The 72,089-nt window shown below is 42.6% G+C and overlaps 1 protein-coding gene across 2 annotated transcripts; it reads left to right on the forward strand.

Annotated features, from left to right (window-relative positions):
- Positions 1–521: 521 nt before the first annotated feature.
- On the forward strand, positions 522–30,235 carry LOC123732676 (cell adhesion molecule CEACAM6-like). Of its 2 annotated transcripts, XM_082971786.1 has the most exons (9): positions 10,044–12,723; positions 20,513–20,590; positions 25,068–25,412; positions 25,811–26,065; positions 26,328–26,591; positions 26,804–26,900; positions 26,989–27,043; positions 27,158–27,261; positions 29,598–30,235. In XM_082971786.1, the coding sequence occupies exons 2-9, from the start codon at positions 20,536–20,538 to the stop codon at positions 29,677–29,679; spliced, it is 1,257 nt and encodes a 418-aa protein (XP_082827912.1). In that variant the 5' UTR covers positions 10,044–12,723; positions 20,513–20,535; the 3' UTR covers positions 29,680–30,235. The 2 variants fall into 2 exon arrangements, with proteins under 2 accessions (XP_082827914.1, XP_082827912.1); XM_082971788.1 differs by lacking the exons at positions 10,044–12,723; positions 20,513–20,590 and adding an exon at positions 522–691.
- The last annotated feature ends 41,854 nt before the right edge of the window (positions 30,236–72,089 follow it).

Raw genomic sequence — 72,089 nt, forward strand, 5'->3', positions numbered from 1 at the left:
GTAGCCTCTGTTATTGGTAATGGTGAGAGGTTAGCATGTTTTGTTGTAGCCTCTGTAACTTTCTCACTCATTATCATTCATGATCTTTCTCAATCATGGCAGTCACAGGCTTGATGTAGTCATTGCAGTCAAAGAATATGGGACCAAATACTAATCTTTTGACTATTTTAATACTCATAGTGTATTACAAGATACATAAAGTGCTTTTATTTCTAAATGGTGAAACAGAAATGAATGAAAATATCCTCATATAAAAGGTGACATTATATACTCTCACCTCATATGAAACTGCTTTTAAACTGGTCTGGTCAGTCTTCTCAAATATTTGTATTATTCATGTTTCTATCTGCAGGCAATACTTTGATAATTTGTAATTTATAATATGATACATTAATTTCTGAATAGATATGGCAGGTTTCATGACTGATATATCTGAATATGTTGAAGAAATATACTGCCACTATTTTCACCACCAAAGAATAGCAGTGTGGTTTTAATTTGATTTGACTCTTTGCAGGCTGTCAGGCTGTCTAGTCACAGAGGAAGGCTGTGCTTCTCTGGTCTCAGCTCTGAGGTCAAACCCCTCACACCTGAGAGAGCTGGACCTGAGCTACAATCACCCAGGAGACTCAGGAGTCAGACTGCTCTCTGCTGGACTGGAGGATCCACACTGCAGACTGGAGAAACTCAAGTATGTAGAGGGTTTATGTCAATGTTCATATCAGACATGTTGGACTTTTCAGGCTAGTTAAGACAAACATTCTGAACTCCACTTGGACAAAGTTATATGCTAACTGTGTGTGTGTGTGTGTGTGTGTGTGTGTGTGTGTGTGTGTGTGTGTGTGTGTGTGTGTGTGTGTGTGTGTGTGTGTGTGTGTGTGTGTGTGTGTGTGTGTGTGTGTGTGTGTGTGTGTGTGTGTGTGTGTGTGAGAGAGTTCAGGTGTATCCCTCAATGACTGTCTGTTTTTCTGCTTACTGCTACAGTGTGGAACATGGTGGAGAGAACAGAATGAAACCTGGGCCTAGAAAATGTGAGTGTTGACTGCTGTGAAGAATATGACTAAGAATAAGTCTTAATTCAAGTTAAGTCAAAGTCCACCATCATTACTGACTTGGTCATATTAAATATCATCTGTAGTTCTACAGAAGCAGAAATCAGGGACACCAGCGTTTACAAAGAGTTGCTTTGACTGTGTGTGTGTGTGTGTGTGTGTGTGTGTGTAATTAATGTGAATAAGTGTGTTTTTATATTACCATACAGTATAACATGTGATCATTCAACAAGTCTCAAGTTACCTTAACTTCTCCTTTTGATACCTAGAAACATCTACATTAAATGAATTAGTGAAAAGTGAGTTAACATTCTAATGTGAATGATGATGATTTCTAATATTGTGTCTGGTTTCATCCATCAGATGTCTGTGATCTCACACTGGACCCAAACACAGTAAACAGACTCCTCTCTCTGTCTGAGGAGAACAGAAAGGTGACATGTAGGACAGAGGAGCAGCCGTATCCTGATCACCCAGAGAGATTTGAGGACTGGAGACAGGTGCTGTGTAGAGAGGGTCTGACTGGGCGCTGTTACTGGGAGGTAGAGTGGAGTGGGAGAGGGGCTTATATAGGAGTGACATATAAAGGAATCAACAGGAGAGGATGGGGTGATGACTGTTGTCTTGGACACAATGACAAGTCCTGGAGTCTGTTCTGCTCTGAAAACAGATACTCTGCCTGGCATAATAATCATCCCACTACCATAGACGTCCCCTCCACCAGCCCCCACAGAGTAGGAGTGTATCTGGACTGGTCAGCCGGCACTCTGTCCTTCTATAGAGCCTCCTCTGACACACTGACCCACCTGATCACATTCACCTCCACATTCACTGAGCCCCTCTATCCAGTGTTTAGAGTTCATTATGTTGACTCCTCAGTGTCCCTGTAAATAATAATAACCATGGTAACTCTCCCTCGGCCTGGGGCTCCATGCAAGATCTCACCTCGTGGAGTTGCAATGATCATGAGAACGGTGAGGAATCAGCCCAGAACTACACGGGAGGATCTTGTCAATGATCTCAAGGCAGCTGGGACCATAGTCACCAAGAAAACAAATGGTAACACTCTACGCCGTGAAGGACTGAAATCCTGCAGCGACTGCAAGGTCCCCCTGCTCAAGAAAGCACATATACATGCTCGTCTGAAGTTTGCCAATGAACATCTGAATGACTCAGAGGACAACTGGTGAAAGTGTTGTGGTCAGATGAGACCAAAATGGAGCTCTTTGGCATCAACTCAACTCGCCGTGTTTGGAGGAGGAGGAATGATGCCTATGACCCCAAGAACACCATCCCACCGTCAAACATGGAGGTGGAAACATTATGCTTTGGGGGTGTTTTTCTGCTAAGGGGACAGGACAACTTTACCGCATCAAAGGGACGTTGGACGGGGCCATGTACCGTCAAATCTTGGGTGAGAACCTCCTTCCCTCAGCCAGGGCATTGAAAATGGGTCATGGATGGGTATTCCAGCATGACAATGACCCAAAACACACGGCCAAGGCAACAAAGGAGTGGCTCAAGAAGAAGCACATTAAGGTCCTGGAGTGACCTCCATAGAAAATCTGTGGAGGGAGCTGAAGGTTCGAGTTGCCAAACGTCAGCCTCGAAACCTTAATGACTTGGAGAAGATCTGCTAAGAGGAGTGGGACAAAATCCCTCCTGAGATGTGTGCAAACCTGGTGGCCAACTACAAGAAACATCTGACCTCTGTGATTGCCAACAAGGGTTTTGCCACCAAGTACTAAGTCATGTTTTGCAGAGGGGTCAAATACTTATTTCCCTCATTTAAATGCAAACCATTTTATAACATTTTTGACGTGCATTTTTCTGGATTTTTGTTGTTGTTATTCTGTCTCTCACTGTTCAAATAAACCTACCATTAAAATTATAGACTGATCATTTCTTTGTCAGTGGGCAAACGTACAAAATCAGCAGGGGATGAAATACTTTCCCCCCCACTGTGTTAAGGATCATTGATCAAAACATGAATACCCAAGAGCTAGAAGGTCTCATGAACCCCTTGACCGGAAAACTGTTTTGTGGAGTTTGGGCTTGTGATGAACTACCTATTGAGAAATGGCAGGAGCAACCGGCCATGTTCATTGTCAATACCCATGCTGAACACCTGCCTGGTGAACATTGGTTAGCTGTCACATTAGAAGATGACGAAGGAGGTAGAAAAATCTCATCATTTTCCCCCCCCGGATTTTCTCATTTCACTTTTTTGGATTCCTACGGCTTTCCCCCCACATTTTCTAATTTCCCCCCATTTAGTAAACAGTTTTTAAACAAAAATGGATCAAAGATCTACTACAGCTTCAAAGAAGTACAATATAACCTTTCAACAACCTGTGGTTACCACTGTGTTTTCTACCTGTGGTCAACACTGTGTATTCTACCTGTGGTCAACACTGTGTATTCTACCTGTGGTCAACACTCTGTATTCTACCTGTGGTCAACACTGTGTATTCTACCTGTGGTCAACACTGTTTTCTACCTGTGGTCACCACTGTGTATTCTACCTGTGGTCACCACTGTGTTTTCTACCTGTGGTCACCACTGTGTATTCTACCTGTGGTCAACACTGTGTATTCTACCTGTGGTCAACACTGTGTATTCTACCTGTGGTCAACACTGTGTATTCTACCTGTGGTCAACACTGTGTATTCTACCTGTGGTCACCACTGTGTATTCTACCTGTGGTCAACACTGTGTATTCTACCTGTGGTCAACACTGTGTATTCTACCTGTGGTCAACACTGTGTATTCTACCTGTGGTCAACACTGTGTATTCTACCTGTGGTCACCACTGTGTATTCTACCTGTGGTCAACACTGTGTATTCTACCTGTGGTCAACACTGTGTATTCTACCTGTGGTCAACACTGTGTATTCTACCTGTGGTCAACACTGTGTTTTCTACCTGTGGCCAAAGAGCCCGTGGAGTTTCTTTTGAAGATGTTGTATCTCTTTATAATGATGATTTAAGAAGTAATGATAGGACAGTAGATCGTTTTGTTAGAAAAGTGTTTAAGTATATATCCTTTAAGACTCTATAATCAATGTGTATGCTCACATCAAATGTTTAAAGAATGTCACAAATGTTAAATTGTATCATGTTATTGAAATAATATGGTCACCATCTTCGAGTTCACTCATTAAACCACCCAAATAGTTGCTGAGAGAGGGGTTCCAATCACCAGGTTTGCTTACATCTACCACAGAGTCTGTGTCATGGTAAAGAACCCTCCTCTGCAGCTGCTCCATGAGGGAATATAGTCCATAGGCCGTGGTAGAAGCTGGTAGAACCCTCCTCTGCAGCTGCTCCATGAGGGAATATAGTCCATAGGCCGTGGTAGAAGCTGGTAGACCCCTCCTCTGCAGCTGCTCCATGAGGGTATATAGTCCATAGGCCGTGGTAGAAGCTGGTAGAACCCTCCTCTGCAGCTGCTCCATGAGGGTATATAGTCCATAGGCCGTGGTAGAAGCTGGTAGACCCCTCCTCTGCAGCTGCTCTATGAGGGTATATAGTCCATAGGCCGTGGTAGAAGCTGGTAGACCCCTCCTCTGCAGCTGCTCCATGAGGGTATATAGGCCGTGGTAGAAGCTGGTAGACCCCTCCTCTGCAGCTGCTCCATGAGGGAATATAGTCCATAGGCCGTGGTAGAAGCTGGTAGAACCCTCCTCTGCAGCTGCTCCATGAGGGTATATAGGCCGTGGTAGAAGCTGGTAGACCCCTCCTCTGCAGCTGCTCCATGAGGGTATATAGTCCATAGGCCATGGTAGAAGCCTGTAGACCCCTCCTCTGCAGCTGCTCCATGAGGGTATATAGTCCATAGGCCGTGGTAGAAGCTGGTAGACCCCTCCTCTGCAGCTGCTCCATGAGGGTATATAGTCCATAGGCCGTGGTAGGAGCTGGTAGACCCTCCTCTGCAGCTGCTCCATGAGGGTATATAGTCCATAGGCCGTGGTAGAAGCTGGTAGACCCCTCCTCTGCAGCTGCTCCATGAGGGTATATAGGCCGTGGTAGAAGCTGGTAGACCCCTCCTCTGCAGCTGCTCCATGAGAGAATATAGTCCATAGGCCGTGGTAGAAGCTGGTAGAACCCTCCTCTGCAGCTGCTCCATGAGGGTATATAGTCCATAGGCCGTGGGAGAAGCTGGTAGAACCCTCCTCTGCAGCTGCTCCATGAGGGTATATAGGCCGTGGTAGAAGCTGGTAGACCCCTCCTCTGCAGCTGCTCCATGAGGGAATATAGTCCATAGGCCGTGGTAGAAGCTGGTAGAACCCTCCTCTGCAGCTGCTCCATGAGGGTATATAGTCCATAGGCCGTGGTAGAAGCTGGTAGACCCCTCCTCTGCAGCTGCTCCATGAGGGTATATAGTCCATAGGCCATGGTAGAAGCTGGTAGACCCCTCCTCTGCAGCTGCTCCATGAGGGTATATAGTCCATAGGCCGTGGTAGAAGCTGGTAGAACCCTCCTCTGCAGCTGCTCCATGAGGGTATATAGGCCGTGGTAGAAGCTGGTAGACCCCTCCTCTGCAGCTGCTCCATGAGGGTATATAGTCCATAGGCCGTGGTAGAAGCTGGTAGACCCCTCCTCTGCAGCTGCTCCATGAGGGTATATAGTCCATAGGCCGTGGTAGAAGCTGGTAGAACCCTCCTCTGCAGCTGCTCCATGAGGGTATATAGTCCATAGGCCGTGGTAGAAGCTGGTAGACCCCTCCTCTGCAGCTGCTCCATGAGGGAATATAGTCCATAGGCCGTGGTAGAAGCTGGTAGAACCCTCCTCTGCAGCTGCTCCATGAGGGTATATAGTCCATAGGCCGTGGTAGAAGCTGGTAGAACCCTCCTCTGCAGCTGCTCCATGAGGGTATATAGTCCATAGGCCGTGGTAGAAGCTGGTAGACCCCTCCTCTGCAGCTGCTCCATGAGGGTATATAGTCCATAGGCCGTGGTAGAAGCTGGTAGACCCCTCCTCTGCAGCTGCTCCATGAGGGTATATAGTCCATAGGCCGTGGTAGAAGCTGTTAGACCCCTCCTCTGCAGCTGCTCCATGAGGGTATATAGTCCATAGGCCGTGGTAGAAGCTGGTAGAACCCTCCTCTGCAGCTGCTCCATGAGGGTATATAGTCCATAGGCCGTGGTAGAAGCTGGTAGACCCCTCCTCTGCAGCTGCTCCATGAGGGTATATAGTCCATAGGCCGTGGTAGAAGCTGGTAGACCCCTCCTCTGCAGCTGCTCCATGAGGGTATATAGTCCATAGGCCGTGGTAGAAGCTGGTAGAACCCTCCTCTGCAGCTGCTCCATGAGGGTGTATAGTCCATAGGCCGTGGTAGAAGCTGGTAGAACCCTCCTCTGCAGCTGCTCCATGAGGGTGTATAGTCCATAGGCCGTGGTAGGAGCTGGTAGAACCCTCTTCTTGTTACGTCTCCATTACACCAGAGCTATGTCTTGATTCAAGAACTAAAAATTAGTAATTACATATTGGTCTGAAAAAAATGTATTACAATAATTATTCGGGATCTTTAATGATTGATGTTAATATATTACTTCTCTGAGCAAATTTGCCCCAGAAACTGTTCAAGAGAAGTTTACACACATTTCTTTTGGCTTTGATGACCTCTATTCTGTCAGGGTCAAGACGTATGCTCCCTTTTCATGATAGTCCTGAATGTATCTGTCTTTGCTCTCTTGATCTGTGGCTGATGCAGGATATCCTGAAGCCATTTGCTCGCCTCTCAAGGAGGTATTGATGTACTCTTTAAAAAGAGTGTCTGATTTCCTGGGAAAGTTCCACATACAAAGCTGTGGCCACACGATACCTCTTCTCTAAGCCTAATCTCGTGGGAAAGAAACTTAAACAATGTAATTATTTTTATTTCACCTTTATTTAACCAGGTAGGCAAGTTGAGAACAAGTTCTCATTTACAATTGCGACCTGGCCAAGATAAAGCAAAGCAGCAACACAGAGTTACACATGGAGTAAAACAAACATACAGTGAATAATACAGTAGAAAAATAAGTCTATATACAATGTGAGCAAATGAAGTGAAATAAGGGAGGTAAAGGCAAAAAAGGCCATGGTGGCAAAGTAAGTACAATATAGCAAGTAAAACACTGGAATGGTAGATTTGTAGTGGAAGAAAGTGCAAAGTAGAAATAGAAATAATGGGGTGCAAAGGAGATAAATAAATAAATAAATATGGTAGGGGAAGAGGTAGTTGTTTGGGCTAAATTATAGATGGGCTATGTACAGGTGCAGTGATCTGTGAGCTGCTCTGACAGCTGGTGCTTAAAGCTAGTGAGGGAGAGAAGTATTTCCAGTTTCAGAGATTTTTGTAGTTCGTTCCAGTCATTGGCAGCAGAGAACTGGAAGGAGAGACAGCCAAAGGAGGAATTGGCTTTGGGGGTGACCAGAGAGATATACCTGCTGGAGCGCGTGCTACAGGTGGGTGCTGCTATGGTGACCAGTGCGCTGAATTAAGGGGGGACTTTACCTAGCAGGGTCTTGTAGATGACCTGGAGCCAGTGGGTTTGGCGACGAGTATGAAGCGAGGGCCAGCCAACGAGAGCGTACACGTCGCAGTGGTGGGTAGTATATGGCGCTTTGGTGACAAAACGGATGGCACTGTGATAGACTGCATCCAGTTTATTGAGTGGGGTATTGGAGGCTATTTTGTAAATGACATCGCCGAAGTCGAGGATCGGTAGGATGGTCAGTTTTACAAGGGTATGTTTGGCGGTATGAGTGAAGGATGCTTTGTTGTGAAATAGGAAGCCAATTCTAGATTTAACTTTGGATTGGAGATGTTTGATGTGAGTCTGGGAGGAGAGCTTACAGTGTAACCAGACACCTAGGTATTTGTAGTTGTCCACATATTCTAAGTAAGGACGGGCGGGTTAGGTGCAGGCAGCGATCGGTTGAAGAGCATGCATTAGTTTTACTTGTATTTACGAGCAGTTGGAGGCCAAGGAAGGAGAGTTGTATGGCATTGAAGCTCGTCTGGAGGGTTGTTAACACAGTGTTAACACAGTGTCCAAAGAAGGGCCAGAAGTATACAGAATGGTGTCGTCTGCGTAGAGGTGGATCAGAGACTCACCAGCAGAAAGAGAGACATCATTGATGTACACAGAGAAAAGAGTTGGCCCAATAACTGAACCCTGTGGCACCCCCATAGAACTACCAGAGGCCATCCGATTTGACAGATTGAACTCTTTCAGAGAAGTAGCTGGTGAACCAGGCGAGGCAATCATTTGAGAAACCAAGGCTATTGAGTCTGCCGATGAGGATGTGGTGATTGACAGAGTCGAAAGCCTCGGTACCCCCTGTGTCACTTGTTGAAGGCTGGGTCTACAAAAAAAACAAGACTTGACTACCTTGGGCTTTGACACTGGCTGCAACACCTTCTTCTACCCAGTTATCCACAGTCACTTTACCTCTACCTACATGTACATATTACCTCAATTACCTTGACAAACCAGTGCCCCCGCACATTGAGTCTATACCGGTACCCCCTGTATATAGCCTCCACATTGACTCTGTACCAGTACCCCCTGTATATAGCCTCCAAATTGACTCGGTACCGGTACCCCCTGTATATAGCCTCCTCAAATTGACTCTGTACCAGTACCCCCTGTATATAGCCTCCACATTGACTCTGTACCGGTACCCCCTGTATATAGCCTCCACATTGACTCTGTACCGGTACCCCCTGTACATAGCCTCCACATTGACTCTGTACCGGTACCCCCTGTATATAGCCTCCACATTGACTCTGTACCGGTACCCCCTGTATATAGCCTCGCGACTGTTATTTTTTTGTTGCTCCTTAATTATTTTTATTTTAACATTTGTCCTATTTTCTATAATTGTTTTATTTTGTTACTTTCTTAACCTTGTTTTCTTAAATGCATTGTTGGTTAAGGGCTTGTAAGTCAGAATTTCAATGTAATTTCTACACCTGTTGTATTCGGTGCATGTGACAAATATAATTTGATATGATTTGATCAAGGGATTCAAAAGAAGATAGGAATCATAGGATCTAGAATTGGGATAAAAATAAAAGTTTTAGTACTGGGGTTATATAAATGTTTTAGACAGAGTAGAGCACAGTGTTTTAGTACCGGGGGTTTATAAATGTTTTAGACAGAGTAGAGCACAGTGTTTTAGTACTGGGGGATTATAAATGTTTTAGACAGAGTAGAGCACAGTGTTTTAGTACTGGGGTTAATAAATGTTTTAGACAGAGTAGAGCACAGTGTTTTAGTACTGGGGTTTATACATGTTTTAGACAGAGTTGAGCAGTGTTTTAGTAGCAGGGGTTTATAAATGTTTTAGACAGAGTAGAGCACAGTGTTTTAGTACTGGGGTTTATAAATGTTTTAGACAGAGTAGAGCACAGTGTTTTAGTACTGGGGTTTTATAAATGTTTTAGACAGAGTAGAGCACAGTGTTTTAGTACTGGGGTTTATAAATGTTTTAGACAGAGTAGAGCACAGTGTTTTAGTACTGGGGTTTTATAAATGTTTTAGACAGAGTAGAGCACAGTGTTTTAGTACTGGGGGTTTATAAATGTTTTAGACAGAGTAGAGCACAGTGTTTTAGTACTGGGGTTTATAAATGTTTTAGACAGAGTTGAGCAGTGTTTTAGTACTGGGGTTTATACATGTTTTAGACAGAGTAGTGCACAGTGTTTTAGTACTGGGGTTTATAAATGTTTTAGACAGAGTAGTGCACAGTGTTTTAGTACTGGGGTTTATAAATGTTTTAGACAGAGTAGAGCACAGTGTTTTAGTACTGGGGTTTATAAATGTTTTAGACAGAGTAGAGCACAGTGTTTTAGTAGCAGGGGTTTATAAATGTTTTAGACAGAGTAGAGCACAGTGTTTTAGTACTGGGGTTTTATAAATGTTTTAGACAGAGTAGAGCACAGTGTTTTAGTAGCAGGGTTTTATAAATGTTTTAGACAGAGTAGAGCACAGTGTTTTAGTACTGGGGGTTTATAAATGTTTTAGACAGAGTAGAGCACAGTGTTTTAGTACTGGGGGTTTATAAATGTTAGCACAGTTGAGTCTGTCTGCTGACCACTTTTCACCCTTGAAAGTCATGGTGGAAACAACAATTGGTAGATAAACCCCTGGTTGCTGATTACTCTCAAAGTCATAAAACACAAATGTCTCTGAATGTTCATCTTCATCCAATGGTTGAAGGTAGCACTCATGTTCCACTTCTTGAACCACTTCAGTGTCTCTGCTTTTCAAAGCCCCTTTACAGACAGGGCAGTGTAGGATACCACATACCTTTACAGACAGGGCAGTGTAGGATACCACATACCTTTACAGACAGGGCAGTGTAGGATACCACATACCTTTACAGACAGGGCAGTGTAGGATACCACATACCTTTACAGACAGGGCAGTGTAGGATACCACATACCTTTACAGACAGGGCAGTGTAGGATACCACATACCTTTACAGACAGGGCAGTGTCCACATACGTGAGGTTGGGGGTTGTCTGTTTTAACGTTGTAATTGCGTTGGAATTTTGGACATTTCTTGTTGAGGTCACACCAGCTGACAGATGTATATGCCTTTGGATGCTATGGACTCTAAAACACAGAGGTCCAGTTACTAGATAGGTTTCTCACAGCCTTTTACAGGACTCTAAAAGGCAGAGGTCCAGTTACTAGATAGGTTTCTCACAACCTTTTACAGGGCTCTAAAAGACAGAGAGGTTCAGTTACTAGATAGGTTTCTCACAGCCTTTTACAGAGCTCTAAAAGACAGAGAGGTCCAGTTACTAGATAGGTTTCTCACAACCTTTTACAGGACTCTAAAAGACAGAGAGGTCCAGTTACTAGATAGGTTTCTCACAACCTTTTACAGGACTCTAAAAGACAGAGAGGTCCAGTTACTAGATAGGTTTCTCACAGCCTTTTACAGAGCTCTAAAAGACAGAGAGGTCCAGTTACTAGATAGGTTTCTCACAGCCTTTTACAGGGCTCTAAAAGACAGAGAGGTCCAGTTATTAGATAGGTTTCTCACAGCCTTTTACAGGACTCTAAAAGACAGAGAGGTCCAGTTACTAGATAGGTTTCTCACAGCCATTTACATGCTATCTTCAATCAGTAGAGGCTCTACCTCAGAAATTATTGTGTCAAGCTGTTTAGCTGCATCCTACATCAACACATCGTCCTCATCAACACGTCATCCTCATCAACACATCATCCTCATCAACACATCATCCACATCATCCTCATTATCCTCATCAACACATCATCCTCATCAACACATCATCCTCATCAACACATCATCCTCATCAACACATCATCATCCTCATCAACACATCATCACATCATCATCATCAACACATCATCATCATCAACACATCATCCTCATCAACACATCATCCTCATCAACACATCATCATCCTCATCAACACATCATCACATCATCATCATCAACACATCATCATCATCAACACATCATCCTCATCAACACATCATCCTCATCAACACATCATCATCCTCATCAACACATCATCACATCATCATCATCAACACATCATCATCATCAACACATCATCCTCATCAACACATCATCATCCTCATCAACACATCATCACATCATCATCATCAACACATCATCATCATCAACACATCATCCTCATCAACACATCATCCTCATCAACACATCATCATCCTCATCAACACATCATCACATCATCATCATCAACACATCATCATCATCAACACATCATCCTCATCAACACATCATCCTCATCAACACATCATCCTCATCAACACATCACCCTCATCATCCTCATGTCCTCCTATGTCAGCAATCCATGCTTTGGTTTAGTTTCCCCTGGTACTGTTTCCACTTGCTAATGTTTTAGCATTTGTGGCACAAATCCCATTCAAGTCATCCGACCAATATTAGCATTTTTTGCACATTTCTTTTAGTCATTTTATCATGTCCAAATCATGTCCAAATCATCCAAATGTATAAAATTCAATGTGAAGCTCAACAAAGTCACTTATAGATGATTTGAACATGATGTGCTAATGTTAATCTGACAAATCATATTATCGGTCCCATGATTTGAATTAGATTTTTGCTACAAATGCTATAATGTTATGTAAATGTAGGAGTGTTTGACATTGCAGCCGACTTTATAGACGAGTCGAGATCTACAAATGACCTTGCATGATAAATAACTACTCACTCACTCAGTCAGTCAGTCAGTCACAATTTACCCACGATGCATCACAGTTTTGATGCTCTCGAACACTGTATGTGTGACTGAGGAAGGAAGCCCTCTCTGCATCAGCTTCTTAGTTCCTGACATAGATTTGTCTAGAGGGTCCATCTATGCATATTTGTCATTATGTCGTCTGCAACAGAATTAGAAGAGCAATTGAGGACTATCTCCATTTTAAAGTAGTTAATGTCTTCTTCTTCAACTTCCATAACTTTAATGACAGTCGGTAAACCAACTGAAAGTTTGTATTCAATGGCTTTAGTTTTGAAGCAAGTGCGCCCTCTATTAAACTCTATGGACACAGACTACTTCAATGTTGGGTTAACCACAGATCTCAAACTTCACACTCAGTGTCTGTTTACTGACAGTAAGTTAACTTACAACACGTCTACCCTTCACTCTGTAAGTATGCTTGACGATATCTTAAAATATGTATATTTTATAATTTGTTTGTAACCATGAACTTCTGTATCCTGTTATGTGCATGGCGATGCTATTGGAATGTATGTTGTTTTGTTTTTCTGTTATGTACTCTGTAGATGTATTTCTGCATATTAATCTGATACAGTATTGTACATGTGGTTTCATATATAATACTTTTTCCTGCTATTTTAAGGACTCTGACAGTAATAGATTTTTGTGGAGACGTGTTTGAAAATGGGCTAAAGTAAGAGGGGATTGGGTGTTTAGCTTTTAGGAGTAATACAGTATTAATATGAAACACAGTGATGGAGGGTTGTGTTTAGGAGTATTATTTACGTGAGACACAGTGACGGTGGATTGAAATGCTTACTAACGGGTCCATTTCCAACAATGCAGAGTAAAAACATTTTAAATAGTGACACAAGGAACTGAATAACAAATAACAATAATGAGTAAAAAATAACATGTCTATTTACCAGTACCTAGTTGATGTGCAGGGGTATGAAATAATTGAGGTGGTTATGGGGCGGCAGGTAGCCTAGTGGTTAGAGTGTTGGACTCGTAACTGAAAGGTTGCAGATTGAATCCCTGGGCTGACATGGTACAAATCTGTCGTTCTGCCCCTGAACAAGGCAGTTAACCCACTGTTCCTAGGCCATCATTGAAAATAAGAATTTGCTCTTAACTGACTTTCCTAGTTAAATAAAGGTAAAATAAAAATGTACACACATGTAAGGGAAAGGGGGATACCCAGTCAGTTGCACAACTAAATCCATTCAACTAAAATGTGTCTTCTTTATTTTATTTATCCGTTATTTTACCAGGTAAGTTGACTGAGAACACGTTCTCATTTACAGTAACGACCTGGGGAATAGTTACAGGGGAGAGGAAGGGGATGAATGAACCAATTGTAAACTTCTTCTACAGTTAACCTAACCCCTCTGAAACAGAGCAACACTGCGGGATCTGCCTTAATCGACATCATCGGCACCAGGGATCAGTTGTTGTTGGGTGTTAACTGCCTTGCTCAAGGACAGAACTGCATATTTTGACCTGATTGCTGTTTGGCATCGTAATCGACTTCAGTGGGCAAATACTCACCTTCGATGGCCACTGGCACGCTGGAGAAGTGTGCTCTTCACGGATGAATCCCGTTTTCAACTGTACCGGGCAGATAGCAGACAGCGTGTATGGCGTAGTCTGGGCAAGCGTTTTGCTGATGCCAACGTTGTGAACAGTATACCCCATGGTGGCAGTGGGGTTATGGTATGGTTAGGCATAAGCTATGGACAACGAACACAATTGCATTTTATCGATGTCAATTTGAATACAGAGAGATACTGTGACGAGATCCTGAGGCCCATTTTTGTGCTATTCATCCACCGCCATCACCTCATGTTTCAGCATCAAAATGCATGGCCCCATGTCGCAAGAATCATACACAATTTCTGGAAGCTGAAAATGTCCCAGTTCTTCTATGGCCTGCATACTCACCACTGTCCTATTGAGAATGCTTTTGGATGCTCTGGATCGACGTGTACGACAGCATGTTCCAGTTCTTGCCAATATTCAGCAACTTCTCACAGCCATTAAAGATTAGTTGGACAACATTCGACAGGCCTCTATGGAAAGGAGATGTCGCGCTGCATGAGACAAAAAGTGGTCACACCAGATACTGACTAGTTTTCTGTCCATGCCCCTCCTTTTTTTTAAGGTATCTGTGACCAACAGATGCATATGTGTATTCCCAGTCATATGAAATCTATTAGGTCCTAATACATTTATTTAAATTAACGGATTTCCTTATATGAACTGTAAGTCAGTAAAATCTTAAAATATTTTGCATGTTGCGTTTATATTTTTGTTCAGTGTAGATGAAAACTCTCTTGGTAAACAGTATTGTTTACTGCTTATCACAAGGTATTCTAACTCAGGCAAGCAAAAACTTGAGACTTCCTTAACAAAGAGACACACCCCTCCTCCCTTCGACTTACCAGAGTCTGCCATCCATTCTTGAAGATGCTCTTAGAGAAAAGGGTTCCAAAAGGGTTCCTCGGCTGTCCCAATAGGAGCACCCTTTTTGGTTCTAGGTAGAACCCCTTTCGTTTACATGTAGAACACTCTGTGGAAAGGGTTCTACATGGAACCCAAAAAGGTTCTACCTGTAATTCAAAAAGGTTCTTCCTGGAACCTAAAAGGATTCTTCAAAGGGTTCTCCTATGGCATCAGCCAAATAACCCTTTAAGGTTCTAGAAAGCAAAACATTTTTGTGTAGAAAAACCAGCAAGATGTATATCCAGGTCCTCATTCAGCCACAACTCAAGAAAAACGTATTACAGTTTTCCAGTGATAGGATAGAACATAGCTCATCCAGTTTGTTCTCCAGTGACTGCACGTTCGCCAATATTAATTTATTAAATACATTTTGTATTTAACCTTTATTTAACTAGGAAAGTCAGTTAAGAACACAATCTTATTTACAATAGAACAGAGGGCAATGGTGGTCTATTTGATCGCCAACGTAATCTCGTCAGGATGCCTGCTCACTTGCCTCTCTATTGCCGCCACTTCCTCTTTCGAGTCCCGGGGGATTAGGGCCTGGTCCGGAGTAAGCAGAACGTCCATAATTTGCCATCTCGTTGAGGTAGAAATGTTTGTCCATATCAAGTTAAATGATCACTGTTCTGATGTCCGGAAGCTGTTTTCGGTCAGAGTAAAGTTAAAATCAGCACAAAAAAGACACAAAATAGCGGAGTAGGTCAGGAGCCCGTAAATCGGCTGCTATCCACTGCTTGCCATCTGCTGTTCACAAGGGCCAACAGTGGAACAGAATATGATAGCGGCATGTTCTATAGAACAGACATCAATTTTTGTGTGCTTAAATTTTACTTTTTAACACCAGTGTTGCGTTTCATTAGTTTGTTATGTTGTTATTAGCCCAACATTATTGAGGACATTATTATTAGGTACCAGTACTATACACGATGGCCAACAGTGGTTCTCTCCCAAATGGCACCCTGTTCCCTTAATAGTGTACTACTTTTGACATAGGGTGCCATTTGGGAAGAAGCCAGTGTAACTGAATATGATCAAGGCATTATATTACTGCCCATCGTACGAAGAGACACTACAGTAATGCTGAGATGCCAGTAGGGAGAGCTCTAGTCTAGAACACTGAAACCTTCAGTATCACTTTGATGCAGCTGATGAGGAGTGTAAATTGAATGTGTTTATAGAATAGAATGAATGACTTCATGGAACTGACCAAATGTAAATGGAACTTTGACCTGTTCCATGTAGAACTCAGAGGGACAAGGCAACACATTCTAAGATATTATAAACATTCCATAAAGAATAGTCAACATATTGTTAACATGATTCTGTATTTAAATAAAAGTGGAAATGGGGGACATTTTGTCCATTTTAGAAATGTAGGGCCCATTCTAATACAGTAACCTCCCTTCTCTGACATGTTGTTCTCGTCGTCATGCATGTTAATGACTTAAAGAGGAAAGGACAGTTCTGCATCAGCTACTTGTGCCCTGACTACTTTAAATATGTATCAACTGGTTGACTCTCTGTACAGGACCTCTCTCCTTCACTTCACTCTATAAGTACGCGTGACAATATCTTGAAAAATAGTTTTGGGTTATTTGATTTTAGTCATTAGTCATATTCTTGAGGGGAATGTATAATTTTACTTCTTGTTATGTTTTGAGCTGTGTTTTGGATCAGAACTGTGTCAGATAAGACCCAGATGCAGACAGTTTGAATAACAGATGTTTATTAACAAAACAGGGGGCAGGCAGACGACAGGTCAAGGGCAGGCAGAGGTCAGTAATCCAGGGTAGAGTCAGGAAGGTACAGAACGGCAGGCAGGCTCAGGGTCAGGACAGGCAGAGTGGTCAAAACCGGAAAAACTAGAAAAACAGGGGCTAGAGAGAACCAGGGGCTAGGGAGAACCAGGGGCTAGGGAGAACCAGGGGCTAGGGAGAACCAGGGGCTAGGGAGAAGCAGGGGCTAGAGAGAACCAGGGGCTAGGGAGAACCAGGGGCTAGGGAGAACCAGGGGCTAGAGAGAACCAGGGGCTAGAGAGAACCAGGGGCTAGGGAGAACCAGGGGCTAGGGAGAACCAGGGGCTAGGGAGAACCAGGGGCTAGGGAGAAACAGGGGCTAGGGAGAACCAGGGGCTAGAGAGAACCAGGGGCTAGGGAGAACCAGGGGCTAGGGAGAAACAGGGGCTAGGGAGAACCAGGGGCTAGGGAGAACCAGGGGCTAGGGAGAACCAGGGGCTAGAGAGAACCAGGGGCTAGGGAGAAACAGGGGCTAGGGAGAACCAGGGGCTAGAGAGAACCAGGGGCTAGGGAGAAACAGGGGCTAGGGAGAAACAGGGGCTAGAGAGAACCAGGGGCTAGGGAGAACCAGGGGCTAGGGAGAACCAGGGGCTAGGGGGAACCAGGGGCTAGGGGGAACCAGGGGCTAGAGAGAAACAGGGGCTAGAGAGAACCAGGGGCTAGGGAGAAACAGGGGCTAGGGAGAAACAGGGGCTAGGGAGAACCAGGGGCTAGAGAGAACCAGGGGCTAGGGAGAACCAGGGGCTAGGGAGAAACAGGGGCTAGGGAGAAACAGGGGCTAGGGGGAACCAGGGGCTAGGGAGAACCAGGGGCTAGGGAGAACCAGGGGCTAGGGAGAACCAGGGGCTAGGGAGAACCAGGGGCTAGGGGGAACCAGGGGCTAGAGAGAAACAGGGGCTAGGGAGAACCAGGCTGGTAGGCTTGGCGAGACGAACTGGCAACAGACAAACAGAAAATACAGGTATAAAGGCAGTGGTGTAAAGTACTTGAGTAAAAATACTTTCAAGTACTCCTGAAGTAGTTGTTTTGGGGTATCTGTACTTTATTTTACTATTTTTATTTTTGACAACTTTCACTTTTACTTCACTACATTCCTAAAAGAAAATAATGTACTTATTACTCAATACATTTCCCCTGACACCCAAAAGTCCTCGTTAAATTTTGAATGCTTAGCAGGACAGAAAAGGTCCAATTCACGCACTTATCAAGAGAACATCCCTGGTCATCCCTACTGATTCTGATGTGAAAACTCACTAAACACAAACGCTTTGTTTCTGAATGATTTCTGAGTGTTGGAGTGTGCCCCTGGCTATCTGCACATACAAACAAAACACAAACAGTTGTGCCATCTGGTTTGCTTAACAAGGAATTTGAAATGATTCATACTTTTACTTTTGATACTTAAGTACATTTTTGCAATTACATTTATTTTTGATACTTTATATCATATTATTTAAAACCAAATACTTTTAGACTTTTACTCAAGTCGTATTTTACTGGGTGACTCACTTTTACTCAAGTATGACAATTGGGTACTTTTCCACCACTGTATAAATACACAGGGGATAAGGGGGGAAACTGGCGACACCTGGAGGGCGGGTGGAGACAAGCACAAGACAGGTGAAACAGATCAGGGTGAGACAGTGTTGGTTGTTACATCAGGGCCTGTATTCATAAAGTGTCTCAGTGGAGGAGTGTTGGAATGTGTGTGAATGACACAGTGGATTTATCTGAGGGTCCTTTAGGACCAGACTGAGTAGGGTTGACATCTATACTGGGACTGATAGGGAGTAGGGTTGACATCTATACTGGGACTGATAGGGAGTAGGGTTGACATCTATACTGGGACTGATAGGGAGTAGGGTTGACATCTATACTGGGACTGATAGGGAGTAGGGTTGACATCTATACTGGGACTGATAGGGAGTAGGGTTGACATCTATACTGGGACTGATAGGGAGTAGGGTTGACATCTATACTGGGACTGATAGGGAGTAGGGTTGACATCTATACTGGGACTGATAGGGAGTAGGGTTGACATCTATACTGGGACTGATAGGGAGTAGGGTTGACATCTATACTGGGACTGATAGGGAGTAGGGTTGACATCTATACTGGGACTGATAGGGAGTAGGGTTGACATCTATACTGGGACTGATAGGGAGTAGGGTTGACATCTATACTGGGACTGATAGGGAGTAGGGTTGACATCTATACTGGGACTGATAGGGAGTAGGGTTGACATCTATACTGGGACTGATAGGGAGTAGGGTTGACATCTATACTGGGACTGATAGGGAGTAGGGTTGACATCTATACTGGGACTGATAGGGAGTAGGGTTGACATCTATACTGGGACTGATAGGGAGTAGGGTTGACATCTATACTGGGACTGATAGGGAGTAGGGTTGACATCTATACTGGGACTGATAGGGAGTAGGGTTGACATCTATACTGGGACTGATAGGGAGTAGGGTTGACATCTATACTGGGACTGATAGGGAGTAGGGTTGACATCTATACTGGGACTGATAGGGAGTAGGGTTGACATCTATACTGGGACTGATAGGGAGTAGGGTTGACATCTATACTGGGACTGATAGGGAGTAGGGTTGACATCTATACTGGGACTGATAGGGAGTAGGGTTGACATCTATACTGGGACTGATAGGGAGTAGGGTTGACATCTATACTGGGACTGATAGGGAGTAGGGTTGACATCTATACTGGGACTGATAGGGAGTAGGGTTGACATCTATACTGGGACTGATAGGGAGTAGGGTTGACATCTATACTGGGACTGATAGGGAGTAGGGTTGACATCTATACTGGGACTGATAGGGAGTAGGGTTGACATCTATACTGGGACTGATAGGGAGTAGGGTTGACATCTATACTGGGACTGATAGGGAGTAGGGTTGACATCTATACTGGGACTGATAGGGAGTAGGGTTGACATCTATACTGGGACTGATAGGGAGTAGGGTTGACATCTATACTGGGACTGATAGGGAGTAGGGTTGACATCTATACTGGGACTGATAGGGAGTAGGGTTGACATCTATACTGGGACTGATAGGGAGTAGGGTTGACATCTATACTGTGTAGGATGTGTGTTTGAACTTTTCTACATCCATAACAACCAGCTCTCTAGACTGATACAGACTCTATGGGCCTTATGGGCCTTCACTACAGATGGTGTGTGTGTGTGTGTGTCTGTGTGTCTGTGTGTCTGTGTGTGTCTGTGTGTGTGTGTGTGTGTGTGTGTGTGTGTGTGTGTGTGTGTGTGTGTGTGTGTGTGTGTGTCTGTGTGTGTGTGTGTGTGTGTGTGTGTGTGTGTGTGTGTGTGTGTGTGTGTGTGTGTGTGTGTGTGTGTGTGTGTGAGAGAGAGAGTCAATTGTTGTTTAGCCTCACAGCTTGGGGATAGGAGTTATCATTGAACCTGGTGGTCAGTCTTTAGGCTGCTGTACAGCTTGACGGACCATAGAGAATTGAACATTTATCCTCCTGTATCTGGGGATCTGAGAATAAACAGCTTCACAACAATCAATGTTGAAATATGTGTTTACAGTTCTACACATCTGTTCAATAAGTGATTGTTTTTGTTGTTTGTGATGTTGATGACTTTATTGTATCCATTAGGAAATAGTTTTTGCATCAGACAGCATGTCATCTTAAATAGACAGACGAAGACAGACATGCAACACGTCACACACATTACATACATAGTGCAATAGACTTACAGACAGACAGTATTCACATAGACAACCATATAGCACAATACAACACAGCACAATATGAGCCTGGTTCATTTTCAGTAATGAGGCCCTGTACCCCATTTACAGTTTCTACTTCAATGTATCAGGTGGAGTTATTCACCTGCTATAGAGTGAGTTGTTGTTTATGTTTCTAAGACTGCAGGGTGGGAGATGCAACAATGGCCTTGAGAACAGCAGGAAGTGTGTTGCTGGTATTTCTCTGGTCTGTGACAGGTATGGTCTCATTCTTATCTTTTAGTTGTTCTGTTTCTCTACAGACATTTCTAAAGGATATGAATCATAATGTTATTCTGGTGTTAGGCGTCTCCACTTCCCTTTAAATAGGTATCTTTCACACCTCACTGAGTGATTCTTGTCTGTGGTTTCACACTCAACTCACCAACTATGGCAACATGGTGTGGACAAACCCTACTCATTTTGAAATTGATGCATCTTTAAGGTGAAAAAAAAGCACAAGCATCCACAACGTTCAAACATCTTTCCCATAATTACAGGTATTTTATCAACCATTTGAGTTCAGCCATAATATTTGTTGTAATATTTGTTCTCCCTTTTCAGGGGGATGAAATTGTAACCAGCTCTGTAATGCTTGTTTGAAAAAGACAGATACTTTTGAAAAAAGTATAATTCTCAATGAATCTAAAATGAGACATGGCAATCTGCACAAAGGCAAAAAGGCCATTTTTAAACAATGGATGAGCTTTTCTTATTAATCTACTGGAGAACCATTTAGGGTTCAAGTAAAACGTTTGTATAAGTGAAGCTTTTAGAGAGAGGTTTAGTGCTTTTATATGTAATAATCTCAACCCACCCAGTTAGTAATCATTACATAGCGACTGTGTGTTTATTCATGTGAAAATTGACTTTGCCGCTTCAGCATGCTTTTGTGGCACAGTCAATGGCACACAGGGGATATTGGCCAGAAGGTTCAGGGTTCGCCGACCACCACGGATGAGCTCACTCTCCCTGCCTATTTCATTATTACGATCAGAGCCGGCTGCAGACAGTGATCAGCCAGGGGGAAATCAGATTTTCAAAATTTTGATGCCATATTTATAATTATATAAAATATATTCACATTTTCTACCAACAGGTTTCTGTGCCAATGCACCACACAACCAATAAACAAAAGCATAACGACTTGGAGCACTTCTATAGCATGGTTTACGTTTTTAAAACCACAATCAATCTGAACAAATAGGAATACATCCCACCTTACCTTGTAGGCTTACCCAGTATCGAAGGCTTGACAATCTCTGAATGTCATTCAGCTTTCTGGTGTTTTGTAACAAATGTCTCTTTCCATTCATCAAATGGCTGCTGCACAGTTTGGATTGATTGATTTTATTGGTCAGTTAAAAAAAATACATACACACATGTACACACAGTTTATTTACAGTGACCAGGATTGTTGATTTAAAGGACAATAAAGTCTGGGACTTATTTACATTGTGGTGCCTATGTTTTACATAAACACATTTACATTGCATAGATACAGACACATTGCATAGATACAGACACATTGCATAGATACAGACACATTGCATAGATACAGACACATTGCAGATATAAACACATTACAGAGATACATTACAGAGATACATTACAGAGATACAGACACATTACAGAGATACAGACACATTACAGAGATACATTACAGAGATACAGACACATTACAGAGATACACACACATTGTTACAGTTATCGATGGTGAAGGAGGACCAAAATCCAGCAGGACTGCGTTTGTTCATCTTGAACATTTATTAAACTCAAAATGAACACCAAAACAACAAAACAAACTCACGATCCCCGAACAGTCTTCTCAGGCTCACACACGCTAGACAAGAAACAATCTCCCACAAAAACCTACACCAAACAATTACCCATATATAGGACTCTCAATCAGAGGCAACGAGGAAGCACCTGCCTCCAATTGAGAGTCCCAAACCCCAATCAACCTAACATAGAAATACATTAACCAGACTACACATAGAAATACATAGACCATAAACCAAAAACCCGGAAATAATAAATCAAACGCCCTTCTACCAAAACACCACCCCGAACCACATAAAACAAATACCCTCTGCCACGTCCTGACCAAACTACAATAACAATTAACCCTTATATTGGCCAGGACGTGACAGTACCCCCCCCCCCCCCCCTAAAGGTGCTAACCCCGGAAGCACCTCAAGAATAACAAAAACCCCAAACAACAAAAAATCCCCCTAAACTAAAGGGAGGGTGGCTGCCGTCACCGACGGCACTTGTGCTACACCCCCCCTCCCCAACCCACTTATACAGGTGGTGGTTCAGGCTCCGGCCTATTGTCCTCCAGAGTGCCGACCGACCCGATCTGCCTCGGACCGTAGGCAGACTCCCCCTGCTCTGGATCATGGGCAGACCTCCTCCTCTCCACCCTGTATGCAGACTCATCAATTAAACCGTTAATTACTTTAAGTTCTGAAATGTCAGGCTTACTCAGTTTAGGGTTGCTGCTAGACTCCCTTGATTTTTGGTCATCAGCAGACTCTGGGCAGATGGGCCACTCTGGCTGATCCTGGCTGACGGGCCGCTCTGGCTGATCCTGGCCGACGGGCCGCTCTGGCTGATCCTGACCGACGGGCCGATCTGGCTGATCCTGGCCGACGGGCCGCTCTGGCTGATCCGGGCAGTCGGGCCGCTCTGGCATCTCCGGGCAGTCGGGCCACTCTGGCATCTCCGGGCAGTCGGGCCGTTCTGGCATCTCCGGGCAGTCGGGCCGCTCTGGCATCTCCGGGCAGTCGGGCCGCTCTGGCGGCTCCTGACTGACGGGCGGCTCTGGCGGCTCCTGACTGACGGGCGGCTCTGGCGACTCCTGACTGACGGGCAGCTCTGGCGACTCCTGACTGACGGGCGGCTCTGGCGACTCCTGACTGACGGGCGGCTCTGGCGACTCCTGACTGACGGGCGGCTCTGGCGACTCCTGACTGACGGGCGGCTCTGGCGACTCCTGACTGACGGGCGGCTCTGGCGACTCCTGACTGACGGGCAGCTCTGGCGACTTCTGACTGAGCCGACGCACTGGAAGCCTGGTGCGTGGTGCTGGTACTGGGGTTATCAGCCTGGGAACACGCACTTCCAGGCTAATGCGGGGAGCGGGAACAGGACGAGTCGGACTGGGCTGATGCACTTGAAACCTGGTGCGTGGTGCTGGTACTGGACGTGCCAGACTGGGAACACGCACCTCTAGGCTAGTGCGTGGAGCGGGAACAGGATATATAGGACCGTGGAGGCTTACTGGCGGTCTCGAGCTTAAACCTGGCATCGCCCTTTCTGGCTGAATGCCTACTACCCCCTGGTAAATGCGGGGTGCTGGTATAGCGTGTACTGGCCTAAAAACACTTGGCCTCGCCATAATACTCATTACCCCGAAGCACGAGACATGTCCATTAACTGGCTTCTGTGACACAGTCCGGGGATTTGGCCTGGGGCTCCAAACTTGCCCCGCCAAACTACCCATATGCCCCCCCCAAAAAAATTATTGGGGCTGCCTCTCGGGTTTAATCGGCAGTCGTGTTCCTCGGTAGCATTCCCGGTCTTTGCTCCATTTCTTCCATGGGCCCTCTCCGGCCATAACTTGCTCCCATGTCCATTTCTCCCGTTTGTCCAATTCAAATTCCCTCTGCTCCTTCCAGTCCACCTGTTGCTCCTTCCTCTGCTGCTTGGTCCTTTTGTGGTGGGAGATTCTGTCACAGTTATCGATGGTGAAGGAGGACCAAAATCCAGCAGGACTGTGTTTGTTCATCTTGAACATTTATTAAACTCAAAATGAACACCAAAACAACAAAACAAACTCACGATCCCCGAACAGTCTTCTCAGGCTCACACACGCTAGACAAGAAACAATCTCCCACAAAAACCTACACCAAACAATTACCCATATATAGGACTCTCAATCAGAGGCAACGAGGAAGCACCTGCCTCCAATTGAGAGTCCCAAACCCCAATCAACCTAACATAGAAATACATTAACCATAGAAATACATAAACATAGACCATAAACCAAAAACCCGGAAATAATAAATCAAACGCCCTTCTACCAAAACACCACCCCGAACCACATAAAACAAATACCCTCTGCCACGTCCTGACCAAACTACAATAACAATTAACCCTTATATTGGCCAGGACGTGACACACATTACAGAGATACAGACACATTACAGAGATATAGAAACATTACAGAGACACAGACACACTACATAGATACAGACACATTACAGAGACACAGACACATTACAGAGATACAGACACATTACATAGATACAGACACATTACAGAGATACAGACACATTACAGAGATACAGACACATTACAGATACAGACACATTACAGATACAGACACATTACAGAGATACAGACACATTACAGAGATACAGACACATTACAGAGATACAGACACATTACAGAGATACAGACACATTACAGAGATACAGACACATTACAGAGATACAGACACATTACATAGATACAGACACATTACATAGATACAGACACATTACAGAGATACAGACACATTACAGATATAGAAACATTACAGAGACACAGACACATTACAGAGATACAGACACATTACATAGATACAGACACATTACAGAGATACATTGGCTTAATTCTGATAGCATTGTGTTGTGTGACCTTGTTTCAGTGGTACTGGGTCAGAATGTCTGGAGTGTGACTTACACCAAGAAAAGTATCTGTGCCTTGAAGGGGTCAACAGTGGAGCTGCACTGCTCTTATACATATCCCAGTGGTACAGTCACAACAACCCTCTGGTTCACTGAATCTGGGACTGGTAAAGAACCTAAAGATCTAGGTCAGGACCCAGAGTATGCAGGTCGTCTGGAGTGTCATGGAGATCAGAAGAATTGTCACACACTGAGGATCACAGACCTGAGAGAGAGTGACTCTGCTGAGTACAAGTTCAGATTATTAACAGATCAGACCGGAGGGAAATATATTGGCAGTCCTGGAGTCACTCTGTCTGTCACAGGTACAGTTACGTACATTCAATATAGTTCAACTGTTGAATTCCATTTAGTTCAAGAAAATTGTCTTGGTTTGTATTTACAGTATCTGTCACTCATCTCACATCTATCTAGATAGTTGTAATGTGAGTGTGGTTCTGTATGTATGCTAAAGCATATGATGTGTGTGCTTCAGTGTATGCTGTGATTTTAGCATGTATGCTAATGAGAATGTTGTGTTAAAATCTGTTTAAATTGACTCTATTGAACCCAATACTTCCTGGAAAACAGTGGAAAGTATTACAGAGTTGACTATCCTGGCTAAATAAATCAAATTCATTAATGAATGACTATAATTACCTTATAAAGGGCAGCTATACAGACACAAAGGAGGAGAATAATGATTTGTTTCCTCATACTCTAGATGTTGTGTTGGAGATGGATCCTACATCTGTGTCAGAGAGGGAGAATGTCACACTGATATGTAGAACCAAATGTACACTGGACCCCATCACAGCCTACAGTTGGTATAAGAATGGACAGCCTATACCAAACAGCAACACCTCCTCTCCTGTCTATAGCCTATTCTCAGTCAGCAGTGAGGATACAGGCCGATACTCCTGTGCTGTAGAAGGCCATGAGGATCTCCCCTCTGCTGAAGAGACTCTCACTGTCACATGTCAGTACATTGTGGGTTTCATTTGATATACTGATTATGTTGATTCTTGAATTGGGAATAGATTGTTTTCCATATGAATAAATATGAATAAATATTTTTGTGTGTAACATCCATTTCCTTGAATTTGTATTACCACCATATCATCATTCTTTTTAATTATTATTTTTCTGATTGTCTTTTACTCTGAATTAAATGATTTCAAACTCACCTGTAAAATGTAAACACAAATGTTGCTATAAATGAATCTGGTCTTCAACACCAGATGGTCCAAGGAACACCTCAGTGTCAGTCAGTCCCTCTGGTGAAATAATGGAGGGCAGTTCAGTGACTCTGACCTGCAGCAGTGAATCCAACCCACCTGTGGACAAATACACCTGGTACAAGAAGAATGTTACCTCACCAAAAGCATCAGGACAGAGTTACAGCATCACTAACATCATCTCTGAGGACAGAGGAGAATACTACTGTGAGGCTGAGAATACAATAGCATCTAATAACTCTACAGCTCTGATGATCATTATAGCAGGTGAAGTTACATCTTCAATACTTCAATACAAAATAATGTTCAATAAGAAATGATGTTTCAAGGTAATCTTCTTCTAGTTTGCATCATTACACTTTGGTTTAAAACTATACATAGTCTTATACATACAAGTATTGCATTAATGTCCTGTATTGCAGTATATTAATTTTCAGTTCATAATAACATGTACTCATATCATCTATATTATCTTTTAGAGAAACAAACCTCAGTTCTAACTGCTGCTGTAGGAATCATAGTGGTTGTTCTGGGTGTCATACTGGCTTCATGTCTCTCTGGCTTCATGTGGTTCAGGTGAGTGAAAATGCATATTTTAAAGATTATTTCACTTTATTATCTTCATTAATTTGTTCATTCATTCATTCGTTCATTTATAAAACAGGAAGAAGGCCTCCAAATCCACCTTTGACACAAGACACACAGCAGACGACGGACAGGTGAGTCTGTTCAGACAGATGGAAGATCATTTTCGTTGCTTTGTGGGAAATGTCCACTCTTCATGCTGTCTGTCCCCAGGTCTATTTATATTGTCTGTTCTCTCTCTCCGTCAGGGAGACTCTAGTGCAGTGTATGTCAACATCTCAGGCATGGCCATGACCCCTGCTGCAGCACAGACAGTGGCCACCTTCGACCAGGAACAGGACGAGGATGTCCAGTAAGCTGCTGTGAAATTCAACCTCTCCAGTGCTGCCACCCTCTGAGCATATTCTACCATTACAACAACATAGAGTCAATACTGTATACAACATTGTGAACACACAGACAGCATCAAGGTCATTCATATGTTGCTGCTTATTGGAGGAGTAGACAAAGTCATTCAAATAAGCAAAACAGTTGACCATTAGTGACCCCTCATTGTTCTCTGAGAACTCCCTCCATCACTATCTGATGACATTTCATTGTTCTCTGAGAACTCCCTCCATCACTATCTGATGACATTTCATTGTTTTCTGAGAACTCCCTCCATCACTATCTGATGACATTTCATTGTTCTCTGAGAACTCCCTCCATCACTCTCTGATGACATTTCATTGTTCTCTGAGAACTCCCTCCATCACTATCTGATGACATTTCATTGTTCTCTGAGAACTCCCTCCATCACTATCTGATGACATTTCATTGTTCTCTGAGAACTCCCTCCATCACTATCTGATGACATTTCATTGTTCTCTGAGAACTCCCTCCATCACTATCTGATGACATTTCATTGTTCTCTGAGAACTCCCTCCATCACTATCTGATGACATTTCATTGAACTCATACTATGGTGTAAAAGTAGGCATTTTGAAAAGTCACAGTTTTAATGTCTTAAAGGTTCCAGGGGTATTCTTCAGGCCAAATGGCATTTCCTGAAACTGCACTCTACAATATACATCTCAAGACAATTACTATGACATGTCTATAACCTGTTGGGGCTACAGGTTAGCAATGAACCCCGAGACGGGATTGCTAACAAGGCTGGAAATTCAAAACATCAAAAATCTAATAATTTCAATTTCTCAAACAATCAACTATTTTACACAATTTAAAAGATAAACATCTCCTTAATCTAACCACATTGTTCGATTTTCAAAGAGGCTTTACGGCAAAAGCATAAAGTTAGATTATGTTAGGACAGTACATAGCCACAAAAGTACAAACATCCAGTTTCAATTCAAGGTCAGGCGTCACCAAAAGCAGAAACCAGCTAAAATTATGCACCAACCTTTGACAATCTCCATCAGATGACACTCCTAGGACATTATGTTATACAATACATGCATTTTTTGTTCCATCAAGTTCATATTTATATAAAAAAACAGCTTTTTACAATGGCGTGAAATTCCGATTTTTTTCTTCTCTGAAATGCTTCCGGTGAACATAACAAAATTACTATTCGAAAACATTGGTAAATTATAATATTGTCATTCAAAGAATAATATATTATCATCTCGTAATTGCTACCGAATGGCCAGATCTCAAAATAACTTTACTGGGAAATCACATTTTGCAATAAACGGGGTGCTATGCTAAGAACAATAAGCTATGCTATACAGTTAGCATCATCTAATATCGATAATAACATTGTAAATATCCCCTTACCTTTGATTATCTCCACCAGAAGGCACTGCCAGGAATCCCAGGTCCAGAACAAATGTGGTTTCTTTTGACAAAGTTCATAATTTATGTCCAAATAACACCAAGTAGTTAGCGTTCATTATGCTCCCACAAAACGTGGTGGGGGGGGTGTAAAATCACGCCGAAAAGCTAAAAAAACCTAGTAAATAATCTATTTACGTTCGTTCAAACATGTCAAACGTTGTTTAGCATTAATCTTTTGGTCCATTTTTAACGTTAAACATCAGTAATATTTTCACACAACCTATCCTATGTCTAGATAAACAATTATGACAAACTCACGCTTCTCAGATTTATGCGCAGGCGCAAAAAAATGAAGTGACGACATGTCAACTTCCATGCATTCTAATTTACTCTCTGTTTATCATAGACGCTTCAAACAACTTTATAAAGATCGTTGACATCTAGTGGAAGCCGTAGGAGTTGCGAAATGAATCCTTTCTCACTATGGTATCTATAAAACAATGACACTAAATAGTACAGTCACAAAATTCAAAAAAAATGTTTTATCTATTTTTCACAGGTTTTTGCCTGCAATATGAGTTTTGTTATACTTACAGACACCATTCAAACTGTTTTAGAAAATTCAGAGTGTTTTCTATCCGAATGTGTTAATAATATGCATATCCTAGCTTCTGAGTTGGTGTAGGAGGCAGTTAAAAATGGGCACATATTTTCTTAAAAATTTCTCAATACTGCCCCCTAGCCCCAACAGGAGTGATGTGATGAGGGTTTTAAGGAATGGCTCTGGTTCCATTCTAAATGGCACCCTATTCCCTATTTAGTTCACTACTGGTCAAAAGTAGTGCACTATAAGGGAGTAGGGTGCCATTTGGGAGTCACATTCAGTTTAATGGATGTTTCTTTCTCCAGGCCCACGGTGGAACAAGCAGCTGAGGAGGACCCCTCTGTTCTCTACAGTACAGTCAACAAACCCAGAACCAAGAAGACCTGAACACAACAAACCCAGAACCATGAACACAACAAACCCAAAACCAAGAAGACATGAACACAACAAACCCAGAACCATGAAGACATGAACACAACAAACCAAGAAGACATGAACACAACAAACCCAGAACCATGAAGACCTGAACACAACAAACCCAGAACCATGAAGACATGAACACAACAAACCCAGAACCATGAAGACATGAACACAACAAACCCAGAACCATGAAGACATGAACACAACAAACCCAGAACCATGAAGACATGTAACCTTTATTTAACTCCCAATCACGGCCAGTTGTGACAGCCTGGACTCGAACCGGGGTGTCTGTAGTGATACCTCAAGCACTGAGATGTAGTGTCTTAGACCACTACTCCACCCAGGAGCCCCAAAATCATGTTCTAGTGCTGTCCCCACCTAAAATAAATCTTGGTCAACCAAGAGTCATCTGTCATTTCTACCAATCGATTGGTTGAAATGTTATGTGTATTTTTCCATATATAGACACACCCCATGTGTTTTAATAAAATCAACTATATGTACTGAAATGGTCTGATGCTTTTAGCATGCTGTTTGATTAAATAATTAACTTCCCTGGGCTAGGTCCCACCCTAGTCAACAGCCAGTGGAATCGTGTGGCGCGAAATACAAATACCTAAAAAATGCTATAACTTCAATTTCTAGAACATATGACTATTTTACACCATTTGAAAGACAAGACTCTCGTTAATCTAACCACATTGTCCGATTTCAAAAAGGCTTTACAGCGAAAGCAAAACATTAGATTATGTCAGGAGAGTACCCTGTCAAAAATAATCACACAGCCATTTTCAAAGCAAGAATATATGTCACAAAAACCAAAACCCAGAAGACAGCTAAATGCAGCACTAATCTTTGATGATCTTCATCAGATGACGCTCCTAGGACATTATGTTATACAATACATGCATGTTTTGTTCAATCAAGTTCATATTTATATCAAAAACCAGCTTTTTACATTAGCATGTGATGTTCAGAACTAGCATACTTCAGGTGAATTTACTAAATTACTCACGATAAACGTTCACAAAATACATAACAATTATTTTAAGAATTATAGATAGAGAACTCCTTTATGCAATCGCGGTGTCAGATTTTAAAATAGCTTTTTGGCGAAAGCACATTTTGCAATATTCTGAGTACATAGCCCGGCCATCACGGCTAGCTAATTTGACACCCACCAAGTTTTGGACAACCTAAACTCAGAATTACTATTAGAAAAATTGGATTACCTTTGCTGTTCTTCGTCAGAATGCACTCCCAGGACTTCTACTTCAACAACAAATGTTGTTTTGGTTCCAAATAATCCATAGTTATATCCAAATACCTCCATTTTGTTCGTGTGTTCAGGTCACTAACCGAAGGGTGACGTGCGAGCGCATTTCGTGACAAAAAATTTCAAAATATTCCATTACCGTACTTCGAAGCATGTCAAACGCTGTTTAAAATCAATTTTTATGCTATTTTTCTCGTAAAATATTCCAACCGGGCGACGTTGTATTCATTCAAAGGCTGAAAGAAAATAATGGAGAATTCTCATGAACGCGCATCTCCAGTGTCACTGTTCCCAGGCTGACCACTCACAAATTGTCCTGCTGTTCTTCGCCCAGAGACAGCAGACACCCCATTCCACTTTCTGGCGCTTTCTGAGAGCCAATGGAAGCCTTAGAAAATGTCACGTTACAGCAGAGATGCTGTATTTTCGATAGAGATGCAACAGAAGGACAACAAATTGTCAGACAGGGCACTTCCTGTATGGAATCTTCTCAGGTTTTGGCCTGCCATATGAGTTCTGTTATACTCACAGACACCATTCAAACAGTTTTAGAAACTTGTGAGTGTTTTCTATCCAAATCTACTAATTATATGCATATTCTCGTTTCTGGGAAAGAGTAGTAACCAGTTTAAATCGGGTACGTTTTTTATCCGGCCGTGCAAATACTGCCCCCTAGCCCCAACAGGTTTTAAGACACACAAATGACTTGAGGGAGCCAGAGATCAAGATAACCTAACCAGAAGAGAGAGAAATTCTGCCGTTATGCTCCTGAAGTTTCCGGTAATGGGCTACACCAGCGGTTGGCAACCTTTTCCATTTGGAGTGGCAAGTTATCTTACCATTTCTACCAATCTGTGTGCCAGTTAAGATTTTCATATGCACATTTTCGTGGAATTGTTTCATTTAATTTATAATAATATCTCAAAATTATTGTCTGTGATTAATCTATAATCTACATTCTATCTGAAATTATACAAATCTAAAAGTAACATTTATTGCCATTGCCAACTATGTAAAAATAGCCTTCATAAAGCCAACAAATATAAACATTGCAGCTAACAAATTGGTGTTTATAATGTTTTTGTCTGCTTGATTTACAGTCCGGTCTCGTTAGTCTGTTTGCACGCAGAGATACTTATCCTTGATGGATAGGCTATTGTACAACACACAGAGCTATTTTCCTTTATTCAGGACATTTAGAATGACAACCCATTACAGAGTAGCCTAATGGGATTATTCACAAAATTATCTGGTGATCAGGTTATGAAATGTCATGACAAATACATTTTAGTTTCCATGTTTCACCTGAAATATGAAATGATTTATAGTCCTAGTTCTATGTAGGTCTATGGTATTGTTGTTAGGTGAAGTTATGGGTCCTACAGTAGGTCTATGTTGTTGTTAGGAGAAGTTATGGGTCCTACAGTAGGTCTATGTTATTGTTAGGTGAAGTTATGGGTCGTACAGTAGGTCTATGTTATTGTTAGGTGAAGTTATGGGTCCTACAGTAGGTCTCTGTTATTGTTAGGTGAAGTTATGGGTCGTACAGTAGGTCTATGTTATTGTTAGGTGAAGTTATGGGTCCTACAGTAGGTCTATGGTATTGGTATAACTAGCAGTTTCTGCATTAGCATGGAGGAGTTTCTGCAACCAAATTGTGCATCTATTTTAGCAAACACAGAAAGGGGCCTACATTGGAGACCAAATGTCGTCTGGTTAGGATTTCAACAACTGTAATAACTTATTTCTAGTCTACGATCATCGATGTTACTGTGACAACAAGACAGAATATCACTATAGTTTCTGACTTGACTATCAAATCATTTTAACATTCATTACAGACATCAATTGTTGGCATCACCTTTTACAGTGGATTTCTGCTGTTGTGTGCCTTAAACCATCTGTCTGACATGTTGTTCACACAGGAGAGAGATGTGACTATCGTGGATCCTCTGGGGAGCCTCAACAACCTCATGATGCTGACGAGGCAGAGCAGAGTCTCTCCACATCAGAACACCTCAAGAAACACCAGCAGAGACCCACAGGAAAGAAACCTCACTGCTGCTCTGATTGTGGGAAAGGTTGCAAATCTTCATCAGAACTGAAAATACACCAGCGAGTACACACAGGAGAGAAACAATACTGCTGCTCTGACTGCGGGAAACGTTTCTCAAGATCAAATTCACTAAAAGTACACCTGAGAATTCACGCTGGAGAGAAACCTTATAGCTGTGATCAATGTGGGAAGGGTTTTACTCTTTCTAGCTGTCTGACTATTCATCAGAGAACACATACAGGAGATAAACCATATAGCTGTACTCAATGTGGGAAGAGTTTCACTACATCTAGCAAATGGATTGTACACCAGAGAACACATAAAGGAAAGAAATATCTTAGCTGTACTCAATGTGGAAAGAGTTTTACTCACTTAGGCAGCCTGTTATCACACCAGAGAAAACACACAGGAGAGAAATCTTATAGCTGTGATCAATGTGGGAAGAGTTTTACTCAGTCAAGCAACCTGGTATCACACCAGAGAAAACACACAGGAGAGAAACCTTATAGCTGTGATCAATGTGGGAAGAGTTTTACTAAGTCTAGCAGTCTTATTGTACACCAGAGAACACACACAGGAGAGAAACCTCATAGCTGTGATCAATGTGACAAGAGATACTCTGATAATAGATCACTGATCAAACATCAGAAAATACATGAAGGAGTTGTTTCATGATATCAATGAATTAATGTCACAATGTAGAATGTTTTAACATTGTAGTAGGAGTATTTTAATGATGTCACAATGTAGAATGTTTTAACATTGTAGTAGGAGTATTTTAATGATGTCACAATGTAGAATGTTTTAACATTGTAGTAGGAGTATTTTAATGATGTCACAATGTAGAATGTTTTAACATTGTAGAAGGAGTATTTTAATGATGTCACAATGTAGAACCCTAAACGTTTGTCCCCTGTTCTATTGATTTCAGCGTGATATGAGCTTCATCAGTAGAAACATCTTTGTACTTTGCTCCATTCATCTTTCCCTTGGTCTTGACTAGTCTCCCAGTCCCTGCCACTAAAAAACATCCCCACAGCATGATGCTGCATTTTTGACATGCGTTTTTCTGGATTTGTTTTGTTGTTATTCTGTCTCTCACTGTTCATATAAACCTACCATTAAAATTATAGACTGATCATTTCTTTGTCAGTTGGTAAACGTACAAAATCAGCAGGGGATCAAATACTTTTTTCCCTCACTGTAACTCCCAATCACGGCCGGTTGTGACACAGCCTGGACTCGAACCAGGGTGTCTGTAGTGACGCCTCTAGCACTGAGATGCAGTGTCTTAGACCGCTGTGCCACTCGGGAGCCCCAACATCATGTTCTAGTGCTGTCCTCACCTAAAATACATCTTGGTCAACCAAGAGTCATCTGTTCTTTCTACCAATCACCCCATGTGTTTTAATAAAATCAACTATATGTACTGAACTTGTCTGATGCTTTAAGCATGCTATTTCATTAAATAATTAAAACACACAAATGACTGGAGGGAGCCAGTCATCACTATAACCTGACTAGAGGGAGGGAGCCAGTCATCACTATAACCTGACTAGAGGGAGCCAGTCATCACTATAACCTGACTAGAGGGAGCCAGTCATCACTATAACCTGACTAGAGGGAGGGAGCCAGTCATCACTATAACCTGACTAGAGGGAGGGAGCCAGTCATCACTATAACCTGACTAGAGGGAGTCAGTCATCACTATAACCTGACTAGAGGGAGCCAGTCATCACTATAACCTGACTAGAGGGAGGGAGCCAGTCATCACTATAACCTGACTAGAGGGAGCCAGTCATCACTATAACCTGACTAGAGGGAGGGAGCCAGTCATCACTATAACCTGACTAGAGGGAGCCAGTCATCACTATAACCTGACTAGAGGGAGCCAGTCATCACTATAACCTGACTAGAGGGAGGGAGCCAGTCATCACTATAACCTGACTAGAGGGAGCCAGTCATCACTATAACCTGACTAGAGGGAGGGAGCCAGTCATCACTATAACCTGACTAGAGGGAGCCAGTCATCACTATAACCTGACTAGAGGAGGGAGCCAGTCATCACTATAACCTGACTAGAGGGAGGGAGCCAGTCATCACTATAACCTGACTAGAGGGAGCCAGTCATCACTATAACCTGACTAGAGGGAGCCAGTCATCAATATAACCTGACTAGAGGGAGGGAGCCAGTCATCACTATAACCTGACTAGAGGGAGCCAGTCATCACTATAACCTGACTAGAGGGAGCCAGTCATCACTATAACCTGACTAGAGGGAGGGAGCCAGTCATCACTATAACCTGACTAGAGGGAGCCAGTCATCACTATAACCTGACTAGAGGGAGCCAGTCATCACTATAACCTGACTAGAGGGAGGGAGCCAGTCATCACTATAACCTGACTAGAGGGAGGGAGCCAGTCATCACTATAACCTGACTAGAGGGAGGGAGCCAGTCATCACTATAACCTGACTAGAGGGAGGGAGCCAGTCATCACTATAACCTGACTAGAGGGAGGGAGCCAGTCATCACTATAACCTGACTAGAGGGAGCCAGTCATCACTATAACCTGACTAGAGGGAGGGAGCCAGTCATCACTATAACCTGACTAGAGGGAGGGAGCCAGTCATCACTATAACCTGACTAGAGGGAGGGAGCCAGTCATCACTATAACCTGACTAGAGGGAGGGAGCCAGTCATCACTTATAACCTGACTAGAGGGAGAGAGCCAGTCATCACTATAACCTGACTAGAGGGAGGGAGCCAGTCATCACTATAACCTGACTAGAGGGAGGGAGCCAGTCATCACTATAACCTGACTAGAGGGAGGGAGCCAGTCATCACTATAACCTGACTAGAGGGAGGGAGCCAGTCATCACTATAACCTGACTAGAGGGAGGGAGCCAGTCATCACTAAAACCTGACTAGAGGGAGGGAGCCAGTCCATCACTATAACCTGACTAGAGGGAGGGAGCCAGTCATCACTATAACCTGACTAGAGGGAGGGAGCCCAGTCATCACTATAACCTGACTAGAGGGAGGGAGCCAGTCATCACTATAACCTGACTAGAGGGAGGGAGCCAGTCATCACTATAACCTGACTAGAGGGAGGGAGCCAGTCATCACTATAACCTGACTAGAGGGAGCCAGTCATCACTATAACCTGACTAGAGAGGAGCCAGTCATCACTATAACCTGACTAGAGGGAGGGAGCCAGTCATCACTATAACCTGACTAGAGGGAGCCAGTCATCACTATAACCTGACTAGAGGGAGGGAGCCAGTCATCACTATAACCTGACTAGAGGGAGGGAGCCAGTCATCACTATAACCTGACTAGAGGGAGGGAGCCAGTCATCACTATAACCTGACTAGAGGGAGGGAGCCAGTCATCACTATAACCTGACTAGAGGGAGGGAGCCAGTCATCACTATAACCTGACTAGAGGGAGGGAGCCAGTCATCACTATAACCTGACTAGAGGGAGGGAGCCAGTCATCACTATAACCTGACTAGAGGGAGGGAGCCAGTCATCACTATAACCTGACTAGAGGGAGGGAGCCCAGTCATCACTATAACCTGACTAGAGGGAGGGAGCCAGTCATCACTATAACCTGACTAGAGGGAGCCAGTCATCACTATAACCTGACTAGAGGGAGCCAGTCATCACTATAACCTGACTAGAGGGAGGGAGCCAGTCATCACTATAACCTGACTAGAGGGAGCCAGGTCATCACTATAACCTGACTAGAGGGAGGGAGCCAGTCATCACTATAACCTGACTAGAGGGAGGGAGCCAGTCATCACTATAACCTGACTGGAGGGAGCCGACCAGTTCTGAAAGCCTTTTGCCGTACCCTCACCCTACTCCTCTGGTGATGTAGAGGTTATCCCAGGCCCTGTGTGTCCCCAGGCGCTCTCATTTGTTGACTTCTGTAACCGTAAAAGCCTTGGTTTCATGCATGTGTTAACATCAGAAGCCTCCTCCCTAAGTTTGTTTTACTCACTGCTTTAGCACACTCCGCCAACCTTGATGTCCTTGCCGTGTCTGAATCCTGGCTTTGGAAGGTCACCAAAAATTCTGAAATTTCCATCCCCAACTACAACATTTACCATCAAAATGAGAGGAGTTGCAATCTACTGCAGAGATGGCCTGCAATGTTCTAGTCATACATTCCAGGTCTAAGCCCAAACAGTTCGAGCTTCTAATTAAAAAAATGAATCTCCAGAAATAAGTCTCTCACTGTTGCCGCCTGTTACAGACCCCCCTCAGCTCCCAGCTGCCCTGGACACCATATGTGAATTGATTGGCCCCCATCTATCTTCAGAGTTTGTTCTGTTAGGTGACCTAAACTGGGATATGCTTAACCTCTCTAGGGGGTGTGGGACGCTACCGTCCCACATGGCCAACATCCAGTGAAATTGCAGAGCACCAAATTCAAAAACAGAAATACTCACTATAAGAATTCATAAAAACATACAAGTGTTATACATCGGTTTAAAGATTAACTTCTTGTTAATCAAACCACGGTGTCAGATTTCAAAAAGGCTTTACCGTGAAAGCATACCATGTGATTATCTGAGAACAGCGCCCAGCAGACAAATCATTAGTAACAGTTTACCAGCCAAGTAGAGGAGTTACACAAGTCAGAAATAGCGATAAAATGAATCACTTACTTTTGATGATCTTCATATCGTTGCAACTCACAAGACTCCCATTTACTCAATAAATGTTCGTTTTGTTCGATAAAGTCTCTCTTTTTATCCAAAAACCTCCGTTTTGTTCATGCGTTTTGTTCAGTAATCCACAGGCTCAAAGGCAATCACAACAGCCAGACGAAAAATCCGAAAAGTATCAGTAAAGTTCGTAGAAAACATGTCAAACGATGTTTATAATCAATCTTCAGGTTGTTTTTAGCCTAAATAATATTATAACATTTCAACCGGACAATAACGTCGTCAATATAAAAGGTAAACAAGAAAGGTGCGCTCTCGGTCTCCGCGCATGAAAAATCTCTGAGATACATGAATGGTCCACTCATTCAGAGTGGTCTTACACTCTCATTTTTCAGGATGCAAGCCTGAAACTATTTCTAAAGACTGTTGACATCTAGTGGAAGCCATAGGAAGTGCAATTTGAGACCTAAGTCAATGGAATCTGTATAGGCAGTCAATGGAAAACTACAACAACAAGAAATCCCACTTCCTGGATGTATTCTTCTCAGGTTTTCGCCTGTCATATCAGTTCTGTTATACTCACAGACATTATTTTAACAGTTTTGGAAACTTTAGAGTGGTTTTCTATCCAAATCTACCAAGTTTACCCTAGTGAGGTTAACAATTCAAGCTAGATGCCCTCAATCTCACACAAATTATCAAGGAACCCACCAGGTACAACCCCTAAATCTGTAAACATGGGTACCCGCGTAGATATTATCCTGACCAACTTGCCCTCCAAATACACCTCTGCTGTTTTCAATCAGGATCTCAGAGATTACTGCCTCATCGCTTGCATCCGTTATGGGTTTGCGGTCAAACGGCCACCCCTCATCACTGTCAAATGCTCCCTAGAACACTTCTGCGAGCAGGCCTTTCTAATCGACCTGGTATACATATTCGTCGCCAAACCCACTGGCTCCAGGTCATCTATAAGTCTTTGCTAGGCCGACTTCACTCAGCTCACTGGTCACCATAGCAACACCCACCCATAGCACGCGCTCCAGGAGGTATATCTCACTGGTCATCCCCAAAGCCAACACCTCCTTTGGCTGCATTTCCTTCCAGTTCTCTGCTGCCAGTGACTGGAACGAATTGCAAAAATCGCTGGAGTTGGAGACTTATATCTCCCTCACTAACTTTAAGCATCAGCTATCTGAGGCAGCTAACCGATCGCTGCAAGCTGTACACAGCCCATCTATAAATAGCCCATCCAACTGCCTACCTCATCCCCATGTTTTTATTTACGTTTTTTTGCTCTTTTGCACACCAGTATTTCTACTTGAACATCTATCACTCCAGTGTTAAATTGTAATTACTTCACTACTATGGCCTATTTATTGCCTTACCTCCGTACTCCATTTGCAACACACTATATATAGATTTTTCTATTGTGTTATTGACTGTTCGTTTGTTTATCCAACGTGTAACTCTGTTGTTTTTGTCGCACTGCTTTGCTTTATCTTGGCCAGGTTGCAGTTGTAAATGAGAACTTGTTCTCAACTAGCCTACCTGGTTAAATAAAGGTGAAATACATTTTTTATTTTTTTTAATCTTAGCTTTATTGACAACACTCAAATGGATACTGTCATTAACGCAGTTCTTCAATAATTACACATAATACTTAATACTGTAGATGTTTAGTTACAGTCACATGATCAACTATCAGAAGATCCAGGAAATACTTTTCTGAATGCCAGTCAAATTACAAACATCACGACATGCAACAACAACCAAAAGTGCTTCTTCATTCATTACTCTGGTAAAGACAGTTATGCCGTGCTCCACGTTGGATCCAACATCCCTAACAAATTGATGGTTTATAATGTGTTATTGTCTGCTTGATTTACTGTAGGGTCTCGTTAGTCCGTTTGGAAACTGAGATACTTAGCTCATAATGTGTAGAGAACTGTTCCTTGATGGATAGGCTATTGTTCAACACACAGAGCTATTTTCCTATATTTGTTGTTAGGTGAAGTTATGGGTCCTACAGTAGGTCTATGTTGTTGTTGTTAGGTGAAGTTATGGGTCCTACAGTAGGTCTATGTTATTGTTAGGTGAAGTTATGGGTCCTACAGTAGGTCTATGTTATTGTTAGGTGAAGTTATGGGTCCAACAGTAGGTCTATATTTGTTGTTAGGTGAAGTTATGGGCCAATTTGGCAAACAGTGTACAAACCCTCATTGTCAGGCTGATGGAAAAGCCAAAGAGCATTTTACTGGTTGAAGTGTTTTTTAAGTACAAAGCGGTTGATTTGCGATGACGACACAAACATATTAAGCAGGAGATTCAAGCGAGCCTGACAATTATAATCCAAAGTAGTGTGAAATGAACTCATAAGCAACCTGGTAATGGAGGTTACTCCCCTGAGCAAAAATCTTTTCTCACCAGCAAACATAGAAAAGGGCCTCCAATCTTAGATGTTACTACTAATGTGAAAACAAGACAAAATATGACTATTGTTGCTCATTTTAAGACAAATGTCAAGTAATCATTACATTCATTACAGATGTCAATTGTTGTACAAACATCATGGCTACGCTGTTGGCATGACCTTTTACAGTGGATTTCTGCTGTTGTGGGCCTTTAACCATCTGTATGACTTTGTCATTCACACAGGAGAGAGACGGGACTATCGTGGATCCTCTGGGGAGCCTCAACAACCTCATGATGCTGATGAGGCAGAGAAGAGTCTCTCCAGATCAGAACTCCTCAAGAAACACCAGCAGAGACCCACAGGGAAGATAATTAACCTCTCTGACTGTGGGAAGAGATTCACCTCATCAGGCATTAAAATTCATCGGAGAAGCCACACAGTAGAGAAAGCTTATTGCTGTACTCAATGTGGGAAGAGTTTTTGATACATCTAGCCATCTTATTGTACACCAAAGAACACGCACAGGAGAGAAATCTTATAGCTGTGATGAATGTGGGAAGAGTTTTACTCATCGAAGCAGCCTGATATCACACCAGAGAATACACACAGGAGAGAAACTTTCTAGCTGTGATGAATGTGGGAAGAGTTTTACTCGTTCAACCAGCCTGAAATTACACCAGAGAACACACACAGGAGAGAAACCTTTTAGCTGTGATCAATGTGGGAAGAGTTTTACTCAACTAGGCAACCTGATAACACACCAGAGAACACACACAGGAGAGAAACCATATAGCTGTGATGAATGTGGGAAGAGTTTTACTCAATCAACCAGCCTGAAATTCCACCAGAGAAAACACACAGGAGAGAAACCTTTTAGCTGTGATCAATGTGGGAAGAGTTTTACTCATCGAAGCAGCCTGATATCACACCAGAGAATACACACAGGAGAGAAACCGTATATCTGTGATGAGTGTGGGAAGAGTTTTACTTGCTTGCGCAATCTGACCTCTTCACCAGAGAACACACACAGGAGAGAAAACCCTATAGCTGTACTCGATGTGGGAAGTTTTTTTTAAAATCTAACCATCTGACGATACACCAAAGAAGACACACAGGAGAGAAAACCCTATAGCTGTACTCAATGTGGGAAGAGTTTTGTTCAATCTGGAGAACTGAAGATGCACCAGAGAAGACACACAGGAGAGAAACCCTATAGCTGTACTCGATGTGGCAAGAGTTTTGTTCAATCTGGCAAACTGAAGATACACCAAAGAACACACAACGGGAGAAAAACCTTATAGCTGTGGTCAATGTGGGAAGAGGTTTGCTGCATCTAGCACTCTGACTCAACACCAGAGAACACACACAGGAGAGAAACCTTATAGCTGTGATCAATGTGGGAAGAGTTTTACTACATCTAGCACTCTGACTTCTACACCAGAGAACACACACAGGAGAGAAACCTTATAGCTGTGATCAATGTAACAAGAGATACTCCGATAAAAGACATCTGATCAAACATCAGAAAATACATGAAGGAGTTGTTTCATGATATCAATGAATTAATGTCACAATGTGGAATGTTTTAACATTGTAGTAGGAGTATTTTAATGATGTCACAATGTAGAACCCTAAACGTTTGTCCCCTGTTCTATTGATTTCAACATGATATGGATATTAGCCTCAGGGGGGAAAATCCAGGCTCTGAAATGGAAGAGTTACTATTTATGTGATTTAACTAAAAGTGACTAACACAAAAAGAGCTGTGTTACATTTACCATGTTGGTGACCCACTGGAATCAAAATGCACCACTTCAAAATGTAGCTAGCTGTTTTCTACAAGTTGTCCTCTAACCAGTGATGTACACATTATTCCCAGATTCTGTGTGGTTTTTGAGCTGTTAGTTTTAACAGGAGGTGCAACCTCATCTCCCTCCTCTCGCACAAATGATTTCAACATGATATCTATGAGTTATGACAAATAAGTGTTGTGTTCCTTTGTTTAGCGACCCCTACATTTAAATGCATCACTCCAAAATGTAGCTGACTGTCTTCTGCATTGTTGTCCTCTAACCAGTGAGGTAAAATATATCTCCATTTCCATGTGTTTTTTTAGTTGTGTTAGTTTCAACAGCACGTACAACCTGATTTCCCCCCTAATCGATATCAGTGATTTATTGCTACTTGTGCAGTTTTATAAAGGTGCTTGTTTAAAAAAATCCAAGTAATATGATTATTGTGGCAGATGTTTGTGTATATAGCACATTTTATGTTTAGGTTTTCAATATCACAAACTGTTTCTGCATATTGGTTATTGATTTGGACAACGTTAAAACTGTGTTTTGACATTGGGGATATCCCACCTAGCAACATGTCATTGAAAAGCTGTTGAAAGTAGACTATGCAACCAAATATTTCATATTTACATTTCATGTAACATTTAGTAATGATTATTTTTAATGCAACCAACTGACATTTTTGGTACAATTATATTGACATTGTTGCCCTGCTTTTAGAATATCAGGGTTCATTCTCAGATGTGCCAAACCAAATGTACTAGAGCATGACATTTTGGACTGGGCCTGATCCAACAACATGCCTATCTAGTGAACCCTGAAAAGAGAGAGAAGCTCTGCAGTGAGGTGTGGAAAGTTACTATGGATATTGCAGTCCATGGTGAGTGTCCATGGTGAGGACATCTTGGTTTCTGATTTTCTCAAGGTGGGCTGTTTTGTGTTTTGCGTTTAGCCTGTGAGTTGTCATGGATCTTATCTTGACTGCACGTTTTTCCGTTTTGGATATGTGTTGTTTGGGCTCGTTCGAGAGTTCTAGTGGAGGGAAAAATTTTTTTCTTGTTTTTAATTGTTGACAGCCAGTAGACACCATGTTTATATTGGTGAAGGTGAAGCATTGTAGTTGATTATAATGTGAAATAAAAGTTGTTTTCTGTTGGTGGTGAGCATTCTCGTAAGGTGTTACAGTCTTTGGTTTTTCCATTTATGTTTTGAGGTTGGACTTTAGCACGTCTAGCTCGTTAGCACGTCTAGCTCGTTAGCCCGTCTAGCTCGTTAGCACGTAGGACGCACTGATTGGTGTCACCTCGTTAGTCAGTATGTGTTACACCTGTGCTGGCTTGTCCATCTCGTTAGTGGGAAGGTGTTTCACCTGAGCTGGTCCAGGTTCTATTTAAGAGTGTCTGGCCCAGTGCTCCAGTTGTCTTGATACATGTGGAGAGTCAACACCTTTAGTTGCTCCACCTTTTTGGTTTGCTTCCTGTCTTTAAGTTTGGTGTGGGTTTTTCTTCTGTTTGCCTCTTCTTGGGCAGATTTAGTGGGTCTCATGGTGGGTGTCTTTTATGTCCCAGTTGTTGTTACTAGTCAACTTTCAGTGGACACTGAGAGCAAAATTGCAACATTATGTTATAATACTTTTATTGCATCAAATGGTTGTTTTATGCAACAGAATAGAGGGTTCTTGGAACTATTGTGTCTGTGTGTTTTACTGAGGATGGGCCTCTGGGAGAAAACACTGACAGGAGATTTACAATGTCTTTTGGGTGATAAAACCTAAAGAGACTGCATTCCAGAGCATGAGTTAATGTTTCTGTTCTATATGGTACCAGGAGAGATGACCCCAGGGCCAGACCCTGGTCTCTACACAAAGAGTACTGTTTTTACAGCAGATAGTCTCTGCTGAGAATTTATAAGTATCTTTCATACAAGTCTTAACCTTGTGACCCGTTCTATACATCTGTTGTTGGTCATGTAGGTTAAAAGGGGTGTGTCTTGGCTGTAAAAGACCTTTGTACTTTTGTATCGTGGCTCTCAACGAATCATCTGGGGGTGATTCGTTGACCAGCCATCATTTATCGTAGAGCACTCAATTGATTCACTTTATATGTGTACGTTGTATTGACCTGCTCCTTTATAAGTGAATAAAGATTGATTTTAAGAATAACTCTGACTTGTGTCATAAGTTTGTCTCCTCATTTGATATTAAAGAAATTAACCACCACATTTGGCGATGGGAATGTGAATCTTGACTTGGTGACCGCTCCTGACGACCTGGGTAAAGGGTGCATGAGGGATCCCTCAAACTTGGGATCTCAGGGAAACCACACAGACCATTTATGATAGTACGGTGCACCTGTAATTGTTTTAAACCTGTAATTGTTTTAAACCTGGACCCCATTTTAGAAGTATTGAAATATGTACATGTATGAGTTACATTATCCTAGCAACTAACCATGAGATAGAAATGTGAAGATATTCCTGCAGGTTAAAATATTGTTGAAAAACAACTAATTGATTAGGTATGTTTGGGAATAGCATTGTGTGACTGTGATATGAGAGTTGTGTGACTGTGGATATGAGAGTTGTGTGACTGAGTCTTAATCTGATGTTTGGATAGTAACATAGAGATCTATAGTTCCTCACAGAGATTTATAGTTCCTCCTAGAGATCTATAGTTCCTCACAGAGATCTATAGTTCCTCACAGAGATGCGAGTAGTCGTGCTGCACTTCGCTCCGCAGGTAATATTACATTTCACTACATTACAACGGTTTGATTTGTTTGATCTGAGCAATTTTAGCTAGCTACATAGCTGTCTTTGCTGTCGTTGTATCAAAGATAGTGGTGTAGTTTAGAGAAATTATCGAGGTTAGCTAGCCAGCTATTTTCGTCCGCCGCGACACCGTTTTCCAAACCTAGTCATCACCACAGCCACTGCTAGCTAGCCTACATTACCAACAGCAGCACTGTAGCACTGTAGAAACTAAATACATTACAACGGAACGATTTGATTAGTGTAGTGTTAGCTAGCTACATAGTTGTCTTTGCTGTCTTTGTATCAAAGATAATTGTGTAGTTTACCGCCAACTTTAGAGAAATTATCGAGGTTAGCTAGCCAGCTCGCAGCGGCGCCGTTTTCCTAACAGTCAACTCCACAGCCACCGCTAGTTAGCCAACTTTACCAATAGCAGCACTGTAGCACTGCAGAAAGTAATACATTACAACGGAACGATTTGATTAGTGTAGTGTTAGCTAGCTACATAGCTGTCTTTGCTGTCTTTGTGTAGTTTAGAGTAATTTTCGAGGTTAGCTAGCCAGCTATTTTCGTCCGCCGCGACGCTGTTTTCTAAACCTAGTCAAACTTAGTCAACACCACTGCTAGCTAGCCAACTTTACCGACTAGCAGCACTGTAGAAACTCAATACATTACAAAGGAACGTCTTGATTAGTGTTACATTAGCTAGCTACATAGTTGCCTTTGTATCATGATAAAGGTGTAGTACAGATAAACTATCGAGGTTACCTAGTCCCTGTGCGCACAACCCACATGGAGTTCCAGGTCTCCGGCAGCCTCTGGAACTGCCGGTCTGTGGCCAACAAGGCAGAGTTCATCTCAGCCTATGCTACGCTCCAGTCCCTCGACTTCTTGGCGCTGACGGAAACATGGATTACCACAGAAAACACTGCTACTCCTACTGCTCTCTCCTCGTCTGACCACGTGTTCTCGCATACCCCGAGAGCATCTGGCCAGCGGGGGGTGGCACTGGAATCCTCATCTCTCCCAAGTGGACATTCTCTCTTTCTCCCCTGACCCATCTGTCTATCTCCTCCTTTGAATTCCATGCTGTCACAGTCACTAGCCCATTCAAGCTTAACATCCTTATCATTTATTGCCCTCCAGGTTCCCTTGGAGAGTTCATCAATGAGCTTGACGCCTTGATAAGTTCCTTTCCTGAGGATGGCTCACCCCTCACAGTTATGGGTGACTTTAACCTCCCCATGTCAACCTTTGACTCATTCCTCTCTGCCTCCTTCTTTCCACTCCTCTCCTCTTTTGACCTCACCCTCTCACCCTCTCACCCTCCCCCCTACTCACAAGGCAGGCAATACGCTTGACCTCATCTTTACTAGATGCTGTTCTTCCACTAATCTCATTGCAACTCCCCTCCAAGTCTCCGACCACTACCTTGTATCCTTTTCCCTCTCGCTCTCCTCCAACACTTCTCACTCTGCCCCTACTCGGGTGGTATTGCGCCGTCGCAACCTTCGCTCTCTCTCTCCCGCTACTCTCTCCTCTTCCATCCTATCATCTCTTCCCTCTGCTCAATCCTTCTCCAACCTATCTCCTGATTCTGCCTACTCAACCCTCCTCTCCTCCCTTTCTGCATCCTTTGACTCTCTATGTCCCCTATCCTCCCGGCCGGCTCGGTCCTCCCCTCCTGCTCCGTGGCTCGACGACTCAGTGCGAGCTCACAGAACAGGGCTCCGGGCAGCCGAGCGGAAATGGAGGAAAACTAGCCTCCCTGCGGACCTGGCATCCTTTCACTCCCTCCTCTCTACATTTTCTTCCTCTGTTTCTGCTGCTAAAGCCAATTTCTACCACTCTAAATTCCAAGCATCTGCCTCTAACCCGAGGAAGCTCTTTGCTACCTTCTCCTCCCTCCTGAATCCTCCTCCCCCCTCCCCCCTCCTCCTTCTCTGCGGATGACTTCGTCAACCATTTTGAAAAGAAGGTTGACGACATCCGCTCCTCGTTTGTTAAGTCAAACGACACCGCTGGTCCTGCTCACATTGCCCTACCCTATGCTTTGACCTCTTTCTCCCCTCTCTCTCCAGATGAAATCTTGCGACTTGTGACGGCCGGCCGCCCAACAACCTGCCCGCTTGACCCTATCCCCCCCACTCTCCTCCAGACCATTTCCGGAGACCTTCTCCCTTACCTCACCTCGTTCATCAACTCATCCTTGACCACTGGATATGTCCCTTCCATCCTCAAGAGAGCGAGAGTTGCACCCCTTCTCAAAAAACCTACACTCGATCCCTCCGATGTCAACAACTACAGACCAGTATCCCTTCTTTCTTTCTTTCCTCTCCAAAACTCTTGAGCGTGCCGTCCTTGGCCAGCTCTCTTGCTATCTCTTTCAGAATGACCTTCTTGATCCAAATCAGTCAGGTTTCAAGTCTGGTCATTCAACTGAGACTGCTCTTCTCTGTGTCACGGAGGCTCTCCGCACTGCTAAAGCTAACTCTCTCTCCTCTGCTCTCATCCTTTTAGACCTATCTGCTGCCTTTGATACTGTGAACCACCAGATCCTCCTCTCCACCCTCTCCGAGTTGGGCATCTCCGGCGCGGACCACTCTTGGATTGCGTCCTACCTGACAGGTCGCTCCTACCAGGTGGCGTGGCGAGAATCTGTCTCCGCACCACGTGCTCTCACCACTGGTGTCCCCCAGGGCTCAGTTCTCGGCCCTCTCCTATTCTCGCTATACACCAAGTCACTTGGCTCTGTCATATCCTCACATAGTCTCTCCTATCATTGCTATGCAGACAACACACAATTAATCTTCTCCTTTCCCCCTTCTGATAACCAGGTGGCGAATCGCATCTCTGCATGTCTGGCAGACAAATCAGTGTGGATGACGGATCACCACCTCAAGCTGAACCTCGGCAAGACGGAGCTGCTTTTCCTCCCGGGGAAGGACTGCCCGTTCCATGATCTCGCCATCACGGTTGACACCTCCATTGTGTCCTCCTCCCAGAGTGCTAAGAACCTTGGCGTGACCCTGGACAACACCCTGTCGTTCTTCGCTAACATCAAGGCGGTGACCCGATCCTGTAGGTTCATGCTCTACAACATTCGCAGAGTACGACCCTGCCTCACACAGGAAGCGGCGCAGGTCCTAATCCAGGCACTTGTCATCTCCCGTCTGGATTACTGCAACTCCCTGTTGGCTGGGCTCCCTGCCTGTGCCATTAAACCCCTACAACTCATCCAGAACTCCGCATCCCGTCTGGTGTTCAACCTCCCCAAGTTCTCTCACGTCACCCCGCTCCTCCGCTCACTCCACTGGCTTCCAGTTGAAGCTCGCATCCACTACAAGACCATGGTGCTTGCCTACGGAGCTGTGAGGGGAACGGCACCTCCGTACCTTAAGGCTCTGATCAGTCCCTACACCCTAACGAGGGCACTGCGTTCATCCACCTCTGGCCTGCTGGCCCCCTACCTCTGCGGAAGCACAGTTCCCGCTCAGCCCAGTCAAAACTGTTCGCTGCTCTGGCACCCCAATGGTGGAACAAGCTCCCTCACGACGCCAGGACAGCGGAGTCAATCACCACCTTCCGGAGACACCTGAAACCCCACCTCTTTAAGGAATACCTAGGATAGGATAAAGTAATCCTTCTAACCCCCCCCCCCCCCTTAAAAGATTTAGATGCACTATTGTAAAGTGGTTGTTCCACTGGATATCATAAGGTGAATGCACCAATTTGTAAGTCGCTCTGGATAAGAGCATCTGCTAAATGACTTAAATGTAAATGTATAGTTCCTCTCAGAGATCTATAGTTCCTCACAGAGATCTGTATCAAATACAATTTATTTATATAGCCCTTCTTACATCAGCTGATATCTCAAAGTGCTGTACAGAAACCCAGCCTAAAACCCCAAACAGCAAGCAATGCAGGTGTAGAAGCACGGTGGCTAGGAAAAACTCCCTAGAAAGGCCAAAACCCAGAAAGAAACCTAGAGAGGAACCAGGCTATGAGGGGTGGCCAGTCCTCTTCTGGCTGTGCCGGGGTGGAGATTATAACAGAACATGGCCAAGATGTTCAAATGTTCATAAATGACCAGCATGGTCAAATAATAATAATCATAGTAGTTGTCAAGGGTGCAACAAGTCAGCAACTCAAGAGTAAGTGTTATATATTATATGCAACATTTTGCTGCGTGGCAATACTGTGTTGGGATTCTGAAGGGCATTTATACAAAAGAGGTAGTCTAGACACTGTATTAATACCATTATGCATTTGAATCCCATCTAGAGCTACCATCTAAGATATTAATTTCCCTCCACAAGGGGGCGGACATGTAACGTTTCCAAAATGGGATAGTATTGTACATGTAACGTTTCCAAAATGGGATAGTATTGTCTATGTAACGTTTCCAAAATGGGATAGTATTGTACATGTAACGTTTCCAAAATGGGATAGTATTGTACATGTAACGTTTCCTAAATGGGATAGTATTGTACATGTAACGTTTCCAAAATGGGATAGTATTGTACATGTAACGTTTCCAAAATGGGATAGTATTATCCATGTAACGTTTCCAAAATGAGATAGTATTGTACATGTAACGTTTCCAAAATGGGATACTATTGTCCATGTAACGTGTCCAAAATGGGATAGTATTGTACATGTAACGTTCTGCCCCCTTGTGAGTTAATAGTATTGCATGCTGTAGCAGGCTATATAAAGAGGAAGACCTCTATTGACGATTCAGTTCGTTGTAACATCTGGTCTGGACAGGTCACCGTCCTTAGTTAGTTAGTTAACGAAGCTAACGTTAGTAGAAGCTGCTGCAGCTCCAATACAGTATGAGTTGAGACGGTGAACTGATGTTGAATTACACCTCTGTTGCTAGGCAGAACTTTAGTCACATGAGTTCTTCCTCACTTGACCTGACCTGACCTCAGCCTAAATTCCTCACTCCTCCCCACCTCACGGCTGTCCTGTTGACTTGTTCCAGACTGTGGCCCTTCTCCTCCCCACCTCACGGCTGTCCTGTTGACTTGTTCCAGACTGTGGTCCTTCTCCTCCCCACCTCACGGCTGTCCTGATGACTTGTTCCAGACTGTGGCCCTTCTCCTCCCCACCTCACAGCTGTCCTGATGACTTGTTCCAGACTGTGGCCCTTCTCCTCCCCACCTCACGGCTGTCCTGTTGACTTGTTCCAGACTGTGGTCCTTCTCCTCCCCACCTCACGGCTGTCCTGTTGACTTGTTCCAGACTGTGGTCCTTCTCCTCCCCACCTCACAGCTGTCCTGTTGACTTGTACCAGACTGTGGCCCTTCTCCTCCCCACCTCACGGCTGTCCTGATGACTTGTTCCAGACTGTGGCCCTTCTCCTCCCCACCTCACAGCTGTCCTGTTGACTTGTTCCAGACTGTGGTCCTTCTCCTCCCCACCTCACGGCTGTCCTGTTGACTTGTTCTAGACTGTGGCCCTTCTCCTCCCCACCTCACGGCTGTCCTGTTGACTTGTACCAGACTGTGGCCCTTCTCCTCCCCACCTCACGGCTGTCCTGTTGACTTGTTCCAGACTGTGGTCCTTCTCCTCCCCACCTCACGGCTGTCCTGTTGACTTGTTCCAGACTGTGGCCCTTCTCCTCCCCACCTCACAGCTGTCCTGTTGACTTGTTCCAGACTGTGGCCCTTCTCCTCCCCACCTCACGGCTGTCCTGTTGACTTGTTCCAGACTGTGGTCCTTCTCCTCCCCACCTCACGGCTGTCCTGTTGACTTGTTCCAGACTGTGGCCCTTCTTCTTCCATAGGATCCCTGACGTCTAACAATAACACATTCTGACAGAATGTAAACGTTCTACATTCCCCTCAAACATTGACATGAATAAGGATATTTCATATTTTCAAGTTCAGAACCCATCACCTGCTATGTAAAAGAGAGAAGAATGCACAATGGTCAATGCTATCTGGGATCCTTGGGACATCCCTACCCTAAACCCTAACCTTAACCCCTACCTTAACCATTTTAAATGTCAACTTCAATGGGCTAGGGACGTCCCAAGGATGTATCTCTACCTGAAAATACATGATCTAAATGATTGATAGTTGGTATTCAGCAGTCATAAAGCCTTATTTACTTTAATAAACTACTAAAATAGTGATTTTGTCAGACAGCATAGACAGCAGCTCTAAACTTTATTGACTGACTGATCCATTCATCCTTCCATCCCTCCTCAGCCTTCCTCTCCTCTGAAGACCCAGTGAGGGTGGAGCTCAGTCAGAGAGCTGTTGAGGAACTGGTTAGGAAGACCACTTCTACAGCCAGAGAGGTGAGAGGTCACACATGGTTTAGATGGTAAATATTTATGTCCCCTTAGCGGTTCATCACGTCAGCAAAAGGGAATATGTTCCATCATCTATGTTTATTAACATTAGTGCAAATTGTCCACTGATATTGGTGTAATTTCTCACCCCTTTTGGCTGTATGAAAGTTAATTTCCCCTCAGACACACATTTGTTCTTTGTTATTATGAAGGTCATTTGTGTCAAATATACTTTTCCCCTCATTCACCCCATCTTTTTACATTGCTTATGCATATTCAGTGGCCTGACTATGTCCAGACTTTGTCAAAGGCCCATCCTGGTAGATCTGAACCTAATGCAGCTTGGAGTGATCAGATGACAGAAGTCACATTTAGGTGCCAGGTGTAACTGAGGCCATAGATGCTCCATATCCATTACATTGAGTGTTTTATATAATATGACTAAATGTGTTTCTGTGTTGCAGGGACAGTCAATAAATGGAACAGCAAGGCCACAGAACATGACATAAGCAGAGCTGTGGGAGACCACCTCAAGCCCCTGGTAGAGCCGGGGGTGGTGTTTACCGCTCCACCACGCCTTCAGCAGGCTGGAAAAGTGGGATTGATACAGTTTTTCATACTAAGGTGGACCAAGAGTCTGTTGATTGGTCAGTCATTGGGTTAATTTGTTTTACAATGTGTTCAAATCAAATCAAGCTTTATTTATACAGCACATGTCAGACATGGATGCAACACAATGGCTTCACAGGAAAAAACTATGAAAATAAACAGAAATATTTAGTACACAAATATGAGGATAAAAAACAATAACAACTGAAAGACTAATGAGCATTGTAAGGAAATGCCATTGATTAAAATATCAACAATATGATGCAACATCCAACCCAAAATATAACTTGTTTTTTAGGAGGGGCTCTGAAAGACACTATGGGGGTGTCCACTGAAAGTTGACTAGTAACAACAACTGGGACCTAAAAGACACCCACCATGAGACCCACTAAATCTGCCCAAGAAGAGGAAAACAAAAGAAAAACCCACACCAAACTTAAAGACAGGAAGTAAACCAAAAAGGTGGAGCAACTAAAGGTGTTGACTCTCCACATGTATCAAGACAACTGGAGCACTGGGCCAGACACTCTTAAATAGAACCTGGACCAGCTCAGGTGAAACACCTTCCCACTAACAAGATGGACAAGCCAGCACAGGTGTAACACATACTGACTAACGAGGTGACACCAATCAGTGCGTCCTACGTGCTAACGAGCTATACGTGCTAACGAGCTATACGTGCTAACGAGCTAGACGTGCTAACGAGCTAGACGTGCTAAAGTCCAACCTCAAAACATAAATGGAAAAACCAAAGCCTGTAACACCTTCCCCCTTAAGACAACAAATATATCCTATATTTTTGTTGGACAAGTTTGCTCACCACCAACAGAAAACAACTTCCATTTCACATTATAATCAACTACAATGCTTCACCTTCACCAATATAAACATGGTGTCTACTGGCTGTCAACAATTATAAACAAGAAAAAACATCTCTAAATAATACATTTTGGGGGGAAAACTCACTAGCTTCTAGAACTCTCGTCCCCTTGGAAGGAGCCCAAACAAAACTCATCTCCTATATTGGATCGGGGCCCAGTCCCCAATGTCATGCTCTAGTACAACAGCTTTTCAATGACATTGTGCTAGGTGGGATATCCCCAATGTCACAGTTTTAACGTGTCCAAATCAATAACTAATATGCAGAAACAGTTTGGGATAAATTGAAAACCTAAACATAACATGTGGTATTTACACACAAACATCTGCCACAATAATCATATTACTTGTATTTGTTTAAACAAACACCTTATAAACTGCACAAGCACCAGAAACGCTGTTGTTTTGACAAGTAGCAATAAATCACTGATATCGATTAGGGGGGAAATCAGGTTGTACGTGCTGTTGAAACTAACACAACTAAACAAAACACATAGAAATGGAGATATATTCTACCTCACTGATTAGAGGACAACCTGCAGAAGACAGTCAGCTACATTTGGGAGTGATGCATTTAAATGTAGGGGTCACTAAACAAAGGAACACAACACTTATTTGTCATAACTCATCGATATCATGTTGAAATCATTTGGGTGAGAGGAGGGAGATGAGGTTGCACATCCTGTTAAACTAACAGCTGAAAAACCACATGGAATCTGAGAATAATGTGTACATCCCTGGTTAGAGGACAATTTGTAGAAAACAGCTCGCTACATTTTGAAGTGTTGCATTTTGATTCCAGTGGGTCACCAACGTGGTAAGTGTAACACAACTCTTTTTTTGTTAGTACTTTTTGTTAAATCTCATAAATAGTAACTCTTCCATTTCAGAGCCTGGATTTTCCCCCTGAGGTTAATATCCATATCATGTTGAAATCAATAGAACAGGGGACAAACGTTTAGGGTTCTACATTGTGACATCATTAAAATACTCCTTCTACAATGTTAAACATTCTACATTGTGACATCACTAAAATACTCCTTCTACAATGTTAAAACATTCTACATTGTGACATTAATTCATTGATATCATGAAATAACTCCATGTATTTTCTGATGTTTGATCAGAGAGGTTTTATCAAAGTATCTCTTGTCACACTGATCACAGCTATAAGATTTCTCTCCTGTGTGTGTTCTCTTGTGTGATTTCAGGCCAACTGACTGAGTAAAACTCTTCCCACATTGACCACAGCTATAAGGTTTCTCTCCTGTGTGTGTTCTCTGGTGTAATGTCAGCTGGCCAGATTGAACAAAACTCTTCCCACATTGAGTACAGCTATAAGGTTTCTCTCCTGTGTGTCTTATCTGGTGCACTCTCAGATCTGTAGATTGAACAAAACTCTTCCCACATTGAGTACAGCTATAAGGTTTCTCTCCTGTGTGTGTTCTCTGGTGCGATGTCAGATTGAACAAAACTCTTCCCACATTGACCACAGCCATAAGATTTCTCTCCTGTGTGTATTCTCTGGTGCGATGTCAGCTGGCCAGATTGAACAAAACTCTTCCCACATTCAGTACAGCTATAAGATTTCTCTCCTGTGTGTGTTCTCTGATGAATTTTAATGCCTGATGAGGTGAATCTCTTCCCACAGTCAGAGCAGCAGTGAGTTCTCTTCCCTGTGGGTCTCTGCAGGTGTTTCTTGAGGAGTTCTGATCTGGAGAGACTCTTCTCTGCCTCTTCAGCATCATGAGGTTGTTGAGGTTCCTCAGAGGATCCACGACTGTCCCGCCTCTCTCCTGTGTGAACAACAAAGTCAGACAGATGGTTAAAGGCCCACAACAGCGGTAATCCACTGTAAAAGGTGATGCCAACAGCGGAGCCATGATGTTGGACAACAATTGACATCTGTTAAATTATTTGACCATTAAGACAGTCAACTTAGCAACAATCATATTTTGTCTTGTTTTCACATTAGTAGTAACTAGAAATAAGTTATTAATGTTGTTGAAACTCTAAGCAGTGTGCAAGACGACTTTTGGTCTCCAATATAGGCCCCTTTCTGTGTTTGCTAAAATTGCAGCACGAGGGCAATGCGCACACAATTTGATTGCAGAAACACCTCCCTGCTAATGAGGAAACCACTGGTTATGGATGTAGTATATCTGGTAATGAGGAAACCACTAGTTATGGATGTAGTATATATGGTAATGAGGAAACCGCTAGTTATGGATGTAGTATATCTGGTAATGAGGAAACCACTAGTTATGGATGTAGTATATCTGGTAATGAGGAAACCGCTAGTTATGGATGTAGTATATCTGGTAATGAGGAAACCACTAGTTATGGATGTAGTATATCTGCTAATGAGGAAACCACTAGTTATGGATGTAGTATATCTGGTAATGAGGAAACCACTGGTTATGGATGTAGTATATCTGGTAATGAGGAAACCACTAGTTATGGATGTAGTATATCTGGTAATGAGGAAACCACTAGTTATGGATGTAGTATATCTGGTAATGAGGAAACCACTAGTTATGGATGTAGTATATCTGGTAATGAGGAAACCACTAGTTATGGATGTAGTATATCTGGTAATGAGGAAACCACTAGTTATGGATGTAGTATATCTGCCTGGAGCAAAAATGGTGAGCGAAGATTATCGTTTTTCACAATATATTCTGAATATTACAGCGCACTATCAGGACAAGATCAGGAGTGCTACTCAAGGAAACTCACATTAAGCTCTGTGTCTATTCACTAATTCACCACCGTGGGGGAAAACTCAGGGGAGTTCTCATAGGCTGACAGCAAAAATAGCCTCCATTTACAGGTTGATTATGAGTGCATTTCACATTACTTTTAGATTATAATTGTAGGGCTTGTTTGAACCTCCTGCTTAATATGTTTGTGTTATTGTCGCAAATCAACTGCTTTATACTTAAAAAACACTTCAACCAGTAAAATGCTCTTTGGCTTTTCCATCAGCCTGACAATGAGGGTTTGTACACTAAGTGTTTAACAAATTGGCCCATAACTTCACCTAACAATAACATAGACCTACTGTAGGACCCATAACTTCACCTAACAATAACATAGACCTACTGTAGGACCCATAACTTTATCTAACAACAACATGGACCTACTGTAGGACCCATAACTTTATCTAACAACAACATAGACGTAGGACTATAAATCATTTAATATTTCAGGTGAAACATGGAAACTAACATGTCTTTGTCATGACATTTCATAACCTGATCACCAGATAATTTTGTGAATAATCCCACTAGGCTACTCTGTAATGTGTTGTCATTCTAAATGTCCTGAATAAAGGAAAATAGCTCTGTGTGTTGTACAATAGCCTATCCATCATGGAACAGTTCTCTACACATTATGAGCTAAGTATCTCTGTGTCCAGACAGACTAACGAGACCCCACTGTAAATCAAGCAGACAATAACACATTATAAACATCAATTTGTTAGGGATGTTGGATCCAACGTGGAGCACGGCATAACTGTCTTTACCAGAGTAATGAATGAAGAAGCACTTTGGTTGTTGTTGCATGTCGTGATGTTTGTCATGTGACTGTCATTCAGAAAATGATTTCCTGGATCAGCTGATAGTTGAACATGTGACTGTAACTAACCAGCTACAGTATTAAGAATTATGTGTAATTATTGAAGAACGACGTTAATGACAGTATCCATTTGGGTGTTGTCAATAAAGTTAAGGTGACTCGGTTAGAACCATTGGATTTAGCAAACTCTGAAATGATTTAGGATTTCTGTGCCCATGAAAACTGTTTTTCCAGCGTAACATAAGGAGACACTAAATGTTACGTAGGTAGAGAGCATTTCAGAGATCTGAATACAAAAAACTGTCCTAACAGGACAATAACCTAAACCACAAGGCCAAATCTACACTGGAGGAGCTTACCAAGATGACATTGAATGTTCCTGAGTGGCCTAGTTACAGTTTGGACTTAAATCGTCTTGAAAGTCTATGGCAAGACTTGAAAACGGCTTTCTAGCAATGATCAACAACCAACTTGACAGAACAGGAAGGATTTTCAAAAGAATAATGAATATTCACATGAAGATCAGTCTCCTATTGGATGACATCACGACTTCCCATCAAGCCAACTCCTTGAAGGCCTTACTATGACATCACTCACTCCTTCTAGTTTGCAGTTGTTAAAAAAACACTATTTTGCTCAAAACATTTATTTGTTTCCTTTTAGTGTGTTTATACTTTACGATATTTATATATCACTTTTCAACAGGAAAAGTTTTTTTTTTTTAATCACTGTAGGACTTCATGGACAATTCCGACAGTACAAAAACATATTCAAGTGTAGAATGTCCTTTTAAAAATCACACATTAGTTCAACAACTGCAGAGTTTGTGCCCCTGTTTTATTAGATAGTACTCACTGTATTTACTGGTGTTAATCAGATCAATGTCCCTGTTTTATTAGATATTACTCACTGTATTTACTGGTGTTAATCAGATCAATGTCCCTGTTTTATTAGATAGTACTCACTGTATTTACTGGTGTTAATCAGATCAATGTCCCTGTTTTATTAGATAGTACTCACTGTATTTACTGGTGTTAATCAGATCAATGTCCCTGTTTTATAAGATAGTACTCACTGTATTTACTGGTGTTAATCAGATCAATGTCCCTGTTTTATAAGATAGTACACACTGTATTTACTGGTGTTAATCAGATCAATGTCCCTGTTTTATAAGATAGTACTCACTGTATTTACTGGTGTTAATCAGATCAATGTCCCTGTTTTATAAGATAGTACTCACTGTATTTACTGGTGTTAATCAGATCAATGTCCCTGTTTTATTAGATAGTACTCACTGTATTTACTGGTGTTAATCAGTTCTCCAGTCTTCTCTTCTTCGTCCTCTAATGTGACAGTAATTTCCCCCTCTTCATCCTCCACTCCAAAAACTGCATCCTCCTCTTCCTCTTCTTCTTTTACTGTAACATCCTCCTCCTCTTTCACTCTGAACGCGTCTTCCTCTTCTTTCACTGAAACGTCTTTCTCTTCTTCTTTCACGGTAACAGCCTCACCCTCTACTTCTTGTTTTACTGTGACATCCTCCTCTTCCTTCTCCTCTTTCACGACAATGTTCAGCCCCAGAGCTTCTTTCTCCGTCCAACAGACCTCCTCTTTAGCAGGAGGAGCGTAGCTTAGTGAGCGCATGGTCGGGGATGTTAGCTAGCTAGGCTAATGCTAACTTAACCAGCCAGATAGTTGACTTACAGCGTAAATATTAAATTAAATGGGGTAGCTAGTTGTTTCCACATAAGTATGTTTAAATCAGAGTGGCAAATAAACCACGAAATTGTCTAAAGAACTTGAATGTTCCGACTTTGTCGGCTAGCGAGCTACCGAGGTGGCTGCGGTTGTTGAAGAAGCGTTCCGTCCACTAGATTTTACGTCATACTAGAAACATCGCCTGAAAGACACATATCGCCATCTGCTGTCTGGAGGGAGGAAACGCAGTTGAGGAGGGAAAACTATTTTTATTCTTCTTCATTGAATTATAATATTATAAAGCAGTTTAGGGAAACGTTTTTTTTTTCCTCTCTATTAAATATGAATATTATATCAACACGTATAAAGAGCAACAAGTGTTGTTTGATTAGTTCAGTTTTTTATGAGAATTTAAAACAAACTCTACATCTACTCCACATCTGTATTTCTGACTCAGTCAAAAAACAAGATATCAAAATAAGCACCTAGTTATTAATACCCTTGATAAAGATGAGCAAAAATGTATAAAATAAATCAACTTTAACCACTACCAGGATATTTTAGCCCAAAACCTGGTTACCTCTCTGCTAGGAGGCTGAAACTTGGCCATAAGTGGGTCTTCCAGCAAAACAAAGAAACTGTAAATTGGGTACAAAATCAAAAATGTTCTATGGCCAACTCAGTCTTCGGACTTGAACTCCATTGAAAACCTGTGGTTTGAATTGAACAGGGCAGTCCATAAGACAGACTAAATAAATCAAGGACATGGAGAGATTCTATATGGAGGAATGGTCTAAGATACCACCCAATGTGTTCTCTAATCTCATTAAACATTTCAGTGTCGTTATTCTCCCAAGGGGAGGGTGCTGGAGTATTGAAAACATGGGTAGCAATAATTCAGACCCCTGCCTTTTGAGAATTACATGTTAAACTAAATCTCTTTCTCTGAGCAATTGTATTAGTATAAAATAATATAATTTCCCTTTTTTTTGGTGTAACAATACATCATGTAGATGTATATAATGAACAGACTAGGTCTATACTGCTCCTACATGGTGTAACAATACATCATGTAGATGTATATAATGAACAGACTAGGTCTATACTGCTCCTACATGGTGTAACAATACATCATGTAGATGTATATAATGAACAGACTAGGACTATACTGCTCCTACATGGTGTAACAATACATCATGTAGATGTACAGTGGGGGGAAAAAGTATTTGATCCCCTGCTGATTTTGTACATTTGCCCACTTACAAAGAAATAATCAGTCTATAATTTTAATAGTAGGTTTATTTGAGCAGTGAGAGACAGAATAACAACAAAAAAATCCAGAAAAATGCATGTCAAAAATGTTATAAAATTTTTTGCATTTTAGTGAGGGAAATAAGTATTTGACCCCCTCTCAATCAGAAAGATTTCTGGCTCCCAGGTGTCTTTTATACAGGTAACGAGCTGAGATTAGGAGCACACTCTTAAAGGGAGTGCTCCTAACTGTAGAGGGATAATTCCAGTACAGTACATGTGTAAAGGGATAATTCCAGTGCACCGGTTATTGACTGCAGACTTAAAATGCTGAAAACAGGTCCCTAGTGGAATGACAACAACATGGCTGCTTGTTAAAGAAAAGATGGAGAGAGAGACAGAGATAACCATATACATTGCACATGGACCGTAAGAAATCCTGAATGTATTGAAATGCCTGGGCTCGCATGGGATGTGTTAATTCAAAACCCATCATTTATACCTGTTAATTCATAACCCATAATTTATACCTGTTAATTCATAACTCATTCTCCTTCAGAGAGCCTATGGGAACCTTAGAAATTGTCACGTTACAGCAGAGATGCTGTATTTTCAATAGAGATGCCACAGAAGCAGAAGAATGGGCCAGACAGGGCACTTCCTGTATGGAATCTTCTCAGGTTTTGGCCTGCCATATGAGTTCTGTTATACTCACAGACACCATTCAAACAATTTTACAAACTTTGGAGTGTTTTATATCCGAATATACTGGAAAAGAGTAGTAACCAGTTTAAATCGGGTACGTTTTTTATCCGGCCGTGAAAATACTGCCTCCTAGCCCAGACAGGTTAAAGAAGAGGAGGGGCATTTGTAAGGAGTATGACATATGTTATGACCAAATGTTAGGTATAAAAGGCTGTGTACATTGTATGATATTAAGAGCTCTCTCAATAAAGAACTAACCTTTTGCTGACTTCGGGGACTTTGTCGAATTCTTCTATTAACCGGGGCCTTACAACCCCCGGGGAATTGGTCAAAGCATATAGTGAGTTTTGAGTTAATAACATTGGGATGAAAATTCTCGTGACAACTTGGTCCTTCGAGCCGGATCTCAATACCTGCCTCTGTCGTCCCAAGGAACTGCTGGAAACCGTGCACGGGTGGATCCAGGATCCGTAAGACAAAGACCTGACCTCTGAATTGAGGGTTTATTTCAGGCCAGTGGTGAACTGGTACACGACAGAGGTGGTGTGTCACGTCCTGGCCAGTATAAGGTTAATTGTTTTTGTAGTTTGGTCAGGACGTGGCAGAGGGTATTTGTTTTATGTGGTTCGGGGTGGTGTGTTTGTGTAAAGGGTGTTTGATTTAGTATTTCCGGGTTTTTGGTTGATGGTCTATGTGTTTGTATTCTATGGTTAGTCTGGTGTGTGTGTTTCTATGTTTGGTTGATTGGGGTTGGGACTCTCAGTTGAAGGCAGGTGTTGTCTATCTGCCTTTGATTGAGAGTCCCATATATTAGGGTGTGTTTGTGTGTGTGATTTGTGGGTGATTATTCTGTGTTTAGCCTTGTGCCTTACCAGACTGTTTTTGTTGATCGTTCGTTCTTTGTTATTTTGGTGTTCATTTTGTATTTATTAAAAAAACAAGATGAGCATACACATACCTGCTGCGTTTTGGTCCTCCATTACCGACGACAAGCGTGACATGGTGACAAGATCCAACCTACATTTAATTTTTAGCTGCAAGAATAAGGTCAGTAGTCTTTATTCATGGATTTTGGGGGTAGGATCTAAACTTGCATTAGACGTATACATCGGTATAAATCTTGTGTAGGTAAGGTGATAATTACTAAAGTCCAGGAGGATTCATATTCAGTATACCGTTTAAAAAAAAGTTTATATAGAGAAAGTTCAAAAGTAACAAAGTATCTAGATAAATATAAAACGGGGGGCTGAGTATTGAACAAAATTGGGTCCGCAATGTCTCAAGGTAGTTGAGGCCATTACCAAAAGAAACTACCCCGTATCAAAATAGTCTGGGACTATTAGAGGAATATGGGAAGTAGTCTGGGACTAGTAAAAATATATGGGAAATAGTCTGGGACTATTAGGGGTATATGGGAAGTCATCTGGGACTAGTAAAAGTATATGGGAAGTTGTCTGGGACTATTCAAAATATATGGGAAATAGTCTGGGACTATTAGGGGTATATGGGAAGTCATCTGGGACTAGTAAAAGTATATGGGAAGTTGTCTGGGACAAGTTAAAATATATAGATTGTAAGATTTAAGTATAAAAACAGTAAAAGCACACACATAGATTGTGAGAATAAGCATAATAACAAGGAAGGTAATTGAATAACATGGGTGGTAAATCCTCAAAGGAGGTCCTGGAATTAACCGGGGATGAGAGGTATATGGAATCCAAGGATAAAAGGAACATTTATTTTGGCCCAAAATGGAGAAAGAAGTACGAACTTGATGGACGTTTAGATGTAGAAAAGCTAGAGTTGATGGTAAAACATAGACATGAAGATAGTGAAGAGGACAGGACAGTCAAAGCCCTGAGAAGGCTGCTGGAAGAACAGCGAAAGGAGAGAGAGGAACTACTGAAGTTGAGAGAGGAGAGTACTAAGCTAGTAAGGAGAAAGAGTGAGGATAGAGAGTTCAGAAAATTAACCCAAGAATGGGAAAAAGATAGACGGGGACTAGGACATAAGTGTGGAAGACCTAAGGCCCTCAGTAGACTGGATCCCCATAATCAGAGTCCAGGGAGAGAAAGAAGCCAGGGAGATTCAGAATGGATAGAGGAGGATGGGGAGAGTGGCCAGTACCCTATGATAGCATTGCCAAACCCACGGGCTGGGGATGATGGGGCACTGGCCACTCTGGATGTATACAGGGCATGGACACAGAGAGATGTGGTCCGAGCCGTAGAAGGTGTAGTGCATCCTAAAACAGGTATAGAAGGGTTCAGAAGAGATCTGGAAGGTCTAGCAGCCAGCTTTAAGCTAGACACAGGGGAGATTGAGAGAGCAGTAAGACAGCTGGTGGGGAAGGACTGGGCAGCAGTCCGGGGACAGTGGGTACCTGGACATAATGATTTGGTGGTATTGCCCTGGGCAGCAGATGGGCCATATGCCGACAAAATAGCACAGCTGTGTAATAATCTGAGGGAACACTATCACCGACATGCCGATTTTTCCAAGGTCCACGAATGTAAGCAGGGAGACAGTGAGACCATAAGTCAGTACCTAGAGAGGCTGAAATATGTTTTCAATGCCAACAGTGGGTTAATAGAGCCATCAGTAGCCCAGGGGAACGATACAGCATATCACCAACAACTGAAAATAGCTTTCCTCAGTGGAATGCGCCCAGAGATAAGTCGTACCATAAAAAAGACTCTAGTAGGGTAGGGAACAGCAACTCTGGCAGAGGTAAAGAAATATGCCGTTCACTATGAGCAGGATGGGGAAAAACGACAGAATGATAAAAGAACAGAAAAGAGCAGAGTACCTGGTAGCAACCCTAGGGGAAATGGCGGGGAGGAGCAGAGACTCTGTAGACAGGAGGGGAAAAACAGGGAAACACGATGACAGAGACGGAGAGAAGCGGTGTTTTAACTGCGATAAAACAGGACATTTCGCCAGGGACTGTAAAACACCCTGCAAATACTGTAACCAAGTAGGACACAATCACCGTATCTGCAGACATAAGGGGAAAGGCAGGCGTGACAATCGGGGTGGGAAAGGAGAGAAGAACAATAGGCGCCCACAGCCCGATTCAGGGGAGGAGGAAAAAGAGGATGAGGCATGACTAGATTCAGAGGAGGGGGAAGATCTGAGTGAACTAGACGAGGGGGTAACAGAACCAAATTGTGAAGTGTTTGAATTGGCAACCATTGATTTGGCATTACAACAGGAACAGAAACCACAGTTGATATTGACGGTAATGGGAAAGAAAATACAATTTCTTTGTGACAGAGGAGCATGCCGTGCAGCGATCTGTGCTGCTGATAAACCTGAGGGAGTAAGAATATATGGGGAAAAGATTATAGTTCGCTCAGCTTCATGGACATCAATTCATGGAAAGGTTGTCCTCACCAATCAATTTAGAACATGAGCAGTCTGGAGGGGAGGCAACCGTCCCGGTCTTGATATCCAAACTGTGAACCTGCTGGGACGTGATGTAATGACCAAATGAAATGTAGCTGTCACTCCCATTGAATAGGGAATGATGGCACACATTGTTCAAGACAACATGGTAGTTTGCAGGGAACCGTGCTATTGGTAGAGTCAAGATCTGTTAACCTCTCTAGGCTAGGCGGGACGAATTCGTCCCACCTACGTAACAGCCACTTGCAGCCTGTGGCGCGATTTTCAAAATCTTCAAAATCCTATTACTTCAATTTCTCAAACATATGACTATTTTACAGCCATTTAAAGATAAGACTCTCGTTAATCTAACCACACTGTCCGATTTCAAAAAGGCTTTACAACGAAAGCAAAACATTAGATTCTGTCAGCAGAGTACCAAGCCAGAAATAATCAGACACCCATTTTTCAAGCCAGCATATAATGTCACCAAAACCCAGAAGACAGCTAAATGCAGCACTCACCTTTGATGATCTTCATCAGATGACAACCCTAGGACATTATGTTATACAATACATGCATGTTTTGTTCAATCAAGTTCATATTTATATCAAAAAACAGCTTTTTACATTAGCATGTGACGTTCAGAACTAGCATACCCCCCGCAAACTTCCGGGGAATTCGCTAACATTTTACTAAATTACTCACGATAAACGTTCACAAAAAGCATAACAATTATTTTAAGAATTATAGATACAGACCTCCTCTATGCACTCGATATGTCCGATTTTAAAATAGCTTTTTGGTGAAAGCACATTTTGCAATATTCTAAGTACATAGCCCAGGCATCACGGGCTCGCTATTTAGACACCCGGCAAGTTTAGCACTCACCATAATCATATTTACTATTATAAAAGTTTGATTACCTTTTGTTGTCTTCATCAGAATGCACACCCAGGACTGCTACTTCAATAACAAATGTTGGTTTGGTCCAAAATAATCCATCGTTATATCCGAATAGCGGCGTTTTGTTCGTGCGTTCCAGACACTATCCGAAATAGTAAAGAAGTGTCACGCGCATGACGCAATTCGTGACAATAAAATTCTAAGTATTCCATTACCGTACTTCGAAGCATGTCAACCGCTGTTTAAAATCAATTTTTACGACATTTTTCTCGTAGAAAAGCGATAATATTCCGACAGGGAATCTCCTTTTCGGCAAACAGAGGAAAAAATCCCAAAGGCGGGGGCGGTCGGGGTCACGCGCATAAGCCCGTGTCCCTTGATCGGCCACTTGAGAAAGGCGATAATGTGTTTCAGCCTGGGGCTGGAATGACGACATTCTGTTTTTTCCTGGTCTCTGAGCGCCTATGGACGACGTGGGAAGTGTCACGTTAGAGCAGAGATCCTTAGTAAATGATAGAGATGGAAAAGAAGTTCAAGAAATGGTCAGACAGGCCACTTCCTGTAAAGGAATCTCTCAGGTTTTGACCTGCGATTTGAGTTCTGTTATACTCACAGACACCATTCAAACAGTTTTAGAAAATTTAGGGTGTTTTCTATCCATATGTAATAAGTATATGCATATTCTAGTTACTGGGTAGGAGTGGTAACCAGATTAAATCGGGTATGTTTTTTATCCAGCCGTGTCAATACTGCCCCCTATCCTAAACAGGTTAAAGGGGTAATTCCAATACAGGTATTGCCGAAATCTAATCATAGACCATACCAGAAGTAAAATTTAATGAAGCCCGAGGTAATAAAAGGGATTACTCCCATATTTGAGGAATGGGTAGAAGGGGGAGTAATCAGAGAAGGAGATGAAGCATAGTGCAATTCTCCAATGTTTTTGGTAAAGAAAGCAGCGCCGAGTAATGACTGGAGGATGTTATATCTACTCGGCTACTATAAGAGGTGATTTAGAGTGTAATACCTGGATCTTTATGTGTACCAGATTTTGGTTAATGTATTTTTATTTTAGTATAAGTAGTATATCCTGATAGCCAAGGTTGGTTTGGCTTTACCTTTTAAGGGAGGGAATGGATATATAAAAGGGTATTATATGATTTTTTAAAAAGTAATTAGGAGTAATTTAGGAAGATTTGACCCTCCAGAGGAGAGCCACATTTGAATATATGAAGATGACATATTGGTGGCGAATCCCTCCCAGGGGGGCTGTAAAGCGAACACTCTAGCTCTGTTAGTGTTCTTAGCAGAACAAGGTCATAAAGTTAATAAGAGGAAGTTACAGCTCTGGCACGAACAGGTCATTTATTTGGGACACACAATAAGACAGGAAGGGAGAACACTTAATTCCACCAGAAAGACAGCCATTCTAGAAGCACCTAAACCACTCAATAAGAAACAGATGAGTTTTCTTGGAATGATTAAACCTATGCCATTGAAAAACACAGGGGCTGAGGAATATTTTGGCACTTCCTATTGCTTCCACTAGATGTCACCAGCCTTTACAAAGTGTTTTGAGTCTTCTGGAGGGAGATCTGACCGAACAAGAGCCATGGAACGATGATGGCCCATTAGACACCTGGCGCGCGAGTTCATGTTGGGTACCCTCATTCCAATACGTTATAAAAGAGAATGCATTCGTCCACCTTGAATATTATTCATGTTCTGGTTAAAAAAGGCCCTAATGATTTATGCTATACAACGTTTGACATGTTTGAACGAACGTAAATATATTTTTTCCCCTCGTTCATGAAGTGAAGTCCGGCGGGCTTAGATCATGTGCTAACAAGACGGAGATTTTTGGACATAAATGATGAGCTTTTTTGAACAAAACTACATTCGTTATGGACCTGTGATACCTGGAAGTGACATCTGATGAAGAGAATCAAAGGTAATGGATTATTTACATAGTATTTTCGATTTTAGATCTCCCCAACATGACGACTAGTCTGTATCGCAACGCGTATTTTTCTGGGCGCAGTGCTCAGATTATTGCAAAGTGTGATTTCCCAGTAAGGTTATTTTTAAATCTGGCAAGTTGATTGCGTTCAAGAGATGTAAATCTATAATTCTTTAAATGACAATATAATATTTTACCAATGTTTTCTAATTTTAATTATTTAATTTGTGATGCTGACTTGACTGCCGGTTATTGGAGGGAAACGATTTCCTGAACATCAATGCCATAGTAAAACGCTGTTTTTGGATATAAATATGAACTTGATAGAACTAAAAATGCATGCATTGTCTAACATAATGTCCTAGGAGTGTCATCTGATGGAGATTGTAAAAGGTTAGTGCATCATTTTAGCTGGTTTTATGGTTTTGGTGACCGTCTTTGAATTGACAAAACATTACACACAACTCTTGTAAATGTACTGTCCTAACATACTCTAAATTTATGCTTTCGCCGTAAAACCTTTTTGAAATCGTAAAACGTGGTTAGATTAAGGAGATGTTTATCTTTCAAAGGGTGTAAAATAGTTGTATGTTAGAAAAATTTGAATTTTGACATTTATTTGGATTCAAATTTGCCGCTCTTGAAATGCACCTGCTGTTGATGGAGTGCACCACGGGTGGGACGCCTGCGTCCCACCTAGCCCATAGAGGTTAACTATTGTCGTGCGTAGATACCCCACTTTGCATTACATACAGGGAAGCTTAGTGAGTTGATATATGGTAAAGGTATGGCAGCAAAAGATAAGATCAAGTGGACAGATGAGGTTGAGAACCAGTTTGTAACCATAAAGAAGTTATTGACAACTAGCTCTGTCCTAGCGTTTCCCAGATATGATTGTCCTTTTACACAGACAGTAGACTGTAGGGAAGGATTCATGACGTCAGTACTAACCCAGAGACACGGGGGGGGGGGGGGGGGGAGAGAAATAGGCCTAATGCTTATTATTCCTCCCGATTAGATGAAGTAGCCCAAGCCATGCCACTATGTTTGCAGTCTGGTGACAGCAGCTCAGGCAGTTGAGGACTCGGCATCTGTTGTGCTCTATCATGATTTGACTTTAAAAGTTCCTCATGCCGTTCCATACTGTTGTTAGAACATAAGATGGCTTACAGGTCACCAGCTAGACATTTGTCTTGTATGATAATTCTTTTGAACATGCCTAATTTGACAATAGGATGTTGTACTACTCTGAACCCCTCAACATTAGTTCCTATTGCAACAGATGGCAGCCCACATGATTGTGTAACAGAAACTGAGAAAGTTGTCGTACCAAGACCCGATTTGACTTATCTAGCTTTACCTGATGGGGAACTGACTATGTTTGTAGATGGATCATCAAGAAAGAACCATGATGGCACTAATGCGACAGGATATGCTATAGTTACAGACACAGAGGTCTTGGAAGCAGAGCCGTTACCGAGAAACTATTCAGCACAATAAGCAGAAATAGTAGCACTTACCCGTGCGTGTCAGTTAGGGACAGGAAAACGTATTACTATTTACACAGACAGTGCCTATGCATTTAACACAGTACACATATTTGCAGCCCAATGGAGAAACAGGGGAATGGTAACCACTTCTGGGAAACCTATTACACACACTCAGTTGATTTTGAATCTATTAGATGCTGTATTTTGCCAGAAAAGTTAGCTATTTGTATATGTGAGGCCCACATTAGAGGGACAGATAGTGTCAGTAACAACAACAGAAAAGCAGATGCGGAAACGAAAAAGGCCGGTCTTAAATCGCAGCCGTCGACACAGCAGTTCTTAAAATTGGAAGTAAACATAGACAAATCTATATTAAAATTGTCAGTCTTGAGCACCAGTGAAAGGGATTTCGAAATGGGAGAAGTTAGGAGCAATTTATATAAGGACGGTATTTGGTATCATGATAAGTTACCAATACTACCTAAGTCATTGTTTAGAGATGCGGCAAGATTGACACATGGGCAGAGCCATGTGTCAACAGGGGGGATAGTAGAGCAGGTTCCGAAACACTTTGTGGCCTATTGGATAACGAACTACTTAAAAAAACATTTTTTATAATAGATAAGTATATTAAATGGGAAGAAGCGGTCCCAACTTACTGGGTGGACACGATTAGGGTAGTTGGTTTACTAGGATCTATCTCTTTAAATAATGGATTACATTTTAGCTGATCAGGTAAACCATATTGAATGCCAGAGTTAGGGAGGCCAGAACAGGTAGACATAGAAGTTGAAGATATACTAACAGAACACATGGTTAACCAAACCCGTATGTCCGAGACTTTGTGTCCAACAGGTGAATTACAGGAGAAGACGATTCACTCAATCCAACCAGGAGACTGGGTGTGGATCCAGTCCCTGAGGAGAAAAGAACTGGAAACAGCCACGGTGGGAGGGCACATACAAGTGTTCCTGGTAATAGCCTTCGCGGTGAGAATAGCTGAAAGAGCTACCTGGGTTCATATCACACATTGCGGGAGGGTAAGACACACAGACACTGTCGAACAATCACAGAGTTAGGAGAAGAACCGAATACCAATAAGGTTCGGGGGTTACCTCTCTAACGAAGATTCCCTAACCCGCCCGATCCTCACTGTGTGCGTTCATAGAAGTGAAAGTGTGGGTTGGCCTCTAGCCAGTGATATATTCTCCGGGAGGGGGTGGGGCTTTACAGGGGTACTGGTCAGTCTGAGCTGTCTGATTGTGTAAGCCATATTCCTAATACACCATGAACCACTCGAGAAGTCAGAAAGTGGTAACTTGACCCATAGTGTAGAAGATGATGAGTTTTTATGGCCTAGGTACAAAAGGTCACTCGATCTGGATAAAAAGGAAGTGAGAGTAGAGTTAGGGAAGGATGTCTCAATAGATAGTCTCCCCTTCTGTGTAGATCCCGGTGTAACTCATGGAATCAGGTCATAGCTCACACAGAGAGAGAAGGCTATGTCAATCCACACACCCAATATAGAAACAGATGGAGTATAGTGAAGGCCAGGGTTTTTGACTGCAATCCAGAGCAAGGGAAGTATTGCTTGAAGATAGGAATGACCATTAAAAGCATAAAGAAAGAGGATTTAGGGTTATGGTATGTTGGCCTTGACCAGACCATTGTCGACACTGCGGTACCATTCCGAGTAGTAGAGGTTAGGACAGGAGATAGTTCTACCGCCAGCCAGAATACCAGTAGTACCCCTGATAAAACGGACATTACCCGTGTAGTCATCCAGAGCCAAGGACCGGTGAGGATAGTTCAGACGAAAGATCTTAAGGAAGTGATTGAGGTGGAGACTTGGTTTGGGGATTCCAACCTATGGCTGGAATGGATTCAGTATACAGCTAGATCAGTAGCTAAAGAAGAAGGTTATGCCTGCGCAACAGCCAAACTTCAGTTGACAACCATCCCCTTTCTACTCGATTGAATTAATTTACCAAGGGGAATGGCCTGTATGGTAAAGCTGTTCATGAAGGCAAGGAAGCCAGACAGTTGCACTGATCTGCATTATCTGTATCCTATGTGTCCATTTGATTCAGACTTCCCCCTTTCACAGTCGCAGGAGGAGACTATTATTGTGTGGCTCGACACAACACACACGGATGGAACGTAGGGGAAGTAAGAACATGCAATAGGACAGAGAATGTTACAACTGACGAGACAATGAGGGACCTGACTGGGTGGTTGAGTTCCGAGGACTTTAGTAAGATAAAAAGGCCGAGAGCGGATGTCTGGTGGTTGTGTGGAGGTATGAAGCTGTGGCCAAACCTGCCTGCAAATTGGACTGGTATTTGTGCATTGGTACAGTTAGGCATGCCCTTCAACCTTATACAACACAAAGACCTAGTGCCAGGTGAAAGAGGGGAGGAGTGCTCTGTCAGGGTCCTTTGACGATAGAATTTACATTGATAGCATTGGGGTTCCAAGGGGGGTGCCTGATGAATTTAAAGCTAGGAATCAGATATGGGCTGGATTGGAATCAAGTCTCTTTTGGTGGTCGACTCTCAATAAAAATGTGGATTGGATAAATTACATTTATTATAACCAACAGCGTTTCATCAACTATACCAGAGAGGCAATTCAAGGGTTAGCAGAACAGACAGCTGCGACCACTTTGATGGTATTGCAGAATAGAATAGCTTTGGATATGCTTCTGGCTGAAAAGGGTGGTGTGTATGTGATGTTTGGATCTGAATGCTGTACTTTCATCCCTGAGAACACAGCTCCAGATGGATCAGTGACCAAGGTCCTGGCCGGTCTAAACAATTTAGCTCAGGATTTAGCAGAAAATTCCGGGGTGGACACGGAACTCACGGGATGGTTTGATAGTACGTTCGGAAAATTGGTTGTAATCACTGTGTTGTGGACTGCTTTCACCTGTATGACTGTGTTGATATTATGTGGTTGTTGTTTGGTCCCTTGTGCGAGAGGTCTCATTTCCAGGGCTCTGGAGAGATCGATGACGGAGCAGATGGTGAGATACGGACCGATTCCAAGTTCAGACCAGTGGGATGACAAATACCTACCGCCGAGCCTGGTGGAGGATTCATTCAATGACGAGGAGCCCATGTTAGACGAGACCATCTTTAATGTCTAGGAAGACTGTTTCTCTAAATGAAGGTCATAGCAAAAATCCTAATCCGAAGAGTTATGACTGGACATAGGCTTAGAACAGTCATTGATAAGTATGTAATGAAAATACATGTATTAGTTTGCTTTGATCTAGTTTGATTTTGTGTGACATTTCTGAATCCAATAAAAATAGATGTGTTATAGTGTATGTGAAATATTTAGCCAATAGGGTGGATTGTAATGGAAATAATATGATTAAAGGTTTGACTAAATGATTTCACCCTGAAAAGGTATAACCGAGTGATTATAAGATGAATGTACTAATGTGTGTGTGTCGGAAAAGTTGAAACTTAATGATTTAGCAATGTAAGCAACCAGACAGCAGACAACTTGTGACCACTGTGAAACTGATAACAGGAAGAAGGTCTCCCCACCCAGGGAGGGGAGAAACCTTTAGGCTTGCAGTAGATTATGTAACATGGGGCAGGATATGATAAGCAATGTATGAGATGGAGAAGACTTGTAAATAAGCATTGACAGTGTTAAAGAAGAGGAGGGGCATTTGTAAGGGGTATGACATATGGTATGACCAAATGTCAGGTATAAAAGGCTGTGTACATTGTATGATATTCAGAGCTCTTGTAAATAAACATTCTGACCAATTGTAGGCTGGCTCTCCGTCTGCTTCATCCAACCAGAATCTTACACCCTCTGGGGGGCAGACTGAGTAGTTTAATTGAAGTTCGGTTTATGAACATTGGGAACAGAATTCCCATGACAATTTGGTCCTTCGAGCCGGATTCCAAAATCTGTCCCTGTCTTCCTAAGGTAACACGCCGAAAACTGTGTTGGGGCGGGTCATTGACTCGTAAATTGTCCTGTCCCCTGAAATTGGGGTTCCATATCAGGCCGGTAAATTTCTAAGGTCGACAGAGACGGTGACGGAATCCAACCTACATTGCTTTTCCCAGCCTACAAGACAAAGGTCAGTAAATCTTTATTTACGCGGATTTGGGGGAATAATACCTGTATGATTGCATGTAGTGGATAAGGGAGTTAGTGTAGTCTAGGTGTTAAATGCCGAAATATCCGTTGGGGCATACTAACCTGGTGACCTGTCTTTAGAATATTGTGTGGAGAACCCTGATATAGGTAGTATTCTATGCAATTGGAAGAGAGGAATTGGGTGTAGAGCCATCCTAGGCAAGGTGTGGGGGGGTCCGTAATGACCCTAGGTATCTGTGGCCACTACCAATGTAAACTATCTAATGTTGAGACCTAAAGGTTAAACTGGTCGATATACATTAGGCAAGCTAATGCGCTTAGATCTAAAGGATAACTGATCTAGATTATATTAGCGGGGAGGGTAGTCGAGATCTAACAGGGCGCAAAAATTGGTCTGACTATTCTATGGAAGGAGGAAGCACACACACATAGATTGTGAGAAGTGAAAAGCACATACACAGAGATCGTATGCATAGAGTGTGAGCACCCACACAGAGAGG

The sequence above is a fragment of the Salmo salar genome, unplaced genomic scaffold (genome assembly GCF_965601325.2).
Source record: "Salmo salar unplaced genomic scaffold, fSalSal1 ptg000424l, whole genome shotgun sequence".
Classification (NCBI taxonomy): Eukaryota; Metazoa; Chordata; class Actinopteri; order Salmoniformes; family Salmonidae; genus Salmo; species Salmo salar.

Coding starts and splice junctions, on each gene's coding strand:
- LOC123732676 (XM_082971786.1), top strand. CDS start 20,536: ATGGCCTTGAGAACAGCAGGAAGTGTGTTGCTGGTATTTCTCTGGTCT. Junction 27,044..27,157: donor ACACAGCAGACGACGGACAG/GTGAGTCTGTTC, acceptor TCTCTCCGTCAG/GGAGACTCTAGTGCAGTGTA. Junction 27,262..29,597: donor GAACAGGACGAGGATGTCCA/GTAAGCTGCTGT, acceptor TTCTTTCTCCAG/GCCCACGGTGGAACAAGCAG.